At 36.6% G+C, this 72,089-nt stretch overlaps 2 protein-coding genes across 2 annotated transcripts in view; one reads left to right on the forward strand and one right to left on the reverse strand.

Moving 5' to 3' along the window:
• The first annotated feature begins 3,756 nt into the window (after positions 1 to 3,756).
• LOC140166493 (tyrosine-protein kinase Fyn-like) lies at positions 3,757 to 58,445 on the forward strand. Its single transcript, XM_072189972.1, is given in 14 exon segments — positions 3,757 to 3,922; positions 16,159 to 16,366; positions 22,136 to 22,229; positions 31,120 to 31,218; positions 32,080 to 32,183; positions 33,751 to 33,903; positions 36,526 to 36,687; positions 39,995 to 40,140; positions 41,559 to 41,672; positions 42,648 to 42,801; positions 43,804 to 43,847; positions 43,849 to 43,936; positions 47,701 to 50,826; positions 51,178 to 58,445. Coding segments are annotated over 12 exon segments (1,539 nt in total). The 5' UTR covers positions 3,757 to 3,922; positions 16,159 to 16,191; the 3' UTR covers positions 47,907 to 50,826; positions 51,178 to 58,445.
• A 1,610-nt stretch (positions 58,446 to 60,055) lies between these two features.
• LOC140166494 (nuclear receptor subfamily 2 group E member 1-like) overlaps positions 60,056 to 72,089 on the reverse strand; it is a 15,520-nt gene continuing 3,486 nt past the window's right edge. The window contains exons 3-7 of the mRNA XM_072189973.1: positions 68,783 to 69,013; positions 64,063 to 64,191; positions 61,871 to 62,086; positions 61,137 to 61,310; positions 60,056 to 60,486 (exon numbers count right to left, since the gene is read on the reverse strand). Coding sequence (XP_072046074.1) covers positions 60,245 to 60,486; positions 61,137 to 61,310; positions 61,871 to 62,086; positions 64,063 to 64,191; positions 68,783 to 69,013 — 992 coding nt within the window. The 3' untranslated portion in view covers positions 60,056 to 60,244. The remainder of the gene's footprint in view (positions 60,487 to 61,136; positions 61,311 to 61,870; positions 62,087 to 64,062; positions 64,192 to 68,782; positions 69,014 to 72,089) is intronic.

Raw genomic sequence — 72,089 nt, forward strand, 5'->3', positions numbered from 1 at the left:
CAAGTTTCTGAACGAGAGACCCCACATTACTTTTGAGTTTGGAGATAAAAAAAATATAAAAAAAAAGGCGGGAAAAAATTCAAATGAAAACTTTGCTCCACAGCGTAGGCCTATGTACTTTATACTCAATGTGTAGCTGATACAGTGTGAAAGTTGACTGCCACACTCTTGCAGCCAATGGGCTATTCCATTTGACATGCATACACCCCCTAGATGGAGGTCATGACCTCAATCGCGCACACAGGGGTGTAGATATCAAATGGAATCAACCATTCAGGTAACTCCATTTGAAATTCACACTCCCTGTGTGGAAGATTAAGGGTATGTCTTCCATAGGGGGTGTATGGATTTCAACTGGAATAGCCCAATGGTTTAATCACCTGTGTGAGTTTCTTCATGTAAAATCATCGGCAAGTAAGAGCCCCCATGTCACAAGGGAAAACGCGGTAAATCACACATTATTTGCACGTTATTTGCAGAATCTCTCCTCTTTTTCCACTATTTTGAAGATTTTTGACTTTTTTGAGCGAATTCGCTCATACCCCGCGTTTTCCCTTGTGACATGGGGGCTCAGAATAGAGAATTGATTATTTATGTTCACCCAGATTAAAGTCATAGGCGTAGATCCCGGGGGGATCGGGGGGATTTATACCCCCCCCCCAATATTTTGCCAGGGGGGGATGGTCCATACAATCATCCCCCCCAATGTTGACGCCTGATAATGGGTTTCTGACCAAATTAACCTCATATTTGCCCATTTTAGCCCCAAAAGTGCAAATTTTCGCGCTTCGCGCGCATTTAATCTACTTTTACACCATATTTCATCAGTTTAGCTTCAAAATAGCAAAATTTTTCCCGCGCTTCGCGCGCATTTTTATCATAAACTAATTCATTCGCCAAAGGGTGCTGGATTTACTATACTTCAAGATTTTTTTCCAACTTCATCCCCCCAATGTCAAAAAGAAATCTACGCCACTGATTAAAGTGGGAAGGGGAGGGACAGGCCCCCGGTAGAAGTGGGGGGAGGGGGACAGTGACCCCTGGTTCCACCGCCAATGGTGCATGGGGTTGCGGGCTCAGGGTGTGTTGGGTTAGGGGTAGTTGGGTGGTAATAAGGTTAGGGTGGTGGGAGTTGTGGCCTGTGGGGCCAGGGTGGCAGGTTGGGTAGTGGGTGTGGGGTCAAAAAATTGTGGTAGGGTATAAGGATGGGATAGTGATGGAGTCAGCAGAGTGTATTGGTGGTAGGGGCACAGGGTGTGTAGGGTGGTGGACTATAAGGGTGTGGGGTCAAGGTCAAGGTGCAATGATGCAGGCCTATAAGGTTGAGTTAGGTAGTTGTGCATGTGGTGGGTGTGGTGTGGTTGGGTAGGGTGTATGTGGGTATCATGGTGGTAGCGGTAGTGGGGTCCAAGGGCGTAAATCGGGTGGGGACACGTCCCCTTACTTTTCAAATTGGGGATACACAATATCCAACGTACCCCGCATTTTGCCTCCCCAAAAAAAAAAAAAAAAAGGGAAAGGAGAGAAGAGAGGAGAAAAGGAGAAGTGAAAAAGTTACATTGCACGTAACCGAGTAGAACTAACCCGAGTTTTGGCCCATCACTGACATGCCTAAAAGCGCATGTCCGGTCGATCGTAAGCCTTGGCTATAATAGGCCTGATTTTGGAATTGCTTGGAACAAATGCTTGGAAGGCAGTAGGAATTGAAAAATCAAAGGCAATCCTGTTAAGTTTCATTCTGGAAAATATGACGATCAAATCTTGAACTTACATCAATTTCAATAATGCCCGTGTGTTTTACGTTACTATAAGGGAAACAAAGTTACCATTAGATTGAAAGGAGTAGGCTTACTGCATGCTCTTTTGTTGACAATGCAAAAACTAAGTGTTTTAGCATAAAACAATGCAATGTCACCTTTTAGTTCAAAACTTTTGTTAAAGGGGAATAGATTGCCTCAAAAAGAGTTGAACATTTAGATGAAACTTAGAATTATGAGCTACTAGGATACTTTTCATTGAGCCTATTTTCTGCAATTTTCTTTCCTAAGTATAATGCATGGTAGCGTTTATATAAGAAAACAATACACGGGCAATCGGGAGCGGTTTTAGTAAATTTTAATAGGATTTTAAAATTAATGGTAACGTATGTTTCTGTCACGTAGGTTACAAATTTAACTTCAAAAAGCTTCAAAATGCTCGACAAGTATGTTGGAAATGCGTTGATGAAATACTGATTTTATCAACTGCACCTGCGGCTATAATTTGCTCAACAATTCAAGTCACTATTTTGTTTTAATCCTGCACTTTATGGTAACGTATGTTACATTTCTTAAAAATACGGTCTGAATTTTCGAATTTCCTTGGAGTTCTTTCTCAAATACATAAATCATGTGGACCTGTCCTGAAAACATAAACAACAGGACACTTTGGTTCAATTTCAGTGTTTGCAACAGTAACGACTAAGGTAGGCCTATACGTGTTAACATATTGGGGTAACGTAGGTTTCACGAAACCTTGCGACATATTTCGATGGTATTGCTAAAAAACTCAAAGTAGGCTATGGCATTCAAACTTTTCAGTGTTGACCATAAATCCCTCAATCAACCTGCCATGGCTTATAAAAAGAATTAATGCAAGATTAAAAAACATTTAAGGTGGTACTACACCCCCTGATAAATTTTGTGACTAATTTTGCATTTTTCTCAAAAAGTAACCACACACTGCATGGTAACAAAAGTTATGTATAGGCCTATATTATATCGGGCAAGGAATCCAATTACTTCACTGAAATTTCAGTGATTCAAGGCATATTAAGAAATCGGAGGACGAGGTACATTCTAGCGGTACCTCTTTTCTTATCATAAATAACGTACCGCTTGTCTTGAGTCACTGAAATTATAGTAACTGGATTCCTTGCCCCTATAATATACATAACTTTTGTTACCAGTAGGCCTATGTTATTATTTTTTGAGAAAAATGCAAAAGTAGTAGCACCACCTTAATACCATTTTTCTGAGTGTAGTCTGGTTGTTTGATTATACAAAAGAAATTAACAATTATAATTAAATGTGTGCGACACGATTTTTCCAAGTAGGCCTACTGCCCAAGGTGAACTGAGGGGGGAACTAACGGTTACCAAATTAATCAGTGACAATGTTATCTCTGAATTTGATGGGTGCAAATTGATGCAATTACATTAAAACATCAATTATCACCTGTGAAATTCAGAGATATAAATTGTCACTGATTAATTTGATAACCAGGCAGCCTTGGTTCACCTCCGGGGCACCCTGAGCAGACTGGTGGCTTAAGGTTTCAATTTTATCTCAATTCATTTTAAATAAATTAAATTTCATCATCTCCTGTTAGCTTTCTCTTCAGTCTTCCTCTATCCTTCTCTTTGAGTCCGCTTTTTGGGTTTCCTTCTTTTCACTTCTTTTTTCTTTCAGGAAAATAAAATAGACTGCGTCTCACACCTGTTTCGGAAGTTTCGATCAATTTTATCGATAGCACATCAGAAATTAAATCGGATAGTTTGTGAAAGATATGTGTTAAAAAGTCCGTCTAGTTTTAAAGAAATTAACCACAATGTTGATGTTTAATTACTTCATAACATAAAACTATATATTTTATTTGATATAATATGTTAAAATTCAGGGAATATTTTGATAACAAAATGGTAAATTAAGTAAACCACAAGCAGCTATTTTAAATAAAACATCAAATGTGCGTTATATTTGTCAAAGGCGGAAGTGATCGGCACGCAAATCAATTATCTTATCTTCAAGAATTTCTCTACTGAATAGAAGAATGGGCGTCCGAGTTTTCATGCAAAATTTCTGATAATAAAGACGGTGATCTTTAATGACAGTTCATGATGACAATGGATCAAGATTGAACGTCGCCCTTTTTTAGTTTTGAAGTGAGTATAATTTTAGCTAAGTATTTCGTAAATGAATAGCAAACTCATGAACTAAAAAATTTAGCAGCGACAGCTTCATTCAATGCTGATGTTCAAAATCAAATTCATGAGTTACTTCTACTATACTTCTACTATATTTGCATTACAAAATATAATTTGATTTATACTCCAGTGTGGTTGCTCTACGAAAAAGGTATACAAATCAAAACCACTAATGAGTAATTGAGGGCGAGGTGGCCTAGTGGTCTAAGGCGCTGGACCATTAGGGAGAGTTGAGCGAGGGGTCCGTGGTTCGAAACCCCATCCTGCCCGATCCTTGTTGCTCACTCTAAATAGTTCCAATAGGTCGGAAATATCATAATCATAAGCTCTTTCAGTCTAGTAGAATATAATTGTGATATTTCTCCTCGTTCCCATCCACCGTGTGGAATGTGCAGGTGTACACGGTGGGTGCCCAGCGTCTCGTGGTTCGAATGGTCACGTAAAATGGTGGTTCCGTGTGTCAGACGAGTTAAACCTGAGCACGTAAAAAGTTGCAGGCCTTATCGAAAAGAGTAGGGGGATCATCCCCGGCTTGTTACCTGCACCCTCCCTAGGTCCCAGGGCAGTAGTAGTTGTGATTACAGTGACTGTAGTAGATTAGTTGTGTTAATAGTAATGTTGTGAAATGGTGATATAGATAGATGTTAAAAAGTACACTGCTTACTCAGTGGTGCGCCTGAAAATAGGCGGGATTTCCCAAAATACAATACAATACAATACAATACAATCCCTCCAATTAGCTCCTGCTGATTTCCCATTGATATAGAACTATCAAAAAGTGTGCCAAAATGAAGTAAACAGGTTCCGGGGTTTCATATTAATACTGTAAACGTTCGCCCGGGACGTTCGCGCTATAAATGGCGCTATGGGCTACCTCGACATAACTGGAATTTTAGGCACAAACTAAAAGTGCCCTCCCATAAAATCCCACCAGCAAATAAGGGCACATACTAGACTCGCTTGCCAGTCGCGTGTATGCCGTTTGTACACTGAGACTTGATCGAAAAATCTATCTTTTATGCACGACGACACGATAGTTATGTGTGCATATAAGATAGAACTTTCTGGTATGAAAACACGTCTGCATAGCGTTGATAATACTTTTTATAATGCTTGTAAAAAACATTCTTCCGAATGTCACTTTTGGCTACAATTTTCTAGACTGCCTAACTGGCCTGTATCTCGTTTCGGCCAAAGAACGTCTGTAATACATACCTGTTTTTAATGACTTTGCAACAATGTTTCTATTGTCAGCAATAACAGCTTGCATTCACACTTTTGAGTTTATATGGTGAATTTTCGTACACATCATAAATAGGTGAAATCAGAATATCCTGAAAGGAATTTAGGTAAAGAATTCAACAACACTGACCTCGCAGCAGCTAATGTTTTCATGTAAACATGGCGTCATTAGACATTTTAGCCTACGTTTCAGATCCTACTATCGGATCGTTGAAACAACAAAACCTCAATCCCCGGCCTCATTCACGAATTCACTCACCTTCCTACACCACCAGTTGAAATAAAACTCAAACATCCCGTGTTATTCCTCAAAACTACATGCACCTTCATTAATAAAAAATTGAAATCCTAGTAGAAATCCGTTATCGAAAATTGTTTGATATAAAACGTCACCAAAAGTAATTTTTCTGAAGAGTAGATACCGCGTGTCAAAATGGCAGCCGCAGTCGCATCCCCCAGCTTTGTAATGTGTACCCAGGTCACGGTATGTCTATGTGACGAACAGTCAAGGTCAGAGAACAGCGCAACCTGTCTGCTGTAATATAATGGCTCCGCCCAATGAACGGCGCTGTCAATCATCCTTATTGCCTTTGTCGAACAGACTTTTACGCAGGTAAGAGCTCACGCTGTCCTCACTTTTAGGATCGACAAGCGTCAGGTTGTGTAGGAGACTATCCACGTTGGAACCATTGGATTACGGAAGAAATATTCATACCAGGACTGAAGCAAATGTGGCCATTTCTATGTTTGTACCGGGCAAGTACGGACATTTTTCAACACGGAGCTAGCGGAAAATACTGCAAATTCGTCCAAGGTAAGCAAAGGGTTGGGGATCGATTTTTAACTTTGACTAAACTGTTTCGGAGTTAAGGCACGCTAAAAGTAGACCATTCCGGGGCTGTATTTGGTGTACATGTGACGCTTTTGAACAGAGTAAAAACGACCACTTATTCGCTATTGCTGAAGTATACCCGGCGAATCAAGTACATTCTGGAGAAGTTTTAGGTCACAACTGTCACCGATGTACACGCTAGAGATGACCTTGTTATGACGTTTTCAATTGGGTATATCCGGGTCATAATCAGTCACAGTACATGCGCAGTGTAGACGGCTGGTGGAATAAGCATGTGCGGAGTTCAGGATTGGCACAGCAGCGACTTAGTAGCCCAATAGGATGACTTTTGAAGATTTTCCACACTACAGATTCCTGTCCAATAGACACCAATTGATGGTTAAGAAAGTAATTGAGCAACTTTTCAAATCTGGCGTAGGCAATTTATGGTATTTTGCTATCCCATAGATACCAATGTATGAATTTTAAAGGTGAACCTCATTGAAAATAAAGATATATCAATGGAAAGCTTATGATGCCAGGAAGCAGAAAAGAATATTTTTTATTTGCCTAACGCACCAGGATAGACATAATCTCCATGCAAAGATTGGATATTGGCACCCCCTAAAATACAAAACGAAATCGCTCAAATTGGGCGCTTTTCGATGATGACGCCAGCACGGGACACACAGTTACTTCCGGGTTTGATTGTAAACACAATGTCCATGCATTACTGTGGCATGCATCGGGCCAATGCACGAACTCAGTCATTGTCAACTTACTTTACATGAAAAATATCTTCAATAAAATAAGAATATTAACATGAAGGAAACATCATGCATGATCAAATCAAGAATGAAGTTCCTGAATAAAGTGTGTGGATTAAAAAATGGGAAAAGTGCTGGCCGGGGTGATTTGGGATAGGCCAAGCCATCCACGATATGCAGGGAATATTACAGTAAAGCACGAAGAGCGAAGATTCGCCAAGAACCGGAATGAAAACAGATTGCAAAAAATAACTGCTAGTGCTACCAGTTCAGATCGTCATGATCACACCAAGTTGAGATGAACTTATCACAATGAGAAAATGAAGGAATAGAATAAGGTACATGTACGGGATTTTTTAATTATTTCTTAACTTTACAACCGGTCATGTATGATAGGCGAACTCATAGATACATACGGGGCGGGGTGAACTCAGTACAGTGACTGACTCAGTCGCCGAGTGTTCCGTATCCGCGACTGTACGTACTGTACTTGCAGACAAAATGACCGATTTGATATTCACATTCTGATATTTCCAACTAATATTGCTACTTCATCAGCAACATTTATTCCTGTAAATGTTCCAAATATTAGGGAATGATTGATCAAATCTGCTGAAACACGGCGCAAAGTTGTGCTACTGGAGAGACGAAGCGAGTCGCTGTGTTTGCCCACCTTGATCGGCGCGGCTGCCTGTAATTTCTTCAGCATAAAAGCAGCAATTTACGCATCGTGTTCGGTAATCCATAAAGTTTTACTTTTTCAGTACACTGATTGTAGTATCATTAAAAGAATCGTGACACAAGTGACAATATTTTAATTTTATTCAGATTTCAGAATTCCATCAAATAACGGTCTACTAAGCCTAAATTGTATTTATTTTATAATAAAGTATCTGTTTCTTTCAATCGTGATTGTGTGGAAAGAATGTACTGGGAGAATGTATTACCGCAATGCGCTAAATATGAAAACCTTTATGGGCTGGATTTGATGAAATCGGCGTTTTTTTTTATTAATTTTTTGATTACTACAAGACGATATTTTTAAAAATCAGATATTTTAAAATGAATCAAGAATAGGGAATGTCACAAACAAGTTATTTAATTTGTTATTCGATCATGTTTATTCAGTCCATGACATGAACGGCATACGGTAGCAGAATCATTTGCGCATGGAATTGATCCCAGCGAAATTCAAACTCAATTACCCAGTTATACCCAGCCAGTTATGACTGATTTTGTCAAAAATTTACGGAACATTTTCGTGTTGACAATAATTCTATTATTTCTTAATATATATAAGGAATCAGCAACTTGAAGATTCTTCTCATTTCAAGCTTTATTGTGAAAATCAGACTTGCCGGGCAGCTTGCAAAGTACAGGAAGCAAGTCTTGTTTACATGTTTCCGAGTAGGATCACGTGATCACGAACCCTGAGCTTACGCCACGAGCATTCTCAAGGTCAAAGACGATTGATTTGGGTGCTTTTTGGGCGCCTTAAAAAAGACCAAAAATTCATTCATTTTTTTATTTTTTCAGCTTTATTGGCCATCAAAAAAATCGGAAAAAATTATTTTTAATATCCTGATATCATAAGCTTTCCATTGATATATAACTTTATTTTCAATGAGGTTCACCTTTAAAAACAATCGAGCGACTTTTAAATTATTTGACTCGCGATTTGGGCTAACATTTTTGGCAACACTGCTGGAGGTCAGTGGGTGCATGTAGGCTACAGCAGAGACACGGCATTGATCGAAGCTGTTTAGGAGAACAAATATTGACATTTTTCATAAGTACAGTTATTAAGATAATAAAATATTTAGTACAGTGTGTCGGTAATATGTCACGACCTATTTCATGATATTTTAGAGACAATAACTAACTTGAGGAAGAACTTTTTTATTCATACATGTATGCATGACATTGTACTTTGTATGGCAACTGCGTACATGTATCACACGTACATACGTTACATATGATAACATCCAGGATTAGCGGTGACCTGCTGAGTCCAGGGGTCCAAATTGGCAAATAAAGGGGTCCAGGCATCTAATTCTACATCAGACCGATTCAGACATACAAAATTAAGGGGTCCAAATCACAGGGACCTGCCAAATCAAGGAGTCCTGGACCCCAAGACCCCTTAAAACGCTACCCCTGATAACATCCTTGCTAAGTTCTAACTTCGTATCACAAGCTATCGGTTGTTCATACGAAAGTTAGAACATTTCGAACAAACTGAGACTGGCTTATGCCATTTTGTGACATGTCAATGCGATTTACACACTTAACGATAACGTTTTGTGCAGCTCAAACATTTCAACATTTGTTTTTGCAATTCAGTCAATTTATATGAAATTGGTACTCACATATCTGATCTCCAAATCATAGTTATCTTATTCAATGTATCCAAGTAAATTAAACTCGAAGTTGAATTTCTGATACTTAAAAGATAATTTCCAAGCCTTCGACCCCCCTACGTCCGACGAGCGTGATCGGTGGTGAAAGAATGCAAGTCACAAGATGACCCACCTCATTTACAGCCGGTTTCTGTCGTCAAGTCGTGTTCGCGATACAGCCATGTTGCACAAGTGAGGTCAAGACTAATTGGTGACGTCGATAACAACGAGTAAACAAAATGGCTGGGAGAACTCGAGAAAGTCATGTTTTTTAAAAAATGTTTCATCGTGACGATCAGAAACCTCAAAAACCTTTTTTTGACCGCGCTTGATATGTTAACGATGTGCAAGTACATTGAATTGGATGGTAAATAAGCCAAATATTGCAAGAAATCTACTTACTAGAATCCTAGCGAGCCCGCAAAATAATGTCCGTCCATGCGAATGTAATAGCAGGGGTGGAATTTCGTAAAGTGCCACAGGAGTCCAAGTGGATTCTCGCAAGAGAGTTTTGCGAGAGTCCATGGATTCCCGTAAATGGATTCTCGTTGTACAACCTTGCGGGAGTCCAAAAGGTATTATATGTAGGCCTACGTAAAATGCATTCAAACAAACAAACTAACAAATAAACTAACAAAGTTAAGTTTTTTATATATGTGTCATCATACTCTCACTTCATTATGTCATTGCATCTTTTGGCGACTTTTCCTTTATATTTTGCAGGCTTTGGCTTTGAGTTTTAAGGCGTGTTGAACTTAAACGTAAGTTCGCTTAGCCGATCATTTCCAGCGCGAGTCCACATGGACTCTCGCAATAGGACTTTTACGGGAGTCTCTGCGAGAGTCGACTCTCGGACTCCCGCCGAAATTCCACCCCTGTAATATTGACAACGTAAAATCCCCACTAGCACATAGGCCTACCCTTACTTAATTCTTTTTTGGATTTTTAGAGAAGGTTGCTCTCTATTAGTAAAAACTGAGTTTTTTGTGACCACTACTCACTCCACACCTGAAGCGCTCAATGATACCGGTTGCTTTGAGGGTTGGTGACAAATCCATCTGTCCTTCAGATTCTGTGCGTAACCTAGGGGTTATATTTGACTCCCAAATGTCTATGTCCATTCACGTCAAGACTCTTTGTTCTAACCTTACCTTACATACCAGCTTCGCAACATTTCCCGGATACGTCGGTACTTGGATTATGACACTTATGACACACTCTGGTCATAAGAGCCCTTGTCCTTTCCAAGATCGATTATGGCAATGGGCTGCTTCTTGGCTGCTGTAAAGCAGACATTCAAAGACTACAACGGATCCAGAATTGAGCTGCGAAGCTGATATGTAGGGCCCTCAAATATGATCATGCCACACCGTATTTTTAAAAAGCAGTTGCACTGGCTCCCTGTTGAAGAGCGCATCAATTTCAAAGTTTTAGTCACTGTGTTTAAATGCCTCACCAAGAGTGTTCCTGAGTACCTGTCTGATTGTGTTTCCCTGCACTGCCCTCTGCGTGCAGGCCTGCGTTCTGCTTCTGATACCACCCTCCTGACAGAGCACAACACAATCAAAACACTCATATCAGCTGAACGCAGGACTTTCTCCTATGTTGCGCCTCGCACCTGGAATAGACTGCCAATTGGTATCAGGGAATCACAATCAGTGGGTATTTTCAAGAGGGTTCTAAAGTCACATTTGTTTCCATAGATTTTGTAGCCTTCACGGGCAGTTCTCATTTATTTTTTCTTCATGTTCTTCTTTTGCTTTGTTTTTGTTTTGAGCGCTACGTTCTAAATGTAGTAGCGCTATATAAATATTTATAATGTATGTATATATGAAATTACCTCAGAGCAAAGTTGTCAAAGGAGCCCAGGTGCGCCATTGGGCGAACGTTTACGGCAGGGATAGCGCTAGAACTACATGTAAACACTCCAGTGTCCGCAGGGACCCCCGAACTTGCAAAAAATTAAAAAGTAGGGGGTCCGGCGTAGAGTTTGGTGAGTCCGAGTTGCACAAATGCAGCATAAGTATTATTTGTAATAAACGCCCCGGGGGCGTTGCATTTTTCCAAAAGGGGGGCGTTTATTGGAAGTGAATTGTCAGTGAAAAAAGCTTAAAAATCAGGTTCAATATCCCGATGGTGCTCCTGTTAAAAGGAGGGATTTACGACCATACAAGATGGCGACGCCCACTGAAAATTACAATTTCGTGGGAAATACAACAAAATTACACCTGTAAGGCTGTAAAGTGCATGGAATTAGTGAAATTTTACCATAATTAGGCAATGAAATGGATGGGAGTTGAGTCAAAATAGGTTTTTTCCATGCAATTTAGCGATCGTGACTAACATGACTGATGCAAGTTTTAAGTTACCTACACGATATGGCATGGAAATGTTTGCATTTTTGTCAATTTTTTACAGAAAAATTGGAGGGGGGGCGTTTATTAGAGGGGGAGCGTTTATTACAAACAATACGGTAGTATGTCTGCAATAGCGCTAGCTTGAAAAACTGGGGGTCTACAGGGACCCCTGAACTTGCAGAAAATTTAAAAACAGGGGGTCCCAACTCTATTTTGGTGGGTCCGGGACCCCAAAAAGCAACCTAGCGCTACCCCTGGACTTACTGTATTACATAACAATTTTCTATCTTTTGGATTGTCTGCTGTGGTTTATCATTGGGGTGGGCTTGTCCAGCTGGAAGTGTAATTGACCAAAGGGGGTAATTACATGTATGATGTATCCAGTAATTGGGCCTGGATTAATCCCCTTTTTCGTAGCAAAAGCCAACTATACGTACTCATATACTCTCAAAACAAACATGTACTGTAATGACTGTAGTAGGCATAAACTAATTATAGCCAAAATAACAAATTCTCGATCACGAGAGTGTACCTTCTGCGTGTGATTGGTCAATTCTCAAAAGCTGTGTTTGCACCGTAAGCGCCGGTCTTTGCGTAGTACGCTCGACGCAAATTACTGTGCGTATCCAAGTTGGCTCTCATGATCAAGAATTTAATATTTTGGCTATAATCTTTATCATCAGACATCAGTATCAATTCTGTACAAAAGCATGACGGTAGACATGCATTAGTTCGCAATCAATTTAAACTTTAATTTAAAAACGGGCAAAACAGACGTGCATCATTTATCGGTATGACATTTTCATATTGGTGCTGCCCTATTTAAGTTTGCATTGAAGTGCCATCTCAGTTTGGGTGCGCCGATTTGGATCATGTGCTAATGAATTTTTACTGATTCTAGATAAATAATGGAGTATTAATTACAATTTCAAGCATGATAGGAGTTTAGACAAGAAGTACAAGCATGACAAACTGTGTGTAATTAATATTATGAAAAACATGCAACTATTTAAGCTGCAGACTACAGGAGCCTTGTATTTTTTAGTGCAAACTCTAATTGAAATCATGCAATCGCATTGCACTAGCTTTTCATACCGTTGTGGTGCTCGAGAAGTCTAGCCAAGAATTTGCTCACCGATAGCTTCACATTCTAGGCTAGAGACCATTGCATTCAAAATCTAGTCGGATTACTAACTTGCCACATATAATAATCATATATACTCAAAATGCGGACTGCTCGTCATTTAAGTTTCTGTTGACGTTTTTGAATAATGATTCCAGATTTCCGGTCAATTATTTTAGCAGTTGTCACGTGTGTGACGGGTACTTGGGAACTAGCCAAACTTTGCAGAATCACAATGTTCGAGAAATCTATAGATTTGCTTTACGGCACAATACTCGATAGATAAAATCAAAATCAAAGCACCCATTTTGCTACTACTAGTACATGTACGGTACCGTACGGTACTGAATTTGCAACCAGATTTTTAGCTTCTAAGATCTCACTTGGGTTAAACAGCCATCTCGAGTGAGTGAGCGGTAAATTAACAATGTGTTTACACTTGTGTTTGGTCATATAGTGAAAGTCACAATAATGATGAATAAATGAATTAATGAAAAAGTTACCGGTACCTCACGCTCACAACCCGGCCTCACAAGTGCTTTTAGAAATTATGTGACGGGAAACTGAAGATCGATTGTCAGTAACCTTGTAACATGGTATTATAATGATTCATTGATTCTGATGCGTTTTGAGATAGCTCCACACGTTCTATCCTCAATCCATCATCGGTTATCAGTGGCCTGGATTGAGGATAGACTTTTTGATTCTTGCAAAGATTCTCGTAAATTTATGTGAATCAAAGTTGATTCACGCAAACTTTTGTAGTTTACACAGAAGTTGATTTGCAAGAATCAAATGATTCCTGCAGAAATTAAATTCTGACCCTGCGTTTACCATGCTTGCAAATATTTTTCGATAAATGAAAAATATTTCCATTCATTATTTAGTAAATTGATAAATTCCTCTTTGTTCTACATGGTATGTTCTGCTTTGTACGCGCTGGTGATTGTCGATTACATTTATAAGAGATGAAGTATCCGCCCCTGCCAACGCTCCGATGACCAATGAAATGGGTAAAGGCATCTTGTTGTCATGACGTTTGTTTGACCAGCCAATCGGCATGATTGACTGTTTATTACTTTCGCATTCACAACAATTGTAAATGGCCACATATCTTGAACTCTTATGCACACCCACACCACCCCAATGTATGTTCTGAAAGGAAACTGCATGAGGAATCTAAGTATGACATTTAAAAAAGTGTATGGGGTCGTGTTAAGGTGGTATTGGAGGCAAAGTGTTCATGTTGTAAACAGATTAATTGAGTAGGGCAAAGAACAAAGTATAGGGGTAGGATACAATGTAAGCCAATGTTATAGTGTAAACAGTAAAATACTGAAATTATCACAAGCATTAAAAAGCGCCATATATCTTGGGAGCCTATTGCAAGGTGTATCAAACACAAAATAAAATAACACAAAAAAGTGAGCAGCATCAATCCAGTCAATGATAAAGTGAGCAACTGACAACATTCCCTACCAATTAGAGAAGTTAAATTTTCATGCAGTTTGTCTTTGCATGGCATTCAGCTTTTAACAATTTGTAGACTAAATACATGTAGCATATCTACAATGTATTGTACATTACAAAGGTGCAACAATAAGGAATTTTCATGATTTTATGATTTTCTGAAATCAGAATCTGAATGAGCAAGTCACTGAATAGGCCTTTAATTAAATAAATCCTGGAGTTTCTGACTCACCCCCACACATTTTATGAATTATAAACATAGGGGTTAATGAACTTCATCCTGATGCATGAGAATGTTTGAGATTGTAATGCAGGCGACCGCAGGGTTGCTATGTCAAATAATTTCAGCACCCAATGTTTTTCTCTTGGTTTCTATGGCAAGGAAACTATTGGAAGTAATGTAGTGAACCAATGTTAAAAAGTTGCCCAATTTTATTCTTAACATTGGTTTCTATGGGACAGGAAATTGTAAAAAGTCACAGAGAATATCTTCAAAAGTCGCCCAATTAGGTTACCAAATCATGGGTTTGGCAACACTGAATGCAGATGCTTTGATCTACTGTGGCTTTGATCAGTAACAGGTCAATTGACCTGAGCATGTTGCCTAGCAACCTACTGGTCAACATGTAATCATATTATAGCAACCAGCCTGATATTTAACTAGCTAGGCAGGGTTAGGTGAGAATAGTCTAATAAATAATCACACTATAGGTCATCATAACCAATGACTTGCAAGTCATAATGTGATGAAACTGTTAATTTCAGAGTCATTGTATATTCCTAAGGGGGTCGATCTCTTACAGTGTTACCTACCCACATCCTTCTGTCCGACAACCTCTGAAATGCACCCTAAATGGCATAATTCACACAGTTCAAGAGCAACCATGGCAAGGCAAAAAAAATGCTCATTTTCTTATATAAACCATAAAATTGGTACAGATTTCAGCAAACATTTTCTACAAGTCACCTAAATAACCAAGTATGAAACTAAACATATCTATACCATCTGTGATGTGCATATTCATTGGGCGTACATGTACATTGTAGCTTCAAATCGCTGGCGTACACTTGCACAAACTTAAAGACGCCATATAGATATGAAACAGCTGCCTCAGCGGCAGCGCATTGAGTTAAATTGACGTCACTGCCACATCAGGGTGGAAAATGGTAGATACATGTATGCTTTTGGCTGATTGTGATGCCTTCTCAAAAGCGATATTTTTGAAAAAGCTGGATGACGCCACCGTTACACCGTAGTACCTTTTCCAAGAAATTGCAACACTTGTTTTGAATGCAGGTGCAATATGAGTGACTGGGTGAATGACAATCCTCCCGTGGTATATTGTGGATGCAAAAACAAATTAATTATTATATTTAATACTTACTGGTAGTGGACAGTTTTATGCATACGATGTACATATCACATACATTTCCTAGCATTATAAATATGCCTCCCTTCAATTTATTTATGCATTTTGATCCCCATTTTTCCAATGTTGTTCAATATTAGCATTACATTTAGTGTTTTTAAAAATACCCAAATTTAAAAGTGGCATTATGAGTGAGCCGATCAATGGGTATTACGCATTATGGCATTCAAAACCTGCCATTATCTTTGTGCTGAATTAAAATCAATACAGTTTTAATACTACAACTTATAAATTCTGGTATTTTTCTGTCAAAACACTGTATTGCTAATATTGATATTAAATTAAACCAATTGGATATCAAAATGAGCATTTACTATTTAACCATCGTTCTTTCTATGTTAACTTTTTGTGCATACTGTTATGAACTATAATAGTTCTGAACTATAGGCATACATTATCATGGCTGAATTACTTAAATTTTGTGAAGGCTTTCACATACATCCCAACAACATAAAAAGTTTAAAGTATACTCTTTGCTGATTTGGATCAGCACTTTGTTGTATTACTTACTTGTCTAATATTTTATGGTTTAAAATAGGGTTAAAGATAGCAACCATGTTTTTTTTTCCAACAGATTGTGTATGTTTAAGTATCCAGTGCTGAAACTATGGGCTGTATAGCTGGGAAACGGAAAGACGAAGCCTACAAACCAAACGACTCTGGCACTGCAGATGGCGGATTCAAACCAGACGGACCTGGAGGAGCCGCGATAGGGGGTCCCGTACATAAACCCAAATCACCTCCACCACCACCACCACAGAAACCAGCTCCAAAATCACAACGTAAGTACAAAGGCTCAGTTGGCTTACCGTATATGCCCTCATTAGTGTCTCGGGTACTTAAAAACATAAATGTCAGTCATTTACAGGGGGCGCTTGATTAAATTTATGAATACAGGTTACAGGCGGCATAGGACACGCAACACATGACGTACGAGCCTGACGAAGATACAGGGCTGAGAGACTCATTCAAAATACACGGTTAGCAATTACAAATGGAAAATTAACATACTTACAGTGGGGTACTTGGTCGTACCCCAACGGTTTTAGAATAAGATAATTTTGCTTTGACACCACATAACAAATTAAGAATTGTTTGTGAAGATTGCATGATTATGTGTTAATCCAATGGCGATGTCAAAAATGACGATTTATGCCGATATCGCATCCGCCACCGCCTGACAGGTTACAAGTGAGTAAGTATGTATCAAACATTCAAAATACAGTGTACATCAGGGATTGGGTTTTAATTTATAGCACACCTCAATTCCTGAATTTCTTGCCGAATGCCGAGTGCAATTTAATAGGCCATACACAAATTGTGCAATGTTTTTCACCATCCTCTTTCTCTTGTGCCAGTGATGCCTGACCAAACAGGATGAAATGCAGTTATGAAATAGTTCAGGAAATGTTTCAGGAAATGCATCATAGATCTTTTATTGGGAAAAGTTATTAAATTCCTGTTTTCAGGATTTCAGTTGCTTTGTCATAGCTTTGGAACTGATAGATTTACATAACTTCAATCATACAATAGATCCTGGTAAATAAGTAAATTGTAATGTATCTTCGCTTTTAAACTACTGGTTACTCTATTATGCCCCCTACATGCAATAAGTATGCATTGCATACTAGTATTTATGCAAAGGAAAATTGCCAAAACATATGGATGGCAAACTTTGAAAATTTGCAAATTAGTTCATTCTCCCTGTTGTGCAGCATACATGTCATGTACATGTATTGTTGGAAAATGTGTTGTCATGAACATGAAGTTGAAGGTAGGCTGTTGGCCTTACATTGACCTGAATGTATAGAGTGTTTGTACAAATTACATTGTATTTCCTGGTCCATGGGTCAGCTCTCAATTGCAGATGTGTACCAGTTTACAATCGATTTATTTTACTGATACCAGGTGTCACCTCCTACGATTGGGGAAATATGGAACCAATTTTTATCAGACAAATATACAATGTATATAAAATTTACATACATGTATGTTACATTTCAATGGGGCATCTTACACATTGTTTGTTCCAAGGGTTCTGAAGTTCTATAGGTGTGTTTAGACAGTAGCCTACTTTTGAAAGTACTTAGTTTTGACACAGCAATTAAATTACACTACTTGCAAGACTTACTTGCAAGCCAACTCACAATGTAAGTGTGTCTTTCACTGGTAAATTATGCACAATCACAATTCGCTACCGAAGTGACGTAATAATTGGATTAACTACCATGTAGCAATAGATGAATACAATTTTTGAATAGATCGCCCTGCACTTCAACGTTCATGTGGTACCTATGTATTGAACCATACAAATGTAGATGTCAAAGAAATGCTGATCACTCGCACCTGTAAGATAAGTATCTTTGAAAAGACCGGTATCAATCTATGATTGCAAACATTCATAGGTGATGAGTGCAACCTGCTTGTAGTGCAGGGTGATCTATTCAAAAATTGTGTTCATCTATTTTGGTAGTTAATCTGATTATTACGTCACTTTGCCATAGGTTTTGATCATCCAGTCCTAGTATTATGGTCATCATAAGGTCCGCATGCTTATGCAAGTTGTTCACACAGCCCCTTTTTGAAAGTAGCTCGTTACATGTAATATATCTTACATGTAAAATCATCAAAAGTAAGTTCCATGTACATGTAGCTAAATGCGTTTACACGTGCACTACTGTTAAGTTTACTTTTGCATGTAGTTACTATTTTGGTGTACTTGCGACTGTCTATAGAGAAAGTGCAGTAGTCCAGAGTGAATGGTGACTGATGTGTGCCTTCAAACAATTGAAACATTGTATATTGAATGCAAACCACAATCACCATGTGGTCACAGTCGACTTGTTGAAGCATTGAACCTGTTGGTACATGTAATCCACACTGGGTATCTGTAAATCTAGTAACGTATCGAAACGTATGGAAACGTATGGAAATGGATGGAAATGGATGGAAATAGGACAGGAATGGATCGAAAAGGATGAAAATGGGTCGAATAAAACAAAATATGACTCGAACATCTCAAAATGAGTACAATAAGAGCTAAAATTCGTCAAAATGTGTTTCACCCATCGGTCAAAATACAGAGCTCGTCTCCGAAGACTTCACCACTAGTGCTAGGCGATCGTGATTCGTGATACCAATTTAGCTTCTCGCATGCTTTCAGCGGCATGGAAACACTACCAAGTTTCTTCAACTTCATTTAATTATTTAATTCAATAAACTGTCTTTCTTTCTCTCTTTCTCTATTTTTTCTTTCTTTGTTTCTTTGTTTCTTTGTTTCTTTATTTTTTCTTTCTTTATTTCTTTCTTTATTTCATTCTTTCATTCTTTCTTTCTTTCTTTCTTTCTTTCCTTTCTTTTTTCTTTCTTTCTTTCTTTCTTCTTTTCTTTTCTCTTTCTTTCTTTCTTCCTTTCTTTTTCTTTTCTTTTCTTTTCTTTTTTCTTTTCTTTTCTTTCTTTCTTTCTTTATTTATTACTTTCTTTTTTTTCTTTCTTTCTTTCTTTCTTTCTTTGTTTCTTTATTTATTACTTTATTTTTATTTTTTCTTTCTTTCTTTATTTTTTCTTTCTTTCTTTCTTTCTTTCTTTCTTTCTTTCTTTCTTTCCTTTTCTTTTCTTTTTTTCTTTTTTTTTTTTCTTTCTTTCATGGGGTGGGGTAACACCTACGTTAATTTCTTTCTCATTCTCTCTCTCTCTCTCTCACTCATTAAATTTTTTATTCTTATTGCTTTTTTTTTGCCTTTCCTTTTTCTTTCTTTCTCTTTCTTTTCGTGTCTTTTTTCTTATATTTGGTATCAGTTTTGTCTTTCATTTTTCGTGTTCTTTTCTTTTCTTATCCTGTGTCTTCATTTGTTTTCTTGTCTTCCTCTATTTTTGAATTTCTTTCTTTCTTGCTTTTTCTTTTCATGCAAATAAAATTCAAATAATGGAAGGAAAAAGAACAATAAGAAACTTTTATGTTATTAAAATAGAAAGAAAGAAAGAAAGAATCAATTTTCTTTTAATTAATCAATTAACGCAAGAAGGAAAGAAAGAAAGAGCAATTCTTCTTTAATTAAGAATAAATAAATTGATTTGTATTGATGTTTAGATTAATATTAAAAGATATCAATTAATTAAATAAACAGTTCTTCTTCATTTTTCTCAATGACATTACTTAATAGACCCCACGCATTCTTTTACCGCCCAAGTCTAAAATCATAAAATGATGACCTCGGTGACCTTAACCCACTAACCAAAACAAACTTTTGCATAATATAATGAAAATCCTCCGGTCACAATCCACACACTCTCCTCCATGCAATTAGCTAAAATTACTGGATGCATAAACTTAACGCTCAATGATCTGTACTGCTTGGGTGACGTGCTCTCCCTATGCGCCGCGCCGGTGATTTGAACATTTCTTCGTTTTAATATTTTATGCGTTTTTGCGAGTACCTTTGCATCAATTTCGATCCATGTTGGAATATTTTGACCCGTTTCCATCCACTCTTACCCATTTCCATCCGTTCTTACCCATTTCCATCCTTTTTCATCCATTTCCATACGTTTCGATACGTTACCAGATTTACAACTACCCAATCCACACTAGGCCTACAGAGAATCTTTGATGTGAGGTGAAATAAAATTATAGATTCATTGGTGAAAAAAGTCGTTGTAGGTGCATGTCTAAAGATGTGATGCATTTAATAAAAAACTTGATGAATTACAAACCAAATGAATCAGTGATTAAAAACACTGAAACAATCAATAAGTCTTAAGTTGTGCTTGTTGATCTATTTCAGCAAAAGTTTATTTTATTTTTTAAATTTCAAGACAGGAAGAAAGTGAGTAAGCGTGAGCAAGATAGACAAAGACAAGTCTACAAAAAACATTCAGACAGGAGGAGACAGAAACAGAGAAAACTTATCATATAAAGCCTTTTACTATAATTCTGCTTTTGAATAAGGTCGTGAGTCCTTTACTACATGTATGCACTAAAAATGTTTTGTATTCTGATTCAACCGATGAATTCATACATGTACATGTAGAGCTCTGTTTCATACATGTAATATTATATTATCTTCTTTTTGAAATCTATGGATATGAAATCGCTCCATGAAGTGTAAATTGTAATTACACGCTTCACAGAGCATTTGATATACCGTTTTGGAGACTGCCTTCAAGAAAAGTAAGAAATTTTCACTTCTGTTTTTCTTGCCTACATGAAAATTGTCATTTGGAGCTAAAAATATCACTATTTGTCTGAAAAAGTAATCACACCCTAATGCATTTGATATTTAAAGAGAATCTAGTAAACTATAAAACAGCTTAATTTTACTTCTGTTAAATCTCACAGATATAAAAATCACTCAATATATATTTAATTGAAATATATATTTTTTTGTTCAGGAGATTTCAAGTGGGCAATCCACTATGTGTGGAAAACATTAGGCTTTTATCTATAATGTATACAAATGGACATGTTAGCTATAATGTGCAAAAATACCATCACAAAAATAAAAGCATTTTTGTTAGGTATTTTTACATTTCATCTAATTGTGAAGAATGAATACACGGCTTCCAATAATAGATGAAATTGATTTGTTATTGAGACAAGACAGTGGTAGTAATTTTATTTGCTTGGGAATTGCAATTGAGAATACAGATTCATCATTCAAACAAGGTGTTGATGAACACATCCAATAACATTTCACAAGAAGTTAATCAGTGACAAACTTGATCAATCAAATTAAAATGTGGTTTTAATTGAGTAATGTAGTGGTGTAGATTCTGACCATGTTTACTCTTGTGTTTTACTCAAGAGCGAGCGGCCAGCAGTAATTGAGATGATGCATCTATAAAGGCTATTCCAGCTGAAATGCATACACCTCCTATGGAAGACTTGACATTAATCTCCCACCACTGTGATCTCCCACACAAGGAGTGTAGATTTTATGGGGTTACCCGGTAACCCCAAATTGAAATTCAGACTCCCTGTGTGAAACATTTTAAGGTCACTCATGTCTTCCATAGGGGGTGTATGGATTTCAACTGGAATAGCCCCTTTCAATTGTGGGGAACTGGGAAGTAAACACAGGCTTGCATATTTATGCTGATTTGATGTAGATATAAAATATTGTATTTTATTTCAAGATTAAACTTTTGTATGTATCATAAACACTCAACCTATCCTATGATTCAAAATTGATTGTTTTTTTTGGGCTCAAGTTGGCATTTTAAGTCAAAAATAGGATGTTAAAAATTTCTTATTAAATTTATACCAAAAGACCATTGAACCCAAAGTTATCAATCCATAGAAAGTAATAGAATTTTAATTGTGATGCATTGCAATCAGGTCAAAGATTCTAAATAGCAAAAACTATAAAAATATTAGTAGTATTTTAAAAGTGTTCAATGCAGGCTAGGGATATTTGTGAGTAACTTGTAATGATGTAAAAGTTAATAAACTTGATTTTCCTGATGATTGCCTCCCTGATTGGATGAGATCACATCAATGTTGTTTTGTTTGAATTTACCTTCTGTTTCATCCTTTTGTATCTCACATACAGTTCCTCAATACATAGCCTTATATGACTACGATGCTCGTACACCAGATGATTTGACTTTTAGGAAAGGAGACAAAGTACAAATCATCAATGACAAGTAAGTACATGTGTGTTTTATGATTTTAAGGAATAATAAGTCTGATATTTTGAGTTTACAAAACAAGGTGCACAGCAGAATTGTTGCTAAACATTTTTAACAAAATACTACCAAAGTTTGAGGTTTTATCTAGGAGTTTTGTAAAGAACCATGATGCAACATTTAAGTTGTATAAATGCTCCAGCTCATTTTCACTGCTAATATTACATGTAGTATATAAACCACAGACTACTTCAGATCATGTATCAGCAGTCAAAGTCCCTGTGCATTGCATGCTGTGAATTCTTGCATATTCATGAGGGCTGATTGTTTGTTCGTGCCGTGTCTAACAACTACACCTGTGTTGCATGCCTTCGCGTATAGGCGCTATAGCGTTACGTGCCATTGCGTAATGGACAGTAAAAAATACGCGGTAAGTGATTAGCAGTTTTGCCTGTCGCATTTCATGGAACAATCGGCCCTCATTGGATGATGCTGAGACTTTGACTGCTTGTACACGGTCTGTTATCGTTTTCGTTCATGATATAAAATTATTTTAAAAAATCACCAAAGGCTTCGGATCTTTTCATGATAAATAAAGCAGGTTTAATTCTTTTTTAAAGGAGTCACTTTTGTCAATGAAAGTTTTCTGCTTTGGTGAAAAACTTTTTGCCTCCTAATGGTTTTAAAAAAAAATGCAAAGTCCCAAAAATAGATTAATCGTTAAATTACAATAGGAATTCTTTTTAGAATATCAAGAAAAAATAGATTTTTACCACATTTAAAACAAGAAGAGCCCTTAAAAAGGATATGGTCCCTTACCTGAAATATCAGGTGGTTTTATTTTGGGTACATGTATCCAGGTATCGAGGTAACATGTGTAGTGCTTTTGAATGAACAGCACTACATGTAGTTGCCAACTACAAGTCTGAGCTTGAGTGGGTTCATAAGCCCTTTTCCAAATGATTAAGCAAATACAATCTGTTTTGGTATGAAGTGAACACATTGGTAGTAGGCCTACATTTCTATTATATTGCTTCCTAGAGTGATATTTGCAACTTAAAATCAAGCAATTAAGGGATACTAAGTTTGTAATTAAATTCAAATCAAAATTGTGAATCTTAACTCCTTGATCACCCTTTCTTTTCCTTATACTAATTGCTTTCTGGAATGTACTCTGTCATAAATTTATTATCTATAGATTGTGAGTATAGTGTGTGTGTTAACAATCCTTGCACTTGGCACAAGTTTTGTTTGATGTTTGCTGGAATACCCTTTCAATTTCAGACCGTAAAAGGGGCGAATCTGCGTTTTATGCCATGATATCCATGCACAATTTTTCATTGAATATGTGTCAATCCACAAATCAAAAGATTATGTCAAATTTACCTGCACATTTCAGTGCTGAAATAAAAGAAGACTTCATAACACAGCACTCCTGAAAGGCAGGGTTGTCACTAGACTGAATTTAGTGCTGGCTAAATTTCCATGATATTTGTCCAAGATACTCTCATGCGTCACTTTCCAGCTGTTTTTTAAGGTAAAAAGTACAATTTCTCTACTTTAGTGCCGGTTGGCAAGTCCTCATATTCCCTTGAGTGCCGGTTGGTCTGCCTGAGTGCTGGTTACTACCGACCGGCACCGACCAGTGTAGTGACAACCCTGCTGAAAGGTATCCAAAACATGTAGTAACTGAACCACATTATTTTCATTGCATCACCATCATTTCTTTCTTGCCTTTTTGAAGATAATTGTTGTTTATAATCCTCATCCCACGAGTCTCTTTGCCAGCTTCATTGATAAATCTTGTGTTACTTTCCAGTCATTTGAAATCAAATTACAATTAGTAACATGTCAAAATTTGATTCTCTTGAAATCAAAATAGCTGATCCGTGACAATCTGTGCATCCCGGCTGTGCATTACCAATGTCAAGTCAAATGTTCTGTGGATAACATCAATTTCTGCAATCACATAGTTATTCTCCCTGCCTAGCTCTACCTATACATGTACATTGTACAGTAAGCCAAAGAATTAAGGTACCAGTTATGTTCACCCCTGATCCTAAACAAATATGTCAAAATCAACACAAGCAGCAATACCTGTTCACTTTTGCTTTGGTTTAAGACCTTATTTGTTGTAATTGGTTGAGATTAATAAAGAAACAGTGATCTAAAACCGAAGGAAGAAATGAAATCAAAAGTTGCACTTTTGTGTTCTAATCAATGAAAGAACAGCACTAGTTTTTTACGTGCTAATCAATGGAATCATGGCGCTGGTTCTCTTGTCGAGAATGCTTTAATTTGTGTACAAATCAATAGGGCATGCAATGAAGCAAACTGCAGTGAAGCAAAAGCAAATTTGCCTCTTCCTTGAGTTTTTGGATCGTTGTGTCTTTATTTCCTGAACGATATCAACGATAGGTCTTAAAATTTGAGCTAATGCAGCTATTGGCTGCTGGCTCTTTGTTTAGGATATACAGGGGTGAACATAACTGGTATCTTATAGAGGTAATTATTCCTCCTTTCGCCATCTTGTGGGTACAAATCGATTTGCGTATATGCATTGACACTATGGTCTGTTGTTCCCAAGAAGAGCTAATAACAGGGATACAGCTAGCTGCATTTATACATAATGTAATGCATGTAGTTTCAAGTCCTGGTTTGAATAATGAATATATCTTCCTGATATCAATTCTGTTATTTTAAGATTTCAAATATTTCAAATATTATGTACACATGCTTTCATCTTTCCTTGATCCAGGGATAGAATTTTAGGGGGAATCGCAGAATTGATTCTCGCAACGATTATACTCAGATTGTAGGTCAAGTTCATTCTTGTGAACATTTAGGCACAAAATTATTCACACAAGTTCATTTACAAGAATCCTTCAGTGTGGGATAAAATTCTATCTCTGAAAGGAAACTAACGTTGAGAATGAATTACCATACAAAATACATGTATGGCAAGTTGAGAATGAAGTACCATTGGCATTCATGTATGGCAAGTTACCATTGAGGAAGTTCCTGTACAAAATATAGCTTGATTTTAACCCTGGCATCAATCCCATATATATTGGCTTATTGTGTACAAAATATCCAAAAATCACTTGTACAATATTGGTTTTGACCAAAATTGTTCTGCCCGGCCGGCCGGGTTATATGTCTGGCTCTATTTACACAAGAATAAAAGACATATGATTGAATTTGACTGTATGTACGTCTATATAGAAATTAACTAAAAATTATACATACTTGCAAATATATAGAAAATAAAAAATAAAATAAAAAATCCAAGCAGGAAATTATACACACATTTTCTTGCTAACTTCCAATTCTGTAATTTAGTAGGTGTTCACATAAGAACCCCCTGCCATTGAGCATATGATTGAAGATCCTGAAAATATGAAATTGAATAAAAAACCTTATCATGAAAGCCCATTGTCTGAAAGTTATGCATGGTTAATTTAGTCTTTATTTTTACGAAAAATACTGCATGTAGTATATGCAATACATTTTTCACTCAAGAAATCAAAAAAAAAATTAGTTACAAGACTAGAACCTGCTTTAGTTGGGCCAGATTTACCACGGGCCAGATGGGCCTGTCCCAGAGCCCCCAAATGTTGGGGCACCCAAAATGAAGATAGGCATTCTGTGTTCTCTTTTTCATTGTAATGTTAGTAAGTACTGTAATGCTTGGTTATACATGTACAAATCATATTTTCCAAAAATATGTTATATTTAATTGTAATTCTTACACTGTAGTATTCATGACATGAAAAACAGCAAGGGTTTGTGTCCAAAGTTTTGCCAATTCTTTGGAGTAAATGTGCTATGTTGCTTGTAGTTTCTACACTGAATGTTGACTGTGTTCATAGATAGTGCACAAAATATATCACAAATATTTGATACCAAAACCAACAATCAATTGTTTCCCATTCGAAAGTTATATTTATTATTATATTATAACATGTTCAAGTTATGTACAAGGAGTCTACTAATATATTAGACTAGAACCATAAATTTTCTGTAAAAAAGAAAAAAAGACAAATTTAACAGAATCCAGTAGAAAACGGAAAACATGATTTCATGTAGTTGAAAAAAAAAATTGAAATGATTGAAAAAAGTGAATTTTAATACAGAGAAAAAATATAAAATGTGTGTCTGTTGTTGCTTTCAATAAAATAAACGTGTAAAAAGTGTGATAAATAATGATGCTGCTGGTTATTGTAGAGTGTAGACCTTATAAAATTCAGATAATTGGGCCCCTCTACCTGTGGCGATTGCTGCCATGACCAAAATCCAGCAAAGTATGTCACATAATAAGGACCATTAAAACGATGTGTGCTTTTGATGGTTCAGATAAGGTCTGTTGACACAGAAATTCCATTCCGATCATGAAATGGAAGTACAATGTTTTCCTTTCAAAATAAATGAATTTGCACTACTACCCTAGTAATAATACAGGAAGTAAATGTTTTACTTTTGAGTGAATTAATAAATTCATATTTTATTTAATAATCAATGATAAAATTATTGTAAAACACTGCCAAATGGGAAAAACTATAATGGAACTTGTACTATTATTATTAAAAGTGTGTCGTTTACAAAGGCTTTATATATAAAAGAAGCTATAGATTTTAAAATGCACAGTCACAGATATACATTATTATTAAAATGTGACACGATCAAGGGAAATGAGTCGGATGTCGCTAATATTGATTTTGAGATATTGGCAAAGAAAGTGTTAAAATTCTTTTGTTTTATATTGTTTTTAGCAATTGATAAGTTGATGTAACTTCACAAAGAAAAGTTGTATCAACATGGGGTTTTCAGTTTCTGAAAGCTCTAAATGTCCTCTTTAGAATCATGTGTAAAACTCATTTTCGACCAGGGCCGACATGTGACTCATTCCCCTTGATCATGTCACAAATGATTGTGTGGTTGTATCTTCCAACTTTAGATGTGATACATCATGTATGTTTAATATGAGTGGTTGGTATCGAAGCAAAGACATGTGTGATAATGTTTTACTGCTAAATTTACACATATGCATTGATAGAGGCTGTGATAAGGACTGATCCTTTCCACACCACTAATGAAGAAAATCTGTGATACACTGTATTATTCCCAGTGAGAACTTAGGGGCTATCAATTTCTTCGAAGGGGGTCCCAAATTTACAAAAAGTCGGCGCCAATAAAATTGCAATTTCGCAACAAAAATTTATGACTCCCCCCCCCCCCCCACTGATACACCTTACCCCCTAAACAGGCTAAAATTGTATTGAAATCAGTCTTTTTGAATAAAATAAACACACTAATGTATACTGTGGTCATCTTGTGACTCCCTACATTTTTCATAAAAATTTTTAATGACCCCCAGACATTTGGGACCCCCCTTCCAAAGAAAATGATAGCCCCTTTAGCTTAACTTCTTGGTTGCTGATAGGTGTGTAGCTTGAAGATGAAAACATTATTAATAGAAATGTTTTGTACTGGGGGAAGTAAAAACACTGAGTGAAGTAACGTTACAAAACCTCACTGGTGGTGTAGATCCATCCATCAATATTATAGAAATGGTATTGCTTTCTCTTGACTTGATAATAATTGAATGCTATGGATATCATGACAAAGACGAGTGTGATGTCTGCAAAGTGTTTCAGAAAGTTGAGGTGTGAAAACACAACCGTGGAAAATCACATAAAATGATGCAATTCAAAATCACATAAAATGATGACCATGAAAATCACATAAAATGATGCAATTCAAAATCTATCCTAATCTGGTGTTAAAATTACATCAAATAGTCGGAAGTTATGTTAAATTTGGGTACTGGGTAGGGCTAATTTGTCTAAAACCTAACCCTTGACAGGAAGTTGCATCTCCACATGACACTTCCCGATACAAGTGGAAGGAAAAATAAAAGTAAGAAAGGGTCATAGGGACCTTTCTGCAGTTGGTGCACAAAATTACAAACTTCTAAGAATGAGAATAAACGATAGGAATTTTTGTTTTTACTATCCTCTACCTATGATAGACAACAGGCATAAAGGGCCATTTGAATTAACTTCTTTTATATACTTCATTAATATATTCTTGTTCATTGATTGGTTAAAAGTGGATCACATGACCAAAAATAGTTCTACCATCAATACTCCTATCCGTAAATAGTACCTCTAAGCCGTAAATAGTATTTTCAATGTCCCGGATGAGCCGTAAATAGTACCTCCAAGCCGTAAATAGTACTTTTGACCATGCCTTCGGCGTGCGCCGCATTCGATCGCGACGGAACAGTTCACGCATACGCTTGAAACTGCCATGGCGTCATTTCGCTGCTGTAATTGGTTAGCCCGATTTTAGGCTATTCGATTTGTTGAAGGGTAGGTTGTGCTTAAATTAGCCGTGCTGTTCACTCAGGATAGAAGCGGAGAGTCAAAACGTCAAATAATTTTCTTTTAACAAATCAATGAACAAAGAACATATTAATGAAGTATATAAAACAAATATATACTGCCTTTATTCGAAGTTCTGGTTACGCCCCTCAGGAAAATAGTACTATTGATCTCACCTCGGGCCCATAGTTTTAACCAGAACCTCTCATGGCAGTATAGGCAGCACACCACTAAATCCTTCCGCATTTGGTGTAACCTTTGATAGTCCCGGTAAACATAGGTCGGTAGTGCAAACAAGTGGGTGTCCCTTGGGAGCAAGATGAGTAGCCATGATTGTTTATTATATTTAAATTAAAAGATATGCAATTGGTAAATGTTCAGAATATCACAAAATGGTGCATCTTGATCTGGTCAAAACGTTTGGCTCACAAAACTAATCCGCATACGGACATGGTAAGGAGGCATTCGTGCAAGCTGAAAATAAGGGTGGCGCTGTTCAAGTCCCCGTAGCTTAAAAGTTAGTCTCAACTTGTGTCAAAAAACCCATTTTAAATTAAATTTTAATCTTTATTTAAGACATTGGTGCTACCAAAATATGAAAAATGGTTTTACATGGGGTAGAAAAACAAACTTACTTTCATGTATATTTACACGTATTTCAATGGGAGTTTATTTAGTGGTGTGCGCCCTCAAGACTCATTTTTTAGGCTATGGGCATGATTGATACCTGATTTTAAGTGCCAAAAAGTTGAGATTTTTGCCTGAAACTTTTCTATTTGCAAAGAAAAAATGTCTGTTTTCTGTTACCGTCTACAAATCGCGATTTCATTCTTAAACGCACACGAAATTGTCTTCAAAACACAAGTTCCCATCGAATTGACAATTTAAGACCGTGCTATAGAAATGAGCTATTTTGGCCTTAACATCATAGGAGTGGTCACTTTTGATTATCCCGGCGCAGAAAAAGTGAAACATCTTTGAAATTATTTTGATGCAAAATGTAATTATACTGAACAAAACTCGTATATTAACGCTTTTAAAATAATCACTGACCATTTAATTGGGTCGCAATAGACTTTGAAAGTCAATGCATGCTTTTTTTCAGTAATACACGCCCAAAATGCCGGTATTTTAAAGATATTATCAAATATTCAATTCCCAAGAGAGAAATATATCAAACAATTTGAATGATGGGTTTTCTTAATTTTAGATCTTGCCACAATAATACACACAACTTGGAAAATGAACATTTTAAAGTGCCAAAATGACGTTCCATCTACCCATACCCCCAAACTTTAGAACATAGGCCTTTGGCATATCCGTATATACTGCATGATAAAGAGTGGGGGGGCGGGGCGGAATGCTCACATACTGTTTGTCCACCTTGTCATATTTATGATTGTGAATATTTTTGAAAGAAATCAATCACTTTTCTGATATCAATGGGAATATAAATACAGTTTAACATGGCCTACTATGTTGCTCTGGCCCTAGAATTCTCAAAAGGGCAAAAAGTAGCACATTTTTACTAGGTGCGAACTTGTTTGAAGCGCTGTTTTATAACTTTGGAGCGACTAGCAATAAAAAGAAATGACACTTGTTTAAGATGTTTAACACTGATTCCAAAATTAAAGAAAAACAAAAATATTTTGTTCTTAGAAGGCAGCACACCACTAAATCCTTCCGCATTTGGTGTAACCTTTGATAGTCCCGGTAAACATAGGTCGGTAGTGCAAACAAGTGGGTGTCACTTGGGAGCAAGATGAGTAGCCATGATTGTTTATTATATTTAAATTAAAAGATATGCAATTGGTAAATGTTCAGAATATCACAAAATGGTGCATCTTGATCTGGTCAAAAGTTTGGCTCCCAAAACTAATCCAGCAGACGGACATGGTAAGGAGGCATTCGTGCAAGCTGAAAATAAGGGTGGCGCTGTTCAAGTCCCCGTAGCTTAAAAGTTAGTCTCAACTTGTGTCAAAAAACCAATTTTAAATTAAATTTTAATCTTTATTTAAGACATTGGTGCTACCAAAATATGAAAAATGGTTTTACATGGGGTAGAAAAACAAACTTACTTTCATGTATATTTACACGTATTTCAATGGGAGTTTATTTAGTGGTGTGCGCCCTATATATTTGTATAATGTTTCAGGATCCATTATTTTGAAACAGGAAATAACAAATTGATCTGATGACCCCTTGTTTTAAAAATCTAGTGCCACCACTGTTTGAAATAGAAAAATATATATTTGCACAGTAATTTTTTGTAATTTTGAAGTCTAAGGAAGTTTGCACAAATGAAGCATATATGTTCGCATCTAACACAAGTTACACTGTTTCATGTTGAATCATGTTTAGTTACAATGAATGTGTTTAATGTTGTCATTGTGTGTTGTTTGGAACACATCAAAGGAGTGTTGGGCATTATGCAAGTTGGAATATATTAAAAAAAATGCAAAAATAACAAGAAAATACAATTTTGTTAACTTGTTCCATTTTTCATTTGTATGTGAATACAGGGATGGCGACTGGTGGTTAGCTAAGTCTATGGTGACAGGTAAAGAAGGCTATGTACCAAGCAATTATATAGCAGAAATTAAGAGTATCAAGGCAGAAGAGTAAGTCACTGTGTTTGTTTGTTTGTTTGATTGATTGATAGTATACAAATTTGTTCCCAATCCTTGAAAGCTTTTCATCTGCAGCAGAAAAAGAAATCATTATTTTCTTTTGAAGTTGAACACCTTGCATTCAAATCCTTAAAAGTGGAAGTGGCCCTCTTTGGCATGAGTATGATGAATGAAAAAAAAACAATATGAAAAAGCCTTATTCCCACTAATTTTAAAAGGAAGTTTGGGCACTACAATTCGGCATATTTTTGTTCATAACATTTACGCAAAGAAATATCTTGGGCATTAAATTTACTGGGATAATGAGAAATATACATGCATGAGCTTTCTTCTGATACTAAAATTTCAGTTTTTATGAAGAAAATACCTGTATGGTTACGGTAATGACAATAGAGTAGAAATGCAAACTAAATGTATTGAAGATAAAAGGCTATTCCTTGGTGATACTGGTAGCTAATTGTGGGATGCAGTATAGTGTATTCATAGTGTACTGTGAAATAGCAGTGAGGCAATTAATTGCTTGCCTCATATGGCAAAACCATTTGTCTAGTCATCATATATAGTGCAAGGTGGCTGACAACTTGTAATGTATTTTAATCATTCAGTCTATTTTTATCTTTTTTCCTTAAACTTTAAAGAGGCAATGTCCTTTTTTTAGCATTTTGTTTTCTTTAACCTCCTCCTTTTAGTGTTTCCTTTTAAATATTTTATCATCCACTATTTTTGTAGGATATTTGAAACTATAGGTATTTGGAGTTTGTCTACATGTATATATGTCAACTTCAGTTTGTCTTTGGACATACATACAGATAAAAGATAACTCTAAATTTGTTTGCATTGTGTATTTTACAGGTGGTATGTTGGCAAAATTGGTAGAAAAGAAGCTGAGAAGAGACTGATAATTCCTGGATTATCCCAGGGTACATTTCTTGTACGAGATGGTGAAGCTATGCCAGGTAAGCACACATGCAAATTTATGCTGGTTGGTACTCTGAAATGTTAACTGTCCAAAAGCAAAATTTCTTGCCACTGGCATATGGGAGGATGTTAAGGTACCCTTTACATTTGTTGACTACCAATTAGTATTTGCCAATAAGGCACCATTAACAGGCCTTGCTGTCTAGATTTTAAAAGCGAGTGGTCTCTAGTTGTATGTCAGTGGTCGAGTCATTCTCTAGGTCTGAAAGATCATTAATTCATACCAATATGAACCACATACGTACTATTGACACCCTCTTTCATTTTCAGGGGTTAAGGCTATAATTTATTATATCCTTCATTAATATATTCTCGTTTGTTAATTGGTTAAACGAGTATCATGTGACCAAAAATAGTTTTGCTATTTTACAAAACAGTCAAAAACCCGATTGATGAGGGAACGAGGTACTATTCAAAGTACTATCTCCCCGGGAAATAGTTTTACTATCTCCCTCTGAGCGCGCATGACCTCATATCCGCGTCGCAGTTCCTAGTGGTCCGTGCAACTCGCCACATACACGGGATATCACAGCCGGCTCTGGGGTATTAATGTGTCGCAAGTCATGTTGTCTTATACTGAAGCACACAAGCAGCACAGAAGTGCAACTAAAATACGGGCGGTTTCATGCCATAATCTGAGTTACATCAGGATTAGTATCTTAATATTGACGGCAAAATACTGACAGAGAACATGGTTACTCGTTTCACGGAGATATATATGAGAGGTAACAACATTTTCACGGTAAGCTTTAGCCACTCAACTGTGTGCGTGTTTTGTGCATGTAGGCCTACGTGCATTCAATCAAAACAAAGCGAGGCCAGCCTAGCCTTGACTAGGCCTAGCCTAGATTTATACCGAGGCCTATGACTATGATAAAGGCCTTGCGTTTCTAATATTTTAACCAATTAATGAACAAAGAATATATTAATGAAGGATATAAAACAAATATTTACTGGGATCTGGTGGAATCTATTGGTCCCCTCGGTGAACTGGAGACAGTGAGCCTACTATTTTCCCTCGACCTGGCGATCTCGGGAAAATAGTAGGCTCACGGTCTCCAGTTCACCGAGGGGACCAATAGATTCCACCAGATCCCTCATGAGCAGTAAATATTTGTATATTACTTTTTAAATCAAATGAATACATTGAAAGTGCTGATACTTGAATGTATTTGGATTCAATTTTGGGCGATATTTAGTGTCTATGGCGAGTGGAAAATCGCTTACTAGAAATTGAGTTTGGGCGAGTGAGAGCGATCACTCGCCACAAACATCAAGGCCTGCCTTAGGAATCTGATAGTGATGTTTGCAAAATATTTTTTTTTGGGGGGGGGGTCTGAGAGCACATCAGACACATTAAATTGCATTCTGGAAACGAGGAATGTTCCTTCTAATATCTAATAATTAAAAAAAAAAATTTGTGGCATAATGCAAATTGTATGGCAAATTATTAAAAATTGGTTTTTTTGACATTTAATAGTCATCAAAGTAAACTTTATAAATCCTGCAAGTTTGTAGTAACCAATTTATATTTCTCTCCTGCAGGTACATACTCCCTGTCAGTTCGTGACTACGAAGCAGACAAAGGCGACCACGTCAAACATTACCGAATACGAAAAACTCAAACAGGGGACCAAGTGTACATTGCCGCACGAATCAGTTTTGATACGATATCTGAGTTGGTCAGCCACTACCAACGTAAGTTTTGTGTGGTAAAACTGAGCTACCACAACAATTTGAATTTATCTTGTTATTGATACAATGAAATACGGTTGACCCTCAGAATGCTTTCAATGTCAGTCAACTTTCATAGTTTCTTTTATTTCAGCCAAGTTATGTGTATGCAAGATATAGACATGGGTTTCACTTTCTATGTATTGAGCAATGTGTTTTGTTGTATATTGTTATGATATATGGTTGTGTTCTGTGCACTGAAGGCAATGGGATATTCCAGTTGAAATCCATACACCCCTATGGAGCTTTTCTGCCAAGACTTAGTTTTGGAAAAAAGTTAAGTCCTGGTTCACCTGAATTTAATCAGGACCAGGACTCGCATTAAAAGTCGAGCTCCCTCCTAAAAATCCCAACAAGAATTAAGGGTACGTGCCCTTATTTGCTGGTGGGATTTTTATGGGAGGGCACTTTTAGTTTGTGTTTAAATTTCCAGTTATGTCAATAGAGCCCATGGCGCCATAACGCGAACGTTTACAGTATATACATTAGACTGTATGGTGATGCTGCAACTGGCTATGATTCAGGGCAAAAAGTGTATCATGGTGTTGTGATTTTTAATCTCAGTGTGCTACATTATAAATGTAGGCAACTAATGGGCCTGAAACAAGGCCCGTAATCCTGTATATTTTCACCCTTGGGAAGATATGACTTTCATCTTGCACACAGGGAGTGTGCATTTCAAGTGGGGTTACCAGAATGGGTGATTTCATTTGAAATCTATGGTACACCCTCTGTGTGGGAGATTAATGTCATGGGAAATGTATGGATTTCAGCTGGAATAGCCCAGTCTCAGGGTATTCTCATTATGATTATGCTTTTAGTTGAAACTGATACATAATAATTTGTTTTGATATATAACATGATTGTAAATTAGCTTCCTGAGAAAGTATATTGAATACTCCTTAATGAGTTGTGACCCAATTGACAGCCTCATCCCCCATTTGTCTTCATCAAAACTGAGATTTTGGTATCAGAAGAAAATTCTAACAATTTCAGAACATACTTATCCTACGTATTCAAATACCTGAAAATAAATTGTAGTAAGTATAGATTTCATAAAATTTTTATCCAAAATAAAAATTCCTACAAATATTTTTGATGCAACAAAATGTTTACCACTATCTCAAGGTTTACCACTATCTCAAGGTTGGTACATGTATAAAAGTGCTCTTTCTCAATTCGAGTGGAGGGGGTTAAGCATGCAGGGGTGTGAAATCTCCGCTACAGAGCGGAAATCCCCTTTTTTCATTTTTCTGACCGATTTCAATTTCCGCTTTTCAAAAATCAAAAGTGTGTCTGTGTACTTCTGATAGCATTACATGTGTGTCGCAATAAAAATGACTGGGAAATGAGATTAACGATGCTTGAAAGGTCATGAACCCGGCCCATACCCGGGTCATGAAACACAGGTCATATATAACATCATCGCGATATTCTTTGATTCCTCGTTCTTACTCATTGTGTAATATGTTTGTTTGGGAACTGCGCCCATCGGAATGAGTTAAAAATGGCGTCGTGGTACCTGTGGGGAAATACGAAATACGTGATTGTTCGTAAGCGATTTTCAATCCGAACCATCCATCGGCAGTTTCACATTTGATTTCATAAAAATCATATGGAGAAGATACATCATGGCTACCATAAAATAAAATAAAATTGCGACACTCACATTTAGGCCATGAAATGGAAGCTTATAATCTTCAATTTATTGCTGGTGAAATACGCGCGGAATAGCATTGAATTTGTACTGTAGTTTGGTAGGTAAATTTTCCGCTTTTTTTTCGAAACCCACTGGTTGGTAAATTTTCCGCTTTTTTTTAAAAAGCCATTTCACACCCCTGAGCATGGTACAAATACTTTTGTAATCCCACTCTGACATTGAAACAGACACCCTATACTATACCATGAATAGGTTGTCTTATGGATCAGCAGTAGCTGCATTGATTGATGTCATTACCATGTTTCTAGCTTTTTCAGGTGGCAGTGACATCATTATTTCTTAATTTAAAAACATTTTTCCCACCATACACACTGTTGCTCACACTGGGGATATGCATGCATGCTCTACCCCAGTGTTAAAGTGTAACTTCAAAATGTGTTGACGTTTTCTCATTTAATGCAGTTAGGGGTAATTGATTTATTGGGTGTTGCATTTTCATTTGCACCCAAATAATGTCACTGATGCACTGCAGTCAAAATGGAATTGGTTCAGCTGAGCCTCTGAAATAGTGTGACCCAGTTTTTTCCCTTGTGTGATTACCAGAGGGTGTGCATCAGTATGTGCAAAAATAATTGAGAATGCCAATTCTAAAAAGGGGTTTAAGTCACAAAATCATGCAAATGGAGTTGGTGTCAGTTTCTGCTACACAGGGTTATCTACACCCTCTGTGCAAGTTTCATAGTGAAATAATGTGATAGAACATTGAAATGAAAGTGTATGGACAAAACCACCACCTTGCATTGAACTGCATGGACATAACCACCTTCTTTGCCGTTTATTTCAACATGCACTCAGTGTGACTTAATTAACATCCTCAATTGTACCAAGGACTGTAGTAACATTTTCCTTTCTATTTTGTTATACAGAATCAGCCGATGGTCTATGCTGCAAACTCACAGTATCGTGTCCCAAACAGGCTCCACAAACAGGTGGTCTAGGTGTTGGCAATGACAAATGGGAGATCCCAAGGGGGTCCTTGTCCTTTGATAAGAAGCTGGGAGCAGGGCAGTTTGGAGAAGTGTGGCAAGGTATGTAGTGTGCCAGTCATTTATTAGGGTTCTTATTGAAATGTCTGATACAGGACAGAGGTACAAGGAATCCTCCCATCTAGTGCTCTAGAGGAGAGGGCAGTGATTCCTTGCACCCACATGTTTGTAAGGAATAACTTCAATGCCCAAACACCAGCTTCCACTGGATTGGATTATGATCACTCAGAATTGGCCCATGGAATGAATGTAACAATTCTCCAACTAAGGAGGAGCTGGTACCTTCCTGTGTAAAACATTCAGTAAGATCCCTTAGTTTCATTAACCTCTAAAATAATATAGTATAATTATCAGTGTTTAAAACAGTGAGGGGTTGTCAAGTAAAGTATCTGAAGCTCCACTTTTATAAAATAGAATTGCTCAAGTTCCACTATACTATCAAGTGAGTGAAGCATCACGGTGTGGGATTCAGGGGCCAGCTTAAGCGCCCCTGGTGTGGTCAAGGGACGAAGCCCCTGGGTGCCAACCCTCATGGGTTTTATGCATTGTAAATGGCCTAGGATGGCTATTGTTTTACATACATTTGTCCCGGTTGTAATAAACCAAAATCTTCAATGGAACTTGGGTTTGAAACCTAGAGGCCCCTAATCAATTTTAATGGATTTAAATTGTGAATTTTTTATGTTCTACTGATCCACATTTGTGAAACATTGTGATACTTCAGACTCGCAAATCAACATGTATTGCCATGGGTTGATGATGTAGTCAACATTGAGTCTATCTTGCTGACTTTGATGACAAACTTTCACAGGCCTACAGTGATTTTCAGAGCTTTTGGCCTTAGCCGCCCTAGGACCTGCCTTATTTCAAATATTGAGTATTTGTATGATGACACTGGAATGCACTTCGCACAAGCAAGTGTCATACAATAGAAGGTCAAGATACTTTTTTTAATACTCATTTCCATTTTCCTTCCTCTCTCTCCTTGGTCAAAAGCATCAATTACAAGTGAAAAGTGATATTATTGGACTTGTAGAGGAACCAGTTACCGCATAATACCATCATTAAAGGAACCAGTTAACTGCTTTATTAAACCTTAGTACTTCCTTATTAACAAGTGGGAAATTCACTTTGGCATCAATAAAACATTATAGTTCTTCCTGATATGCCATCCAAGATCACATGGGTGTTTGAGTGCAAGAACACTATGGGTTAATATCAATAAATGGGATCGATTAAAGGGGCACTTTGTGATTTGCAGCCTCATCACTCCAACATTACAAAATAGTTGAGATTTTTATACCATCAGAAACCTAGGGCTACATTAAGGCTCTCACCTAACGGGTAATTATGTACTCGGGTACTAGATTGAATTTTCGGGCGGGAATCTGGGTACCCCCACAAACGCAAAATTGCCAGGGACACATTGAATTAGTACATGCATTGCTAGCTGTTCAATAGAAGCAAAAGTACTTAAAACATGCAACTTTATCCAGCTTTGAAAAAAAGAAACATGTAAATTAGGGTCTATAACATTTTTTTTCAATTTTTGTACAATTGTTACTGGAATTTTGACCCGGGTAGGCCAAGGCCGGGCGGGGTGGCTCAGTGGATACGGCCTTTGGGCAAGGCGTGTTGTGCCTTTGGGCAAGGCGCTTTGCCTCGCTTGCCTCACCCCACCCAGGTGCAATGGGAAGCTGTTAGGGGTAGTCACAGTCGTTGTACTGATGAACCCTGCGCCATTTGTAGGCTGCAAACGTGGTTCCATTATTCTAATGACGGCGGAATAAATGTAAAGCGCTTTGAGGCTGTTTACGGCATAAAAGCGCTATATAAATATCTACATTCATTTATTTTTTATTTTTTTAATTCAGGTACCCGGGAATTGGTGAGAGCCTTAGACTACATATTGTTTATGTGCTTAAACTTTCTTGCAGATTTGGTCATTTGACAAAGATGTCATCTAATTGTACTTTCAGGCTGTTGGCATTTGGAGTGCTGTAATGCATGTAGTTCGGAAATTTAATGTCTGAATCAATTGAAATTGAAAAGTGTTTTCTTTTTTTCATTGATATCTGTTGAACCAAGCTCTAAAAAGAGGATGCTAAAAGCACAAATACCTCTTAAAGGGTTGAAGGTTAATATTTTGAATTATTTTGAACATTTTTGGAGGTTGTATGAAAAAAAAAATTATTAACAAAGGGATTGTAATATGCATTATATACAAATGTTTTATTTTTACATTTAATCACTATGGTAATGTCAATTACATTATTATTTTTCTATTATGTCCCTTTAAAGGAAACTGGTTAGTGTAAATGTTTGTATATGTTCCAGTTTCAATGTTTTAGTTAGATAATGAGATTATAAATGTAATGTAATGTAATGTAAGTTTTTGGCTTCAATGTGTGATTCAAATGTATAATTATGAGATTCCAAGTTCGGTAGTGACAACAAGTACATGTACGCTATGTGCGAGAGATTAATTTTACAGTTTATGATACCTGAATTGTTATTTTATGTTTCAGCATACTTCTTTCTTTTATTAATGGACATGAGATTGTAATATTGTGATAATACCACAAAATTAACATAAACACATCAACAAAAATAAGTCCTCCCAATATTTCGTCATAGCATTGTAAGGTTTCGTTTTGTACTAATAAAACTAACTTTGAAATAATTATATGACTGTTTACTAAATGTTGTGTGAAAATGAAGGATGTCCATGACTTCAGGGCTGAATGAGCCCATTGAAGACAAAAACTGCCCTTTTCAAAAGTCACTAAGTAGGCCTATGCTTGTCACAAAACTTGATTCATGGCTTGTCACTATTTTTATAATGCGAAACCTATGTGGACTGTGGTTGAGTGCAGTTTAAAATCCTCACCAAGTGAACATTCTTGGTCATTCAGCCATGCAAATCCCTATCTTGATGCAGAGCTCAGCACCGTGAGTGGTAAGTTGGTCAGTCTCATTCCTTGTCCAAATACACCTTGCAGTTAACAAGCATGGAAAAGGGCAGTTTTTGTCTTTAATTTGGGCTCATTCAGCCATGAAGTCATTGACAACTTTCATTTTCACACAACACTAAGCAAACAGTCATATAATTATTTCTCAGTTAGTTTTATTTGTGCAAAGTTTTATTCTACTATGTTATGACGTAATTTTGAGAGGGGACTTATTTCTTTTGATGTGTTTATAAAATTAGTTTTACATTGTATCTCAAGATCAAAATTAGATGACACCAATAAACACAAAGCAACAACTTGAGATATGACAGAATGTGATGCAGATGACGAAATGAAATTTCACATTTAAACTATTCACAATTTTTTTTCTTCTCCAGGAACATGGAATAGGAAAACACCGGTAGCTATCAAGACTCTGAAAACAGGCACCATGTCCCCAGATGCTTTCTTAGCTGAAGCTAATATCATGAAGAAATTAAGACATAAGAATCTTGTACAACTCTATGCTATCTGCTCCAGAGAGGTAAGTCTAAATGTGTACATTCATATCAAAACGATGCACTTGTCGGCTGCTACATGTGTCTCATTTCACAAAATAGCTAGGAGTAAATACCAGACTCATCTCAAGTGGAGGTCAATTCAAATCGTTCCCGAAGTCACATGGTTAAGGAGTGGTCTTGGTATTCCTAAACCATGTGACTTGGAGATGATTTGAAGTGATCTCCACTTGAGATGAGTCTGGTGTTTATTCCTAGCTATTAAGTAAAAAGAGACACATGTAGCTGCCAACCTGTGCATCGTGTTGATATGGACGTGAACTTGTTATGTTCTATTGTGTGCATTTTTCATATGAACTATTATGTCTAATCAGAATATTTACTTGAGGTCATATTTTTCCAGTTTTTGTTATTTTGCTTAAATAATATACAAATATTGACTGCTATGAGGGGCATGGTCAAAATTATAGGCCCAAGGTGACCTCAAAACCATGACATGGCATAGTCATAGTTTTGAGATCACCGCGGGCCTATAATTTTAACCATGACCCGAATAAAAAGCAGTCAATATTTGTTTTATATACCAAATCTTAAGATTCTTGTCATCTGTTTGGTTAAAAGCATCGATTTTGGGAAGTGAAATTACTTGGTTTCAATGCGAACGGCACAGATTACAATCTGCGATTTCCACGTTATTATAACGCGCGAAATATTAACGCGTGCGTAATATCATTTTACTCTGGGAACAACGCACACGCAGAACTATGCCCGGGGAATAGTTACTTTTGCAGGGCATGATAGTCAAAACTATGCCCGCTCTTTTAAACAATCAGATGGCAGGAATCTTTAGATGAGGTATATAATACAGTTTATTTCTGCAGAGTAATATATTGATCTTATAGGAAAAAATCAAGGAGGCCACAGATCACATTTATATTATTGAGGTAAAAACAAATGTTTTCGCTATTTCCTCCTCTCCCAGTGAAAATCATACACAAGGGTGAAAATAAAACCCATTACAAAGAGCTTTGGGATCTCCCATATTGAACACATACCTTCCCTACATGAGTGTGAGCTTTATTTTTCTCAATATTTGAGCACAGACACCTCTAGCTCAGGTACCACTCAGACTTGAACTCTACAGTATCATAATTATGTTTCTATGGAAAAATTGAGCCATCTTGAAATTCCCCAAGACAAGGTACTTAACTGCTAATTGTCATGTCTACCCATATGAAACTTATGGAGCTGATTTTGGTTGGTTGTGATGGTCGTTATATGTGTAGGCTGCATAGGGCTCTGCACCTGTATGTGTCCCTGAATGGCTTATAAGGGATGTCTTGGGGCATAGTGGTGAGCAACTTTCTGTAAAGTGTAATAATTTCATGTCCTATATATATGAATTGCACTAAATAAATCTGGCTTTTTAACATTTGTCTTGCAGGAGCCAATCTACATAGTAACAGAACTAATGGTGAATGGTAGCCTTCTAGAATACTTGAGAGATGGAGCGGGAAGAGATATAAAACTACCAACAATGGTGGATATAGGAGCACAGGTAATAAGAGGACAAGGGGGAAAATAAATGTGTTCGAACTGGGCTCTACTTTTTTGGCCCAGTTGAAGTTGATTTTGTTAGAACTGGAAACTACTTGCATCCAGCCAAGAGTTAGAAGGCACTGCTACTTGTATTCTGGCATGCAATGAGGTATTGAGACTGCTTGCCAGCAGACAGTTTCAGCTTAAAAGTAGCTCCTAGTCATGTTATACAAGAGGATAACCAGGAGCTATTTCATGGTAACTGGTGGGCAAATAGAGACTAAAGCCTGCTTATGTTTTTCCCTGGTGAGGTTAATATTTTTATCAATTTTGTGTATACAAATACAAGTGCAGATGGAAAACTTAAATAGCAAAGCTAATTTAAAGAGATCACAGAAAAAATATTGTGCATGAGAATGTTTGCATGTAATGTAATTAAAGCATTATATTATGAATCAGCAAAGTGGAGAAGATATGGCATTGAAGAAAATATTATTGGTTTTAAAATCGCTGCCCCCCTCCCCCTCCATTTAAAACTTGATGACCAGCATCATATGGAAAATTAAGTGCACAAACACATAGGTTAACCCCATGGGACTACCAGCCAAATTATTGGCCTTTAAGAGCTATTTGGATTGGTTACAAAGAGGGCTTTAATCTTGGTCCTTTTTAACAACACGTATATGTGCGTAACGTCAAGGCTGTGTCATGGGACCTTGTGCAAAATATTATGTGCTTGACGGTTAGCAGTACACCTAATTTGTAAAAGAAAATTTGCAAAACATATGCATTGAGCCAATCAGAGATATGGTAAGAATAGTCAGTTGGGCTGATTGGGATTAAGTTTAAAATTGCTGAGAGATCTCAATGCTCTATTTTGATTGGTTACTCAGATGATTGTATATCTTGTAATTAACCAATCAGGAGTACTGTAAGAAAGGCAGTAGTGCCTATGTTGTTAAACAATGCAACCTGGTACTTGATTATGTTACAGATTGCAGCAGGCATGGCAGTGCTGGAGCGAGAAAACTTCCTTCACAGAGATTTGGCCGCTCGTAATGTACTAATCGGTGAAAATAATCTTGCTAAGGTAGCCGATTTTGGGCTGTCTAGACTCATTGATGACGAGATCTACCAAGCCAGAGAAGGTACGTATCACAAAAGACATCAAAGTGTATAATGTGTGATTTAACCCCTTGAGAACTACCTGCCGATTGGCCAAAAAGAAGTTTGCATTATCAATTGGATCAATCAGCAACATTGTTAAAATAATTTCACCACACAATTGGGGTGAATTATTTTCAAAGCTCCATTCTGATTGGTGATTAAAGTGAAGATATCATGTAATAGACAAATCAGAGGCAATGTTAGATCGGCAGATAGTGGTCAGGGGTTAAGAAAATGTAACAGACTAATGAAATATGCATGTTTGTTATGTAAATAAGATTAATATCAATGTTACACATTAATGGTGAACCTTTGAAGCAACAATAAGAAATCTGTCACTCAATAACAGACCTGTCATTGCCGAACCAGACTTTCCGCATACTTATTTGTTTGTTTGTTTGTTTTGGTTGTGTATATTTATAATTTAATGTTCAGTAATATATTAACTGACCATTGAAAACTTTGTTTTCATGTCATCAATAGAGACACATCTTACAGTTTCTGCCAGAGGAGAACGGCAGTTGTTTACATTTTGATAGCGTGCGCAGTGTAAACACGGAAGTGGGGTTCCGATTGGCTGATTCAATCGTCTGACAATCATAACAACAGACATGGTACTCTGATTGGTCGGTTATGCATCAAAATTATGGTTGGTGCAAACCGAGCTCCACATATGTCACTCATTAACAGGGCGCTCACGTCAGTCTGTGCAATTGATTGTCGTTCTTCTCTGAAATCAAGTGTAGTAGTTCTTTGTTCACCTGGGGATAAGGAACTGCACTCAAGGAAAAGTAAGTTTTTGCCAAATAAACCAAGATATGTCATCATTGAAGTACACACCGTCATTGCGCACTCAAATGTGTGCAGTAAAGATATGTGCATCGATGATCAAATATTCTTGGTTACATGGGCATAGGCTTTGTAATACCAAAAAAGTGAATTGGGAGTTTATTTCTAATGTTCATTATATTGTTTTGTTGCAGGTGCCAAATTCCCTATTAAGTGGACAGCACCAGAGGCAGCCTTCTCACGGTACTTTCACAATCAAATCAGATGTGTGGTCGTTTGGTATACTCCTGACAGAGATCATTACATTTGGTCGCATACCATATCCTGGTAGGTAGAAAGGCATTGGGCTAGTCCAGTTGAAATCCATACACCCCCTGTGGAAGATGTGACCTTAATCTTCCACACAGGGAGTATGAATTTCAAATAGGGTTAATGGAATGGGGGATTCCGTTTGAATTTACATCCCCTTTTTGGGAGGTTGAGGTCATGTTTTCTATAGGGGCATATGGGTTTCAGCTGGAATGGCCATTGTGATATCCAAGAAACTTAACAGATATCAAAATAAAACAAAATAAGGTCATATTTTGAAGTCATTTTGCCATTTTCAATTTGACATCTTGAAATGAAAACCAAACCTTCTCACCAAAGGTTTCACAAGTTCAATTCAAGGACAAAGGGGAACAATATTTAAAAAAAAGAAGAATGTCCTGTGTATGATCGCAGCCCTATAATAAACACCGGATAGAATGAATGGTTCTCATACATTACTTATAAAAAAGATATATATATATAATGAGACCTGTTCTCACAAATTGAGTGGAAAGGTTCCATGAAAAAAATGTGGTTTATGGCTCAATGAACATGCTAGAAAACATTACAGTCTGTCCACATAGAAGTACAAAGACCTCGGAAACTGGAGTTATGAGAATAATTATTTTTGTGCAATGCGTGCATAAATGCTTCTTTGGCATGCTAACTGCTGTGCGATTTGTACTTGCCGAGCGCACCACGCTCTTTACGTGTCACGTTTTTTAACACGCAGTGTGTGTGATGCATGGACCCCCGATACCACAGATGTGGTTTGTACTTCTATGTGGACAGATTGTAGCAAACTTAAGTATTCTTTATGCAAGTTTTATATCTGTTTAAAGCTTTAAGTTTAATGCTTATGATCCCACGGATATGAAGTTGGACATAACATGAAAATATAAATTGACAACTTAAATATTCAGTCAAAAAAATGAAAAATTAGTCCTACGTTTTGGGTGTATTATCCCTTTTTAATGAAAAGTCGTAACATATTCTTTTTAATTGACCAACTCAATGCCAGTATTTCAAATGTAAGGCACCTTTTGATGTAACTGGTCACATAAAATTGAAATTGTGTCGTGGTATGGCCCATATCAATGTACCTATGTTCTTTCCTAGGCATGACTAACAAAGAAGTATTGCAACAGGTCGAACATGGTTTTCGCATGCCTAGGCCCGACAATTGCCCTAACTCGCTTCTATAAAATCCTGCTAAAAACTTGAATAAAGATCCAGAAGATCGACCAACATTCGACTTTCTGCGCAATTTCCTCGATGACTATTTTATAGCATCCGAAGAAAGATATAAGGAGCCTGTGTAAACAAACTGCATTGTGGGTAATATATGTTTGGAGATTGTATAGTCATTCATTTCAATGCAGTCATTGTTTTAATATAAAAAAACAACAAAGTACCAAGCAGACTTTCAGTCATTTCAAACATATATAATTCAATATATACTTCATTACGCATTCATGAGCGGCAAATGGAACTTTCAATATGGTAAAATATACAGGAATTTTTGTCAAAATTATCTATTCCAATTTTAGAAGTAAATTCTTTCTTACTGTCTACATTTATAATTAGTTATGGTGTTTTAATGATTACGCTGTCGGTTATCACAGTACCGGTGCAACTGCTCACTGTGTGAGTGCGTGGTCAAGCTTTCGTAAGACGTGGCTCCGACTTTATCAGGAAGCCTATCTACTTATTTGTCTACATTTAGTCCGTACAATTTTTCAAACCACAGGCAATTTCGGTGCCTGGGAAATTTGAATATCGCGTGGTGAGAGACGGCTGTGTTTATTTGTTAGAAAGGACAGTATGAGTTTGTTTTAAATAAAACCACAGGATTTGTGCTGGATAATTATTTTTCTAACATATAAGGCATAATGTTGTGATTGCCGGAGTGTTCCTTTAAAATAAAAGCCAAATCCTCTCACCAAAAGTTTCACTTGTTCCAATTCAAGGAGAAAGGTGACTAATATTTTTTTTTAAATGCATTGACATGACAAAAGCACGAAAGAATATCCGAGGCCTGTTCTCACAAAATGAGTGGAAAGTCACCACAAAAAATAATGAGGTTTAGGGCTCATTGAACATGCCAGAAAACAATAGCAAGCTTAAAAATCCTTCATACAAATTATAAATCCCTGATCCTGAGGTTAAGATTGTGAATATAACTTGAAAATAAAAATTGGCAAATTTCCTCTTATATTGTAGGAACAGGTCTCATATTATGAAAACAGTTATGAGTTTAATTCAACATGTTGAATAGCAGTGACAATTGTTTTAAAACTTATTCAATCTAAATATTGAAAAGTTAGTCATATATTTTTGGTGTTAAAATTGAATGACTGTACATATTATCCCTTCATAGTGAAATGTCTTATCATATTCTTTATAATTTACCGGCTCAAAGCTAGTATTTCAAATCTAAGGCACCTTTTGATGTAACTGGTCACATAAAATTGTTATTAGTTGTGTCGTGGTATGGCCCATATGAATGTACTTGTGTTCTTTCCTAGGCATGACTAACCAACAAGTATTGCAACAAGTCGAACGTGGTTTTCGCTTGCCCAGGCCCGACAATTGCCCCAACTCGCTCTATAAAATCATGATGAAAACCTGGAATAAAGATCCACATGAAAGACCGACATTCGACTTCCTGCACAATTTTCTTGATGACTATTTTATAGCATCCGAGGAAAGCTATAAGGAGCCTGTGTAAACAAGCTGCATTGTGGGTAATGAGATTGAATACAGTTTATTCATTCATTTCAGTGCAGTCATTGTTTTAAAATCCAAAAACATAAAAATTCCAAGCAGGCTTTCAGTCATTTCAAACATATGCAATTGAGTGTACTTCATCACACATCCATGAGCGGCAAATTGAACTTTCAATGTGGTAAAATATTCAGGACATTTTGTCCAAATTTTCTAGTACAATTTTAGAGGTGAATTCCTTTTTGCCTTTTCCATAAGTTAGAGTGTTTGAATGATTACACCGTCGGTTAACACTGTAACAGTGCAGCTGCTCATTGTATGAGTGCATGGTCAAGCTTTCGTAAGACTTGGCTCTGACTTCATCAAACCATGATGATCATGGGTGTCCACTGTACATCATAGCTTTGCTTGCCACCTTGGATCTCTGCACAATGGTTCATTAGACATGCCAGAAAACATATGATCAATTTTTAAATGGCTCTTCCTTTCCAGAATTATAAACAAACTGAATGAGAATGTCAGTAAAAAGTGCAACCACATTTCATTATCTCCACATAGAAACTTGCAGAAATATGTGTGATACGGATTCCCAAGTTCTCACTCTATATATTGTTCAATACCATGTTATTTGGCATATGGGCCTGCTTATTTTTGCCTTTGCTATATAGCCTGACATAAAGGCAGATTTTTTTACACCAAATTCACCAACAGCTTCCATGAATAAAATGCATTTTATTATATTGATTAATTTGTAAAACTATAATCCCGGTCAATAGTAGTTGGAAAACTGAAGACTGTTTATAATTTCTGTATTTCCATTATAATTGACATTCTACTACAACTATCCTCTTTCTCCACCTATCAATGTTGGGTGTCTCTAGGGGCCACAACCAAATCATCAGGTTACAACATTTGAAATACGCATTGTTCTAACAATAATTTTGACTGGGATTGTAGGTGCAGTCTATTCAAAATAATTTCTTGGGTCTTCTCCATCTCCTATACAATAGTATTTACTAATTTATTGTTTTGTTATTCCTTTTCTCTCGCCACAGGTATGAACAACAAAGAAGTCCTTGAGCAAATAGAACGTGGCTTCCGTATGCCCAAACCAGATGCCTGTCCAGAGTCACTCTACAGAATCATGCTGGACACATGGAACAAAGATCCTCAATCCCGGCCAACGTTTGAGTTCCTTCACTCAGTCCTCGATGACTACTTTGTAGCGACGGAGCCAAATTACAAAGAACCAGAATGTTGAACTGTGACTCATGGCTAGATGTGTATGCTTATATACAAAAAAACACAGCAAGTATTCAGAAGACTACATGGGAATATCCACATATGTAATCCCAAGTAATAACACAGTATGTGCTAATGGGCTATGCCAGTTGAAAATCTTACCCCCCCTATGGAAGATATGGCCTTAATCTCCCACACAGGGGTTGTGAACTACAAATGACATTATTCAATTGGGTGACTCCATTTGAAATCTACACCCCCTGTGATTAAATAGATTAGGGAGATTCGGGGATTGAGTATTAAGGCACATGAGTGGAATCGCCCACATCACCTGTCCTAGTGCGATTTTTAGCACACCTCAATTCCTAAACTTCTTACCGAGTGCAATTTAATAGCACACCTGACAGCCCGCCTTAACATTTCCAGAAGTGTGATATGTAGCACGCCTGTTATTTTCAAAACTCGATCCCCAGAGATTAAGGTCATATTTTCCATAGGGTGTATGGATTTCAACTGGTATAGCCCATTACAGCCAAGCATGTAGAAAAAATCAGCTTACAACAATCATATTATAAGTGCCTTGTGTCAGACATGATAATCTTACTTGGGCCAAACAAACTCCTTTTTCTGATTATATGAAAAATATTTAGCTGATTTAAAATTGAGATTTAATTGATATTTGAAAAGTTTTGGGGAAATAATACCAGTCTTATCTGTGTTTGGTATTCAGGTGCAAGTGTATATTGATATAATTTTCAGCATATCCTGATTTAGTTCAGAACTTTGCATTATTTCCTCAACACTTCGCTCAAACTGGTATATAAATAAATTTGTAATGAATATGATTTGTTTTTCATATTTAATCTTTAATTTTGTCAGAACAGTGCCTTTTAGTTGTTTTGGGATATTCCAGTTGAAATCCATAAATTTCAATTGGACTCACCCATTCAGGTAACCCCATTTGAAATTCACACTCCCTGTGATGAAGATTAAGGTCATGTCTTCCATAGGGGGTGTATGGATTTCAAGTGGAATAGCCCATTTAACTCATTCTCAACCTTGTGATTTCATATAAAAATATTATTAAGTACACATAATATGTAAATTAAATTTGTGACTTTATTTATCAAGTAAATTTGTGTACCTTTCGAAGCCATCCGTGCGATTTCAGTATTTTTATTTTGATACTAAAGAACAGATTTTTTTGTTTATTAGCTGAAAACAAATGTGCCACAAGTACTTAACTATGCAAAGAATTAAACACTTTGTGGAAACACAAATAGATATAAAATTATATATTGAATTTGGATGCACTATTCCAAGGGGTATTTCTGCCAAATATAATTATACTTGTGTTCACTTTCGAATGCAGATTTTTATGCATCGCATTGAAAATCATGCGCAGATTGAGATGACAGTACTCAAACCTGTTGAATAGTGCATGATGGGATATTGCAAAAAGTGGTCCATTGGGGATAAGATATAATGTAAAAAGACTGAGTTTCTAGAAGAAACTGGTAGAATAGTGTTCAGTTTTCCTGTAATTAAATAGGAAGTGTTGATAAGACACTGAAGCTGAATTTATGCTCCATAACTTTTGCAGAAAAACAAATTGTATGCATGCTTTTCTGCAAGGGGGTATTTGATATAAAATCAGCTTACCGGGTGTCCTATGTATTTCATTACATGTGATGCAGGACGTCTAATATGATGAAGTAGCATTTAAACATGGAAACCATCCATACCTTAATGGTTTGCCATTGGGATCACTGCATAGGAACCAGGTTAAACATAGTCATGTATGATGTACGCAGGGAACACACTCCATACCTGTGTGATATGTACTGACACCTTGATGACATTGTATATCCAGGGGTAATTGATAAATTTACATACAGGTGCATCAAGATTGTATTTTGATGCCACATGTTTCACAATACGATACACTTTATTCTGTAAACAGTGTGGTCAAATGTACAGTGTTAGCAATGCATGCAATCCATAGATGAATATTCATTTCCCTGCATATCCAAGATGGCTGCCATGGCATGAGTGGCCATCTTGGATATGTAGTAAAAGTGAATTTAAAAATGTGCTTATGAGGAAGAGGAGTAATCATTGGAAATGTCAAGGAGTGAGATTTGAGCAAAGGAAGTGTTTAGGGTATTGCGCACAGAATTGAGTTTATCTGATTGAAATGAATGGAACTTTGAAGTATGATGTGTATAATAAGCCTATTGTTAGTAGAATCATGCAAATAATAGTTCACTTTAATATATTAATATTTTATATACATAACCTAGACAATATTGAAAGTATCCAATTTCCATTCCAGACACATATTTGTTTTGTGCGAAATTTGAATACTGTAAAAGAAGAAATTTCTCAAGACTAATTTTTCGCGCTCTGGCAATTTTTACTGTTTCAGTTGTTTTAAATTCATGATTTTTAAGCTGCCTTACATAGACCTATACACAAGAGTAATATATTTGTATATTTGTTATTTTTGTGGTAGCTGCTCGGAGCGTGTAAAGCACAAAAATAAATGCTGCGTGAAAATTTCTGCTTTTACGGTATTGGAATGGAAATAATTCAAGACTTGGAAATCGGACATATCTGCTTCTTAATCGCACAATAATCAAATTTTTTTGTTAGTCAATATTTCGTCCTATTTTAAATGTATCAAAACTATAAAAAAAGCCATTTTCATCTGATTTTTGCATTTGTCACTCAAATTAATTAATAATCCATTCAATGGCTGGTCCATGTACATTGATTTGTCACATGGGTAATCATGGACCCAAGAGTCAAATGGAAATAGCAATCCATCACATGTCTAAAATGATCATTGTCTATTAGCTTCACTAATTGACTAATTGTGTGGAGAAATTTCATTTCTAGACCGTCCTTTAGACACTTGTTTATCTTGTTGTTAAGGGGTACTACACCCATGCCCAATTTTGTGCCTATTTTTGCATTTTTCTCAAAAATTATAGCGTATTGGTGACAAGTAAGATATGCATATTATAGGGGCAAGGACTACAACTACTGCAATGGAAATTTTATTTCAACACAGACAACAGTTGTGGAGTTACGGTCAAAAATGAGGGAAAACAATATTTGATCAATAAATCAATAACTACTTGCCTTGAGTTGCTGAATTTTCAGTGCAGTAGTTGTAGTCCTTGCCCCTATTATACTTGTCTTACTTGTCACCAATGCGCTATAATTTTTGAGAAAAATGCAAAAATAGGCACAAAATTGGCCAGGGGTGTAGTACCCCTTAACAGTTACCAGATAGGGTTTCATTTTGAACCCTGAATAAAAGGCTGTAGATTTCGTTAGTAAGCATATCTTGTAAAATATGTAGGCTTATATGAAGCAGTTTCACTTGTTATAAATCCATCTGCTTAGGGTACAAGCTCATCTCTTATATGATGGGTGGGCTTATGCCCGAGTTAGCAATGGTAATTTTGGTTGTAAACATTGATAATGTAAATTGTCAGAATTACTCGAGTATAATCCCACCCTTACATAATATATTCTTCTCAAAGTATGGGTGGGCTCTGTCCGCTGGATAGGTTATACCTTTGTGGTTACGGTAATAGGTTAAGCTTTCTATTTGCCAAGATTCCATCTTGTGTCTTGTAATGTGCCTTGTGGTCATTTGTATACATGTATTGTGCCTCATTGTCAGATTTGTGTATGTATATTGTGCCTTACATTCCCATTGGGAGAGTTCAGATGAAGGCTGCCGAGTGTATATTTTGTAACAATATTGTTATGTAATGAGATGCCTTTTGTAATCACTCATTGGCAGTGATTAGGGAGAGGCACTCATTTGGAAGAATACAATATGTGCACAAAAATATAAAATATCAGCAGTATATAAACAAAGTGCACATCTTGTTTTGGACTCGGTCTCTTCATTTCCTTCCTACTCTGATGCCTTTGAGCAGTGTCCTCTTTGAATACTCCATGCACACAGGGCTGACATAGTAGTCCTCTTCAAATATTCCACACACACATGGCTGACATACTATCTGGAACAGGGTTGCTGATTTCATTTAGGAGTTTAGCTTTAGCAAACTGACAGATTAAGTTTTTTTTTGGTTTTTTGTGATCTAGTATGAAACCTATGTTGGTCCATCATGGTAGCTTAAATGCTGAACTGCACCTGTTCTGTAGTGGAAACGGTGGATACCAGTAAAAATAGACTGGTATCAGGTCAGGAAAACCTTGTTTTGCTGTGTTGCAGGTAAAAACAGATCATAGACAACCATCAGAATATATTCAAGCCAATTGATTACTGGCAATTTGAAAGCATATTTGACACCATATTCAATATGCTGTGTCAAGTAAGAGCATTGCGGTACATTATTGGTTTGCACAATCATACCACACACTCATTGCACATGCTATCACATGCAGTGTGTGATTGGCTGCTCCAGTTCAAATCCATGTAAGACTTCAACACCAAGTGTAGATTTCAAATGAATCAACTATTCAGGTAGCTCTGTTTGAAATTCACACTCCCTGTGTAGAAGATTAAGGACATGTCTTCAATAGGAAGTGTATGGATAGCAACTGGAATAGCCCATTTACATGAGGACACTGTCATCCTGTTAGGTATTGGAGGATATTGCTTACTATTGTACTTTCTCTCTAGTTGTGCTTGGTATATTTATAGGGCTGATATTTTGTACACCCTGTAGATGTTAGATTTGAATGTATATTTTGGAAAAATTACAAAACTGCAGTAGTTTTACAAACATTACTTGATAATCAACTGCGTAATTCATCCTACTAAGACTGTCCAAGATTGTATAAATTGAAATACAAAAATGAAGTTGTTTACTAATATTAATTGATAATTAACTGTATATTTTGTGCGACTGAAAGTATCCAGGATGGGATAACATTTTTAAAAGATAATTTATGTTTCTTGAAATTAAACGTGTACTATTCAATAATTGATCAGATATGTGGTCAAATTTGCACATTCCTAACAGCAAATAACAGTCATTTGGACCATTCCCGAGTCGCCCATATCAAGAGTACTAACATCCCTGGTACTTCCTAAGATATTTGTACAGGGTGTCCCTAAAAGAACTGTATCGTAAAAAACTTAAATTGTTTGGGTATTTTAATACCACAACCAAACATAACTGGTGTGGTTGAGAAATAAATCTCATACTTTTTGAATTTTAACAATTGACCACACTGTTCTTGAAATATAAGAATTTTACCAAACTCCCTCATTTGCAAACCTTTCCACTGATTCAAATATCAATCGATCTGTATTTGTAGTGCTAATCACTGTGCATCATCAACACATGATATAGATATTTGACACTTTGGAACAGATCGAAAATGAGGTAGTTTAGTAAAATTCCTTTTTTTTTTCAAAAACAGAGCGGTCAATTATCGGTACCTGATATATTCCTGAACCACATCGGTTATTTAGTTATGTTTGGTTCATGCGTTAAAATACCCCAAAAAATCGGTTCCAGATGATACAGTTCTTTCAGGGACACCCTGTATTATTATTATCAGATACATATCTAACAGTAACTATCATGAAACTTGATCAAGTTTGAATACATGTACTGGTACTGCTCTAACCATGGTATTAAACCCTGGTGGAAAATTCACACATCTACAAACAAGGAATGGGATCTAATTTCATCATAATCATCATGCAGTTATTTTTAACTGCGATTGAATAACTGTGAGTTTGAATCCCTTCAGAAACAAATGTGTGTATAACAGTGGTCCATTTGAATGTGATTGATAAGTGGGTTAACCAACTTAACCATATTGTGACCACATATTGGTATACCTGGGTGAATTGGATGCCACAATCAAATGATTGTATATCCTTTAAATATAAGAGTACCCAGTCTTCATTTATAGCCATTATTTCCAGGGCTTCAGCGTGTACCCAGAGATAAGCTACACCAGTTGAACTCCATACACCAATTGGAATACATGACTTTAATCTCCCACACAGGGGGTGTAGATTTCAAATGGAGTCACCCATGTCGGTAGCCCACATTTGAAATTCACACACTCTTTGTGGAAACTTAAGGTTATGTTCCATAGGGGGTGTATGAATTTCAACTGGAATTGCCTAATTTGAAAGGCTTAGTAACAGAGTCGCATATTCAAAAGCCAACTATTTTCATACAGCAAGTATTTGTCACATTCATATTTTTTGTAAATGTATATTTATAAACGTGATTTTATGCATCAACATATCATGTACAATTGTACATCTAGTCATTTCACAAGCAGCACATGATGCATGGATTTGAACCAGTGACCTCATGACCTTTAGCCTTCACTGTATTACCAATTTATATTTACTATTTAATTCATTTCCAAACCCCACTTAAGTACTTTAATCATGTAAATAACCTATCACTTGTATTATCATTTCTACTGTTTTTAATATTTTCATAAAATGAATCCAATCTTTGTAAACTTTCTCAATTATATGTCTATATATCTATTATAAATCTGTTTTTTGCAGGGTGTTGTGTCCCTATTACTGACTTCATTTAGTGCACCATTTGGGAGGTGAACACTGCAGATTTTTGAATGTTATATAACTTTTTGAAAAACAGTGTTTAAAAACATTATTAAAAGATATTTTGTGTTTGTCGGGTTACGCCCATAACAAACATAATAACAGTCGCAGTGAGTCACATCAAATTTGCCAGTGATCAAACGCATGTTTAACTCTACCAGGGCCTGTTCTAGAAGGTTGCTTTGAACTCAACTGACAATAGGCCACGTTAGCCTCTTCTGATCGTTCTATTGGCAATTGTTTTTCCGGTCAAGTGACGGATGTAGACACGATATATGTCATTAAATAGTATGCACTCATTGTGACTGCTTAGTATGATGGGGACATCATGTACGATGTTCTGACGGGAGTCCCTAAAGAAGATATCTTACACTTCCCACAATGCATTTCTTTCCTGTACTGATTTGCTATTCAGTGCAAAATGGATTTATAGTAACAAAAATACCTCAATTAACAGAGCTTTTCTAGATCTTGCAATTTTGGTATTTCTCGTTGCTATCGACCCATGCTGCACTGAATAGCAATCAGTACAGGGAAGAAATGCATTGTGGGAAGTGTAAGATATCTTTTCTGGGGAGTCCCCATGAGGGAGACATAAAATAGGAAAAATATCTTGTCCAAGTTGACTAAACCAAAATTCCTTGACTGCTTTTACCAAACCTATATGCCATGAGGTCAGTTTGTGTATGTCCATAAAATCATGTAGCAATAGTAGAGCCTCATATAATGTTGTTATGTAGAAAAAGAGATTGATAATGTACAGTAATTTGATATCAATTGTAACATAATTTGTGGATTTGGGATGAAATAATATTTATGTAAATACAGTTAATTTTTTTACACTCAGATTTGTATGTGTATGCAATGACATGTTTGTAATGACCAATCATGATTTTAATATCATATTATGTATTATATTGTTGAAATTTTATGTTTCTTTATTACAAAGTAGTAGTTTGTTGTGTGTTTTTATACTATTTATGTACCTATTCTTTGTCTGTTTCATACTGTACTCATGACACAAATTGTTCAAGAACATTAATGGTTTCTATCTTCACAATTTATAAGAGGACAAGAATGAGAAGGAATGAAAAACAGTAGGGTTGCACGATGTCAGGGTGTTTATAGCTAGCCACCCGTCCCATCATTTTGGATACGCAGATTGCTCCTGGGACAGGCAAAATTAATAGCTGTGATATATGCTAAATTCTAAAAATAACGCTTGAATAAGTTATGTGAACTCAAAACAAGACTAGACTCATAAATCAAGGCTACAGTAATAGCTATTTGAACTGACTGAAACCCAGTAGAGGCAGAGTTCTGGTTTATGTTTTTGGGGTCAAAATTTTGACAGGCAGTTTTGGTGAAAATGATGGGCACTTGAAAATCCTAGCTAAGACCCTGGACGACGTCATCTGTGTTGTAGTCTATTAGCTGGAGGCATAGACTAGGTCTTCAGTCCAAGTGAAAACTGAATTTTGTTACAATAATGAGATGGTCCATTTGAAAAGTAAAGAGGTTTGGGTGTATATCGAAAGGAATAGACGTAAACAAACAAGTGCCTATATTAATTCAGGAACATACTGGTGAGAACCTTCTTAGAATGGGCTATTCCAATTGAAATCCCTACACCCCCTATGGAAGACATGATCTTAATCTCACACACAGGGAGTGTAGATTTCAAATGTAGTCGCCCATTTAGGTAGCCCCGTTTGAAATTCACACTCCCTTTGGGGAAGGTTAAGGTTGTGTCTACTATTGGGGTGTATGGAATTCAACCGGCATTGCCCATTTCAACCAACACTTGAAATCACAACATTCCAGAAAATATTCCACTATATATAGTTTTATTTTCCACTTTTGTAGCCAGCAACATTTCCCTTTTGTATGTACTCAGTTCATTTTCCACTCTATACTAATACTGTGTTTAATTTCTGAAAAGAAAAGTTTAATTGGATTGGTAAAGCTGTGAGAAGACCCACAAGGGTTGAATGGAGAAATTGTGACATCGCTTTATTTTCTGAAGAAACCAGAGCAATTTTCAAAAAGATAATCCTTTTCTGCATATATAATACAGCATACCAGCACTTCTGCATCAAGTGCATAACTGGAACCAGGAGCAATTTCTTTTTAGAAAATTGCTCCTGGTTCATGTGTATTTTACAAGGACCAGGAGCAATTTGCTCCTTGGCACCTGCTTATGGAATAAAGCTGTATGATCCTTCAATAGAAGATTTATATTCTAGGCTAATTCCGTGCTCATTTACACAAGGGATAAGGCCAAAAAAAAAAAAAAATATTGTTGTGTTGCCCTCAAGTGGAAAAATGGGAAAGTTGGGTCGGGCGGTCGGATTTCTTTTTTTTTTTTTCTTTTTTTTAACCTTCAGATTTTAAAAAATCCCCTCAAATATTAAATAATGCTTCTTCAATTAGGGGACATTTGTCAATTTTGACTTCTGGATACCTGTTAGACATCAATTAAAGACTAATCTTTCAATATAATATTAATTTTAAGTGTAAAACATTGATTTTTTGAACAAATCTGTAAAAATTATCATTCCAAAAAAAAAAAAAAAAAATTATGAAACTGATTTTTCAGGATTTAGGACCGGACGGTTGAGGGCAACACAACAATTTTTTTTTTTGGCCTAACCTCACTAAGACTCAAAATAATCAGAGACGACCAAAGAACGAGCTGCATTATAATGTGGTGATACTCATTGTATTTCACAATCCCACCCCTACCTCAAAATAATCAAGACATTTTTCTGCCAAAAGATGCCGAAGGATGTCACAATTTAACATGAGTTATTCAGGTTGAAATCCATACACTCCCTATGGAAGACAGGGAGTGTGAATTTTAAATAGGGCTACCTGAATGGGTGACTCCATTTGAAATGTACACTCCTTGTGTGGGAGATAAAGGTCATATCTTCCATAGAGGGTGTATGGATTTCAACTGGAATAGCCCAATGATTCTATATATGACTTAGTGGTATGAAATAGTTCCCACTAAATTTGGAAGATTTGCCTTCATATTACATAATGACTTTTCCATATGCACAAACATGCAACAACAAAAAAACTCCCCAAAACAGTAAAATCTGTATTATGAATTATTTTAAACATTAAACTTGTTTTATGACTAAATTTAATTTTAATGTAGCAGAAATAACACTTCTTAAATATCAAGCCTTAGGATCTCCTAAATAGAACTCATACCATTCCTCTTGTGTGTCAGCTTTATTTGTGTCAATATTTCAGTGCAAATATTGCTTGGTCATGCTCCCTGTCTTGTTATATGATTGCTAGCCTTGTTCAAAGCCTTCTCTCATGATCATCACTTATGCTATCACTACTTTTTGGGCTTTCCAAGTCAATAAGGGCCACAGATTGTGGCTACCAATAACCATGCGCAAGTTGATGACCAAACTTGTACAAATCCGTTAGATGAGACGAGGTCCTGACTGTTCATAGACTCAACCAGAGTTTGGTTTTTCAACATATGTACCCGCATATGCACCATCATCAGCAGCTGTAATCTGTGACCTTCCCAGACTTGGCATGTCCAAAAATGGTACAAGCCAAGTAAGTAGATCGGTTTTCAAGTGCTGTTCATGAGGGAGGAAATCTTTGAAGGCCTTGAACAAGGCTATATGATTGCATGTCTTGAAGTGGTGTTCACACAGCTTTATCATACACTAGGATCCACAACATGCTTATCTATCCCCAATACATTTGTACATTCATTGAATGATGTTTGAAAATTTGGGTACAAAAACTCATACTTAGGTCAAATTTTGCACTATGATTATGTAATTGAGGTTATTGGACTATACCATTGAGATGAGGCTGTTGTGGTCCATAGTGATAGGGATGACAGTACTGTAACAACTCATTTACAGTAACTTGATATGATCAGGTTTTTTAATGATTTGTGAGATTGAATAAAAATTAAGAATATAATATTGAGATATGTCACATGTTTTATTTTCTATAATGGTCGTTTCCAGGTGAAATCCATACTCTAACTAGGAAAGATATTAATCTCCCACACAGGGGGGTGTAGATTTCAAATGGAGTCACCCATTCAGGTAACCCTATTTGAAATCTGCACCCCCTCTGTGGAAGAATTAGGTTATGTCTAAGATGTCTTAATTAGGGGTATATGGATTTCAACTGGAAAATAATGCATGAAGAAGTAGCTTATACTTTTATATCGCAAATTTAAAAAAATCAAAGTTATTTGATATCGGAAGGACATTCCTCATATTCAAAATGCAATTTGATATGTCGAATGTGCTCTCAGGTCCCACAAAAAAATATGTGAAAACATCGCTATCCAAGCCCTTAATGTTAAAAAATATCGAAATTTGCATTGTACAGTTTTGGATGTATTAACGGTTGCAGGGCGATAGTACGAACGGTACGAACGGTCATTAGACCGAAAACCTAATAAAAGCATAAACTACAGGGTGTCCCTGAAAGAACCGTAGCCCGGGACTGTATCGTTGGGAACTGAATTTTGTGGGTATTGTAAGGCATAAACCAATCATAACTAAATAATCAATGTGGTTGAGGAATATATCAGCTATCACACACTTTTTGAATTTTGAACAGAAGCCTCTTGCGGCTAATGATGCGCAGTGATTAGCACTCCGAATACAGATTGATTTGAAGGTGAGGGAGTTTCAAAAATTCTTATATTTCAGGAACGGTGTGGTCAATTGTCAAAATTCAAAGTATATGATAGCTGATTTTTTCCTCAACCACGACAGTTATTTAGTTGTTGCATTAATACCCAAACATTTAAGTTTCCGACGATACAGTTCTTTTGGGGACACCCTGTATATAGCATATGAGCACTAAACCTTATCGTAACCTTCATCCTAACTCTGACCCCAACCCTATCCCTAACTCTAACCTAATGCTAACCCTAAAATGCTAAAGCTAAAATTCCCTAAACCACAACTTTACGAGGGGGTATCAAAAAGTTTTAGAAATCGCACAGAAGTGAAAGAGCTATATCAATGAAATTTTGTCATTGCAATCACTGGTCCTTATGTACATTATGGTCCAAAAATGGTCTCATAGGTATGTTTACTTTTTTTACAGGTGGCACTAGATGCCAATAACCCGCTGCCCTAGTTATTGCGCATAAACTGCAAGATTGAGAAAATTGAGGCAAGCGGCATTATTAAGATCCTGCTTTTGAAGGGTTGCAGTGCCTAGAAAATTGATGATGAAATGAAAGTTATCTTCAATGGTGATTGTGGTATGTCACTGTTGCTTTTTGGAAAAGGAATTTTTATTTCATCACAGATTTTCTGGGCACTGTAACCCTTAAAATGGAACTTAATCATGCTGCATGCCTCAATTTTCTCCATTTTGCTGGTTATGCGGTTACATAGGCAGGTAGTGACATCTAGCTCCTGTAAAAAAAGTAACATACTTATGAGACCATTTTTGGACCATAATGTACATAAGGACAAGTGATTGCACTGACAAAATTTCATTGATATAGCTCTTTCACTTCTGTGCGATTTCTAAAACTTTTTGATACCCCCTCGTATATTAGTCAACCAAACGTGGAGGTTCTTTTTTGGATTCCATAGATTGCTTCGTACGCGCGCTATATTATTTTCCGGGATTATGTTTTCTGTTCATCAACATTCAAATTGTTTTTGCAACTTAAACAGTAATTCGAAACTACTTTATTGCACGTATAAGTTCATATAACCATCCATTGATGGAAAATAATTAAATTAAGCAGATTTGAACATATCACACAGAAGTCTTTCTACAGGTACGGCACCTATGGTACGTCGAAAGAAGAGTTCCTCAATGGCACGTGAATCAATCCTGCTTACTGCTGATAACAGCAGAAGTAGTTTCCCAAAGCGAGTCCTATTTAGAGGCAACTTACTCAATGTATAGTCACACATAAGTAGCTGAGATTCATCTTGGAGAATTTCCACTTTCTGGGATTCCCTTAATCCACGACTACCTGTGTAAGTTTAACAAGAAAATGTCGTTTAAACTAAAGCAGTTAAATTAACTTTGTAAATCTATTCTTCAATATGCGATTTATAATGAGAATGATATCGTATTATTTCTCTTGGTGAGAAGCAAACGGAGCTAAACGGTTATGATATGTTCTGTGAAAAAGTAGAGAGAATGAGAAAGAGAGGGGAAGAGAAGATAAAGAGACGGGCATGACGTACAGATAAAAAGAGGATCAGAGATGACGCCGGCTCTGGTAAAACTACATTCTAATCTTGACTTTCAGCATCTCGTATATCCTTTGTGTCTGTCTGTCTGTCTGTGTGTCTGTCTGTGTGTCTGTGTGTCTGTCTGTCTCTATCTCTCACTTCTCTTTCTCTCGCCCCACACCTCTCCCCATTCACATACAACATACACAAATATGTTAGTTTATAGGTCTATATAGACATACAAATGAATTTTATTACATTTTGGAAGACACCCTGGATCTGGAAAACTCGCATAAGTGACATAACTGAACTATGAAACCACTGGGTCTACACTTTTTAAAATAAATAAATGAAAAGTGATAAGTAGCTTGGTCACCTTCTTACACTTTATATAAATTATACTTTTCTAGGTTGCAAAAGCTTTTACAATAAACAGAGAACTTACTTGATTTAAACAAAACTATCGCTTTAAGACACGCAAATTCCGTAGCATCTGTTTGCATGTCTCGGAATTGGTTGATGACACTTTCAAGTCTGTTGAGGTTGTCCATCAGGAATGGTGTTCTTTTGTCTGCTGCTGGCGTATTTGCAAGAAGGCATCCAGAATTGATCATGGAATCTAAGAAAAAAAGTGAACACTTGTGATAAAACATCAACTGAGACGAAAATATTTTCGTCTTAGATCAGTGTAGATATCAAGCTGTCTGTTGGTGCATTTTAGAGTAAATTGCCGTTTAATCTTTATTTGTCACATGGTCTAATCCCAATTAGTCCATGGCCAAACTCATTTAGTCTATATCCAGTAAGTCCAATAGCCTACTCATTTGATCTATGTCATGCATACTATTAGCCTTTTCGAAGTATGGCGTACACGAAAGGATGACATTCTTCAATCTGGGCAAAACCCGGCAAATTCAAATGACTTTGCCCACTTCGTGCAGCGTCATCCTATTGCGTCCGCCATATCTCGAAAAGGCTAATGCCATGTCTACTGCAGTATCATGCATTTATTCTAATATTTATGTATCAGACCGTGTAAAGATTAGACGAAGTTGTAGACCCTTTGATAAACTATATAGGCCGACGTCTATTTCTACCATTTTGTTAGTGCATTTGTTATTTTATCTGTATTCTAATATCAGATATAAGCTAATATAAATCAATATAAATCAAAGTTACCTATTCTTAGTGGTATTGACCACTGTGAGCTGCTCAATATGAATAAATCGCTCCATGTTTCTTCCAATAAAATAGCTTGGTCTCTGAACGGAAGTGAGAGGAATGACGGGAGACCTCTCGCCCATTTCACCGTCATGAACAACATTCGTGCAGCACACTCATACACGTTTTCTTCTATCCCAGCAGAAAGGTTTTCAGCAGTTGCGGAGCCGTCCGCTGGAAAGTTAGTTTTTCAAAGAAAATGGAAATGAATAAAAATTTAATGAATAAATTAAGTCAATGTAATAAAATCTTCAGTAAGTCAGCAGCACTAACCTTTTTGACTGAGACTCTTTTTCAGAATGAACAATCTTTCAGTGGAGGGGCAGTTTACCTGAACAGCTCGTTTCGGCCACCAACCTTTAAGTGGACCAGGGCAGTCTGCTTGAACAGCTCTTTTTAGAGCCACCATATCTTTAATAGAAAAGGGACACTACTTTAAACACCTCTTTGCAGAGCCACCATTTGTAGGCCTAAATCATGTATTAGGCCTATAATGGCCGCAATACTCAACTCCCTGCATTATAATACTCATGTTAAAGCAATTTGCCTCATATTTTTCTCTGTCATTGCTATTAATCAAGGCAATTAACGCCCGGGCATTAACGGCAGTTGCACCAGAGTATCTTCCCTACTATTGGTATTAACATGATCATGACTAAGCCATAGTATAGGCCTACAGTTTTCGGCAAATAACTATCATAAAAGAGTGTCATTATAATTATATGTGTTATAGACTTACCAATTTAAAAAAAATTTAGTCACGGACAAGTTATATATTAAAAATATTATTGTTGGGCTTTAGCGGGCATTTAAATTAAGAAAAAAGGTGACGTATGGAAATAAGCGCATTTAGGTTTCATCATCATTATTAAAGGTAATAATGTACTGATCTAATACAACAAACCAAATGATCCACGGTTATCGAGATCATCGCAATATTTTTGAAATCGATTGATCATGTTAATAAAATGGAAACAAAATTAATGAAAACTATTCTACACTGTAATTTGGTTGTCACCGGTAAATACCTTCTCTATGACATTCTTAAGGTCGTGCGTCATGAATTGGGGTATAGGAAAAGGTGGCGGTGTTACATTTTTACATTTTTTTCAGGACATTCTATACCAGATCTCAAGAATGGAGAGGGGTACTGAACTAGTTATGGTCTCATTTTGTTTCTAATTTATCTAGCTAACATTTTTGAAAGTAACAACTTCACACTACATTTCCTTCTTGAGATATTGCAATTCAAACGAAGTAGTGTCAGGGGTGGCGGCGAATACGGTTGAGGCGAATACGGTTGAGGCATGTGTTAAAGTATAGGGAATATTGATTTTTAGTGCCTCTCGAATTTATTTTTTACTCTAACTTCGTAACCCAGCAAGGTATTGGGATGGCTTATGTACCATTGTTTTGGTATTCATGTCTAGTAGGTAATGTGACCAATTTTACTCCAAGCTAGGTTAATTTGTTGTAGATGTGCTGCATTCTGTGTCATGGGTTCTAGGCTTTTCATAGAGGCCTACTATAAGCATGCATTTATGCTCCGAAATGTTCTGAATGTCATATTTCTTGAATAGTTACCCTACTTCAGTAAAAGTTATCATTTCTTAGAAGGAAATTTGATGAGGAATTCAAATATGTCATTGGTTTTTGTGTAGGGCATGAAGGAAAAAAGTTTTGATTGAAAATATAATAAAAATCATAAAAATTTTGTACGACTTTTGAACACCCTGTATCTCAGTTAGGCAACATAACTCATCATTACAAGTTTGCTTTTTTTTGAAAGTCTACAATGTTATTAGCACATCTAAAAAGGTTTTAACAGACCAGGTGTTAATGTTAGTAAATAAGGGAGGAACAAAATTACATACTTTTTGAACCAAAATTTAACTTTTCCACCCTATATGACATTTGTGGCACCCTGTATATTGACCAAATATTTGTATGCGTGTATTCCTGGTACTCTCAGCTTTACAGTGATATATAATTTTATAGGGTTTTGATGAACAGAATATGAATTAGATCAGTTTAAGTACAAAAACATGTAAATTGTTGAATTTTTTAGTATGTAACGCATTTGGCCCCCAATTCATGGCGCACGACCTTAATGTTTCCACAGATCTATGACTAAATATAATATAGCCTACCTTCTGTAGTACTTTGTTGTATTTCATCTTTGTTTTCTTCAGCTATCAGAGGTTTTACGTCCACATTAGGCTCAGCGATGTGCATAAGACTCTGGAGAAACGGGTTGCTCAGAACGTGTGATTGAAAACCTACAAATGAAAAAAATATTAAAGCAAATATAACTCTCTTCAATTCTCTCTGTGAAGGTGAACCAGGGGATCGGAATACTAAAACTGCCGTTTTGTTTTGCACATCGTCTTTGGGAATTAAACAATTAGACATATCATAATCCTGGATAACGTTTTCATTGCCATAAATCTGATTCTTTCGAATCACAACACTGTTCCAATGCTTTATACGAATGTATATGCAAGACCTTTTTGACCAAAGTGAATTTCGTCATTTGTTTCATGTTCTTGTTGCAAAGCGCGGCAGTCAAGTTCGTATTTTTTGCCTAGGGATTGCACCCCGCAGTTGTGTCTCTATCATTCTCCCTTATTTATCTTTAATGTCTTAATATTTATATGCCAGTGACGAAGTGTAATTATTTAAAACGAAATAAAAGGGCGATGATTAGTTTGTCAAAAACATTATCTTATTCTTATTAGTATTACCATTGCCCAACCCTTTTCAAATTATTTGTATATATGATGCTTACAGTTGCATTATTAGGCCAATAGTATTAGCTATAACCCTAAAATTTCTCATAACAAGCTGATTTTTTCAGGATAGGTCCAAAAACATGTGTAGAATCAAATTCCAAAAGTCCCCGAAAATCCCCCTTGTGCTTCCTTCAAAATCCAAGATAGCGTCCAAAATGGCCGCCATTTTCAGTTTTTATCATAACTTTGCCCCCAGACATGTTAAAATCACAAACAAAGCATCTAAATATATGTTTTGAGGTACAAGGAATGTTTTAAAAACATTTGCAAGAGGTTTCAATAATCCTAAGTAGCCAAAATCCAAGATGGCGTCCAAAATGGCCGCCATTTTCAGTTTTTATCATAACTTTGCCCCCAGACATGTTAAAATCACAAACAAAGCATCTAAATATATATTTTGAGGTACAAGGAATGTTTTAAAAACATTTGCAAAAGGTTTCAATGATCCTAAGTAGCCAAATTCCAATATGGTGGACAAAATGGCCGCCTTTTTAGTAAGTAATATTAGTTTTCAACCAGACATGTGTTTAAGATGTGTTAATTGACATTGGAGAAAGTTCAAAACTCATGATTTGTAAGCAGACTTGTAATGCACATCATCCAAATTCACTACCATTATTACCATCATTATTTTACAATATTGATTCAGTGCTTTTATCATGTGTACAATACAATAGTTACCATTATTTTCTATTTGCCTCCAAAAGAGCTGAGCTCATACCAAGATGGCTTAAGCCTATGTTCACATCGGTATCCCCGTGATGTAATGTAATCAAATTGTACACCTTAAACTTGATCAACTTGCACTGTGTTTTCGGCATTAATGTTCTTCAATGCTGGTTCGGTCTCCTCATTGTCTCCAACTAGTACAGGTGCTGTGTTGCTGCAAGACTGACCACAGCATTTGCTGCACATCAATGTACAGAAGAGTCTCAAGTTTCTTGCAGCTGCATGTCATGTTGTTGCAGCCATCTTGTTTGCATCCACATGATATCATGTTGAGCAATGTGTCTGGTGCAACAGCGAGTTCTGTTTCTACTGGAACAAGAATTCCATCTTGTGATCTCCATCCCCAGTCAGTTGGACTTAGGTTGTTCCCCATCCATTCTTGAACCGTGAGAAAAGTGCCATATCCATCAAATACAACAATCGGGTGTGCTCCATAATGCTTTAGCATGTGTGATGTGTAATTCTGACATATGCCTGCATAGGTGGAGGATGTGGAAAAATGGCATGTCGAAGTAGGTAACCACCATCTACTACAAAGAGACAATTCTCTGGCAGCTTGGAATGCTCAGTGAACGATTTCAACAGAAGGCCCAGGGAACTCTTTGGCGATTTACGCATAAGGTCATCTTCAAAGAGAGAAGGTGGCTGAGGACCTAGTTCGTACGTAAAGAACGACGCTATCTCAGAGCTGTTGTTCAGTACACATGTGATTCTATTAAATAATAGAGTCGGATTCACTTCTACTTGTTGTCCCCTAACTCGCACCATCTTGTCCTTTGCTCCAATCATAGTAACCTTGTCATTTCGGCGTAAGGCAATGTTTGTAAACTTCGTACCCGTTTTTTCTATTGCTGACTTCGTGCCAACTTTCACCGCTCTATCACAGTTAGCGGATGAATCTGCTACAGTCCCAGTTGACACGTACCAGACGATCCAGTCCATACCCAGCAAAGGGGGATGTGCCTTCAACCAACCAACAAAAACTTTACGATCCCCTATGTTCCCGCATGAACACCCGTGAACTGCTCTAAAGCATCATAATCTGGGGCACATCGAGAAAGTGCGTGGACTCACTTGGTTAATGTACTGTCTGTGATGCCGCGACCATGTGTCATTCCCCCTGATGTCTTCAAAGCCGGGCTTCAAAGTCCACAACAAAAAACTGCTCAATGGTTTGATCAGAGAAGTTTCCACCCCAGACAAAATCTAGACGTCGGATGGTGAAATATCCCTTGTCTGTGAACAGTTGGTACTCATCTGGGGGCATGTTTTTCCCCAAAGACTCCATCTGTTGTAAATACAACTTGCAGATTTGGCATAGTGGAGATGCCCTGCAGCGTAGAAGTGAGGCATCATCTCTCTTATGCAGTAGAGGTGGAGCTTCCAATTCCCTGTTCTTTCAGCTCTAATGAAATGCCGAATATATTTAAGGGCCACCTGTCTGATGTATTGCACCCACAGCTTCCCAATTCTGCTTTTACCTGCTTTGATAGGCTGTGACACAGTCTCAGCCATTTATCGTCGAGGAAAGCGCAAACCCCGAACAAGAAACATGAATATGACTTGTTAGATACCTTTACAAATGCCAGCAGCATGCATGATGAGGTACAGAGAGCAGGGGAGAGCTTCATCCTGAAGATGTATGGGGCTAGCAATGGTTCATTGAACGAATACCGCCACACACTGTATACAAACGGGCAATTGGTCGCAGTAACCTTAGCTCTTCATTTGAGCTCGCGAGTTTACCCCAACTTGTGCTGCTGCAAAACAGCACTCATTCCGCACTTTCCTCACGGTTCAAGAATGGATGGGGAACAACCTAAGTCCAACTGACTGGGAATGGAATTCTTGTTCAAGTAGAAACAGAACTCGCTGTTGCACCAGACACATTGCTCAACATGGTATCATGTGGATGCAAACAAGATGCAACAACATGACATGCAGCTGCAAGAAACTTGAGACTCTTCTGTACATTGATGTGCAGCAAATGCTGTGGTCAGTCTTGCAGCAACACAGCACCTGTACTAGTTGGGGACAATGAGGAGGAGACCGAACCAACATTGCAGAACATTAATGCAGGAGAGTGGAGACACAGTGCAAGTTGATTAAGTTTAAGGTATACCATTTGATTGCATTACATCACATGGATACCGATGTGAACATCTTGGCATGAGCTCAGCTAGTTTGGAGGCAAATAGAAAATAATGGTAACTATTGTATTGTACACATGGTAAAAGCACTGAATCAATATTGTAAAATAATGATGGTAATAATGGTAGTGAATTTGGATGATGTGCATTGTAAGTCTGCTTACAAATCATGAGTTTCGAACTTTCTGCAATGCCAATTAACACATCTTAAACACTTCTTAGGCAGTCATTTTGGACGCCATCTTGTATTTTGGCTTTATATCTAGGTATTGAAATCCTTCGAGTACATTTTGAATATATCCATTGTACCTCAAACATATGTGAGATATTTTGTATATGTATTTAACAAGTCTGGTTGAAAACTAATTTTACTTACTAAAATGGCAGCCATTTTGGCCGCCATATTGGAATTTGGCTATTTAGGATCATTGAAACCTCTTGTAAATGTTTTTAAAACATTCCTTGTACCTCAAAATATATATTTAGATGCTTTGTTTGTGATTTTAACATGTCTGGGTGCAAAGTTATGATAAAAACTGAAAATGGCGGCCATTTTGGACGCCATCTTGGATTTTGGCTACTTAGGATCATTGAAACCTCTTGCAAATGTTTTAAAACATTCCTTGTACCTCAAAACATTATTTAGATGCTTTGTTTGTGATTTTAACATGTCTGGGGGCAAAATTATGATAAAAACTGAAAATGGCGGCCAGTTTGGACGCCATCTTGGATTTTGAAGGAAGCACAAGGGGATTCTCGGGACTTTTGGAATTTGATTCTATACATATTCCTGGACCTATCCTGAAAAAATCAGCTTGTTATGAGAAATTTTAACCTTTTAATGATATATGAGCTAATACTATTGGCCTATATATAGCAGAGCAGTATAAGTTGTTATTTGATGATTAGGCCTAGGTATATCTTTAAAGCATTATCTAGATGTTTGTTTGTTTGTTTGTTTAAACGGTTTCCGTGCGGAGGGTCCTGATGGGACCAAGCTCAAACAAAAAAAGTAAAAAGTTGCCATTTAATGATTAGTTCTAACTATAGCATATCTAGATGTTTGTTTAAACGGTCGTTCCGTGCGGAGTTATACTTGTGTCCTGATTGGACCAAGGTGGAGATGTACTTGCGTCGTGATGGGACCAAGCTCAAACAAAATGCTCAAGCCATGATAGAAAGCATGTAAATAAACTTACCATGACCAGATGTAACCATTGGGAAAGGCATGGGTGGTAAAGGTGCCGGAAGCCTCGTCAGATAATCGGAACACATAACATCATGGTCATAGCCAGCAGGATGGTAGACGAATCGTTCCAGTTCCTTTGAGCATGGTAGAGTTGGCGGCGAGGGACAAGAAGATGGTGACTTTATTGGGGAGCTGCGGCGTTTATACTGGTAGCAACGGGGTGCTCGTTCATGCTGCACGGCTAAATAAGGTCAAACAATAATTGAACAAATTAAATTGCATTCTTCGGTAAGAACACTATTAAACTAAAATATGACAAAAAGAAAAGTGGGTTATTGTAATATTTGATTATGTAAACCACAGAAAGCTATAAGGCTCTTTTGTATTTTTCATAACGATTTCTTTAAATTGCAAAAACATGTTTGTGAAAAAAAAATAAAGCAAAAGAGAAAAGCATGCCTACTATACGAAGTAGGAAGAGCGAGGCCATCCCGGCTGCGGTAAAACTGTATTACACTCACTGTGTCGCTGACTGTCGGATGCAGCATTAATTACGCTTCACCATATCCAACACTTATTATTTGTTTTTCCTTCTTTTCCTTTGCCTTTTTAAATACCATATTATAATAATTATAATATTATATTATATTATATTATATTATATTATATTATATTATATTATATTATATTATATTATATTATATTATATTATAAATTTATTACCGTATTATAATAGGCAATTTAATCGGCTATTAATAATAGGGCTCAAAACTCTATGGTTCCGGGTTTTTTTTAAAGGTCCAATACACATGGTCTGACTGAGGACTAGGGATAGAAAATGGTTTATAACGCCTAATAAGAGGGAAAGACAGGAAACTATTTAGACAAAAAATGATTAGGCCTAGTCTTAAATTACTAGACCGATGACAATGCCAAGCTTTTATTTTACCAATCTGATTAAATATATTCTGTTAGTTGTAAAGGCGGGTCGGAGGGGAGCATGATCTCAGTAGGGATTTGCACTCAAATATTGAAACAAATAAGCTGACACACAAGAGCCTGGTATGGGTACATGGGTTCTATAAAGGAGATTCCATGGTTTGGACTTGGTATATGGGGTGCATGGTTTGTCTTGGGAGGGGGAAATGGCCACAAACTTAGTTTCGATATATTATTGCCTGTAAATTAAGAACCACAAGATATGCGAATAAGAATGTATTATGTTATTAATAAAATAATTACCGGTAACTATACTACCGTTTTTGTTAGTTAAAAGGCTAAAACTGGAAATATTATTATATTTCTGCAATCCCTCTCGCCTTAAAAGGCTTATAGACTAATTGATTATTTTCTACATGAATGGCATAAATGGGAAACATCTGACGGTTTTTGTGAATAAAACGCTATTGTCTCCGGTAATTTAAACAGCCCATAAATGACACCAGACACGGAGCATTGGGATATTCCAGATGAAATGCATACACCCCTTATGAAAGACATAACCCACATAATGTAAAGGGATGAAATCAAAACTCGACCGGTGGCCAACCGCCGGTTCCGGGCGGTTCGGTCCGGCTTCCATTGTTTAGAACAATAGCCGGTCGAGTTTTGATTTGTCCCTAATTTTCCATACAAGCTAATACAGGGAATGTAATTTCACTATATTGCCCCCGGATCAGGCCTGAATATAACTCCATTTGAAATCTACTGACCCCCTGTGCCATGTCGTCCATATGGGGTGTCTGTATTTCAACGGCAATAGCCAAATAAGTATTAAGGTGTCTAATCGCCAAGCATTAGTGTTAATGTGGTGGCATAAATTGGTATACCGACAACACGATATCAACAGATATTAGTGATCAGATGCTAATTGATCTGTCGCCACTCGACTCATCCAACACATGCGTTCAACAACATGCCAAAGCATTGATTAGATTTACACTGTAAACCAGGGATGGGCAACCTTTTTTTTTTATTTGCGGGCAAGAAAAAAAACAATCAAAAACTACACGGGCCTTAGATTTTAGGACACATTAGCAAAGTGAGATGCTGGTTTCGGAGCATATTCAAGGATTTGGACAATGTTGCATTTTTGAGCGCAAAATGCTGTAAAATTTTACTTGATTTGCATAAATTTACAGTTTACTACAGTACACTTTTAACAAGTTGGGCATGTTGGTCGTGAAATCGAGAGTAATTTTAAGGCGGCGTTATTATAAACATTGAACCTAAATTTTGCCTGCCAACTGTTGCATACGTTTTCGAGTTAAAAGTGTCTGCCCGTGATTTTTCAGAAGTTTTAATACTAGTACATTCAAATATTTCTTTATTTAATTAACAGCATTACACTATTACATGGTTTACTATTTTTTACAGTGTATATGTGGAAACAAAAACAACACACAGCTGGTATCATTACCATGATTACTGTTTAAGGGCGCAATATTTGCCACTCTAATAATAGATACAAATTGTTTAGTAGCTCAAATTTTAAATTCCAAATCAACATCCATGCAAGTCCTGATCGAGAAGCTATCAACAATTGCTCAACAAAAAGCATATAACAAAATAAAAAATTTAATACAAAATAAATAAATAAATAAACTCAAGGCACGATTCAGGGAAAGAAATATCAAACAATGATAGTTTTGTTTCATATTTAGTCTGAAAGTAATGTTGTCTCTTTCAGATGTGGGGTTAAGACCTTTTTTTTTTTAATTAATCGCAGGTTTCTTTTTTCCGTACCGCTATATCTTTTAGGGAAACTATTGTTTTAAGCTAATCAAACTCTTAGAAGTCAATATACACAGCGATTTGGTGTGACGATACCATGGTTACGTGTCCATCAAAACCCACGCAATATTACAATACATTAAATTCTTCCTACCACCATCACAACATCATAACATTTCATCTACAATATAGATCAGATCAGTTTTAATTAGAATTCTAGGCCAAAACAGCAAAACATATATCCTGCCAGTATCAGCCAATTGATTTTTTGATATACGCTTGATTTAATTTAGCGCATAGATCAGACAGACGATTCTGTCAATGCAGGTGATCAAAGCGGTGATGTTATTTCAAAATTTGCATTTGTTGTTGATTGTTGATTTTCTTAATTAGTGTTCAACTTGAAATTAGATCAGATCGTTAACGATTATTATTTTCTTTGAAGAAAAGTCAATAATGAAACCAGTACGTACCACTGCGTGGGTATAAGTGAACGTTAAAAATAAAATAATGAAAACCGTGTCTTTTTGTCTTTTTGTTTTTCGCCATCTCTTATATAAACTCTGGTTTTCTTTGCATACGAT

The sequence above is a fragment of the Amphiura filiformis genome, chromosome 12 (genome assembly GCF_039555335.1).
Source record: "Amphiura filiformis chromosome 12, Afil_fr2py, whole genome shotgun sequence".
Lineage (NCBI taxonomy): Eukaryota > Metazoa > Echinodermata > Ophiuroidea > Amphilepidida > Amphiuridae > Amphiura > Amphiura filiformis.